This window comes from Triticum urartu, chromosome 5A (assembly GCF_056163025.1).
Source record: "Triticum urartu cultivar PI428250 chromosome 5A, HENAU_Tu73, whole genome shotgun sequence".
In the NCBI taxonomy this organism is placed as follows: Eukaryota; Viridiplantae; Streptophyta; class Magnoliopsida; order Poales; family Poaceae; genus Triticum; species Triticum urartu.
This window is the reverse complement of record NC_141877.1, coordinates 20,359,705-20,431,793: the sequence shown is the minus strand read 5'-3', so window position 1 is coordinate 20,431,793 and position 72,089 is coordinate 20,359,705. Positions and strand designations below refer to the sequence as shown.

General features: G+C 42.3%; 15 pseudogenes; all 15 read right to left on the bottom strand.

Annotated features, from left to right (window-relative positions):
- Nucleotides 1–25,951: 25,951 nt before the first annotated feature.
- On the bottom strand, nt 25,952–28,518 carry LOC125506642 (SNF2 domain-containing protein CLASSY 4-like; annotated as a pseudogene).
- A 358-nt stretch (nt 28,519–28,876) lies between these two features.
- LOC147967602 (SNF2 domain-containing protein CLASSY 3-like) lies at nt 28,877–29,368 on the bottom strand (annotated as a pseudogene).
- A 2,434-nt stretch (nt 29,369–31,802) lies between these two features.
- LOC147967601 (SNF2 domain-containing protein CLASSY 3-like) lies at nt 31,803–32,294 on the bottom strand (annotated as a pseudogene).
- Nucleotides 32,295–34,727: 2,433 nt separating this feature from the next.
- LOC147967600 (SNF2 domain-containing protein CLASSY 3-like) lies at nt 34,728–35,219 on the bottom strand (annotated as a pseudogene).
- Nucleotides 35,220–37,653: 2,434 nt separating this feature from the next.
- On the bottom strand, nt 37,654–38,145 carry LOC147967599 (SNF2 domain-containing protein CLASSY 3-like; annotated as a pseudogene).
- A 2,434-nt stretch (nt 38,146–40,579) lies between these two features.
- On the bottom strand, nt 40,580–41,071 carry LOC147967598 (SNF2 domain-containing protein CLASSY 3-like; annotated as a pseudogene).
- A 2,433-nt stretch (nt 41,072–43,504) lies between these two features.
- On the bottom strand, nt 43,505–43,996 carry LOC147967597 (SNF2 domain-containing protein CLASSY 3-like; annotated as a pseudogene).
- Nucleotides 43,997–46,429: 2,433 nt separating this feature from the next.
- LOC147967596 (SNF2 domain-containing protein CLASSY 3-like) lies at nt 46,430–46,921 on the bottom strand (annotated as a pseudogene).
- A 2,433-nt stretch (nt 46,922–49,354) lies between these two features.
- LOC147967595 (SNF2 domain-containing protein CLASSY 3-like) lies at nt 49,355–49,846 on the bottom strand (annotated as a pseudogene).
- Nucleotides 49,847–52,279: 2,433 nt separating this feature from the next.
- Nucleotides 52,280–52,771, bottom strand: LOC147967594 (SNF2 domain-containing protein CLASSY 3-like; annotated as a pseudogene).
- A 2,433-nt stretch (nt 52,772–55,204) lies between these two features.
- Nucleotides 55,205–55,696, bottom strand: LOC147967593 (SNF2 domain-containing protein CLASSY 3-like; annotated as a pseudogene).
- Nucleotides 55,697–58,129: 2,433 nt separating this feature from the next.
- On the bottom strand, nt 58,130–58,621 carry LOC147967592 (SNF2 domain-containing protein CLASSY 3-like; annotated as a pseudogene).
- A 2,434-nt stretch (nt 58,622–61,055) lies between these two features.
- LOC125506643 (SNF2 domain-containing protein CLASSY 3-like) lies at nt 61,056–61,547 on the bottom strand (annotated as a pseudogene).
- Nucleotides 61,548–64,806: 3,259 nt separating this feature from the next.
- LOC125506648 (SNF2 domain-containing protein CLASSY 3-like) lies at nt 64,807–65,298 on the bottom strand (annotated as a pseudogene).
- A 2,503-nt stretch (nt 65,299–67,801) lies between these two features.
- Nucleotides 67,802–68,293, bottom strand: LOC125506640 (SNF2 domain-containing protein CLASSY 3-like; annotated as a pseudogene).
- Between the last annotated feature and the right edge of the window lie 3,796 nt (nt 68,294–72,089).

The window sequence follows — 72,089 nt, the reverse complement described above, 5'->3', positions numbered from 1 at the left end:
CTTTGACGAGAGGCTTCTCGTACTCGTATCTTTGTATCTACACCTCCATGAAATCATAATGTACATCGTCGGGCAGGTAATCTCCAAGATTGCTATAACCGGGCACCATCCTCGGATCATTAGCGACGATGTCGCTAGGCAGCTTGAGCGGGGGGCACGATTGCTTCGCTTGTTCGCCGAGCTGTGCAATTTGTTTCCCAGCTCGTCGTTCTTTCAGCCTTTGATCACTAACAGTACTTTCCGACCGCTCCGCTTCGGCAAATTCTTTTCCAATAATGTGCTCATTGTTTCCTTTCGGCGGAGACTTGGGTGGTTTTGTCAGGGCAGCCAAAGTGCGCTTCGCTTTCACTGGATCTACCTTCTCCTCCGGAGGTGGATGTTTCTTTGCTTTCACCCCTTCAAAGTAGTTCCTCACTTCTTCTCGCGCGATCTCGGCGTTCTCCTCCGGGGTCCTCTCGTATGGTAACTTCTCTGGAGTCTTCAGAGAAAGACTGAATCTGTATGTCCTCCCGCCTCTGGCTGTACTGCTAGACGCCGGCAGAGCAGACGGAGCGGTTGTCTTCTTTACTTGCTTACGAGGCGGAGGAGAAGGACTACGACGCATTGGAGCAGCCGGAGCGGCGGCAGGTCTCTTCCGCCCTTGCTGACGAGGCAGAGAAGGAGGAGGCTGGCTGCTTGGAAGCTCCGGCGCAGGCGGAGAAGGAGGCGGAGTGCCGCCACGCGCCGGAGAAGGAGCCGGCCGAGTGCCCTGATCGTCACTCGCGGGAGGAGGAGGCGGTGGAGGAGGCGAAGTGCCCTGACTCGCCGGAGGAGGAGGAGGAGGTGGAGGCGTCCAGTTCAGAAGGTTGATGAACTCCTTCCGCCATAGGCATGGAGTCTTCAGAGCAGAACCCAGCCGAGTCTCCCCTTCACCGGTAGGGTGGTCAAGCTGGAGGTCCTCAAATCCCTCCGTTATTTCATCCACCATCACCCTAGCATATCCTTCTGCAATCGGCCGACAGTGAAAAGTTGCGCTGGGTTCAGTAGGAAAAACAGAGCCAACAGCCTCCTTGACCTTCATATTAATACATTGCGTCATAAGGTGGCAATTTTGAGATTCCGTGATAGCATCCACGGGATAGCTGGCAGGAGCCGTCAAGACATGCTCCGGCTGAAGCAGCTCGGTGGAAGCCACGCTACTTCTCCGCTGAGATGGCAGGGTAGCTTCGGGGGATGCTTCGGCAGTTCGTTTGCTGCGATTTGCTTCTCGTTCCTCTATTGCTTGTACCCTTGCTTGCAGCGCCTGCATTTGGGTCTGCTGCACTTTTTTCCTCCTCTCCTGGCATTTGTAACCGCCTGCGTCCGGAAACCCAACCTTCCACGGAACGGAGCCTGGCGTGCCTCGTGTCCGTCCAGGGTGCTCAGGATTCCCGAGGGCCATTGTGAACTCGTCATTCTCTCTGTCTGGGACAACGTCCCTTGTTGCGCTGCTTCGATATACTGTTGAAGCTTCTTGACTGGTATGTCCATTTGATCGTTCGGCCAAATGCACTTCAGTGATACAGGGTCCAAGGTTCCGCCAGCCCCGAAGAACCAAGTCCGGCAACGGTCTGGCCAGTTAATTGTCTCTGGCTCGATCCCTTTATCAGCCAGATCATTCTCAGTCTTGGCCCACTTAGGCCGGGCTACGAGGTAGCCACCTGACCCTGTGCGATGGTGATGCTTCTTCTTCGCAGCATTTTGCTTGTTTGTCGCCGACATCTTCTTACTCTTTTCCGATGTCTTGTGGGCCACAAATGCGGGCCAGTGATCTCTGATCTTCTCATATCTGCCATTGAACTCTGGTGTCTCTTTATTTTCGACAAACTTATTCAGCTCTTTCTTCCACCTCCTGAATAGTTCTGCCATCCTCTTAAGAGCAAAAGACTTGATTAATTGCTCTTTAACTGGCTTCTCCGGATCATCCTCTTGCGGTAGGGTGAAATTTGACATCAGCTCAGTCCAAAGATCATTTTTCTGCATATCATTGACATAAGACACCTCAGGGTCTTCTGTAGCCGGCTTTAACCATTGCTAGATGCAGATCGGGATCTTGTCGCTAACCAAAACCCCGCACTGAGCAACAAATGCGCTCTTTGTCCGGAGGGGTTCAATCGGTTGGCCGTCGGGCGCGATTGCTATGATCTCAAACTTTTCATCCGAGCTCAACTTTTTCTTCGGGCCTCATCTCTTTACCGAAGTTGTGCTCGATCCGGAGGGCTAGAAAAAAGAACAAAGACTTAATTAATATGTGTACATACCAAAACAACGAATGCATCAATTAGCTAGTCATCAGAAGCTTAACTAATATATATACCTGGCCGGACTCGGTTCGGTCACCGGAGACGTCATCACGGTCTCCTTCTTGCACCGACATTGGGTCACCGGAGCCGTCCTCACGGTCTCCTTGCACCGGCATTAGGTCACCAGAGCCATCATAATCATAGCCAGCTGCTTCCAGACCATCGGTGTTGTTGAGAAACAACGAGCAGACGACATCACTTCCTCGTGCGATTATGTCCCCCAACAACTCTTCTTGCACTTCGTCTCGGGCGGTGTCCATAGTTTCTACAAATATTTACAACATGGCAATTATTATTCAAACATGACAGATGGATATATTAGTGGCAAACGTAGAACTAATATTAATTTGTGGCCTCGATGCTGCTTCTCTAGGGTTTGGGGTGGCCTCGACAACGCTTCAAGGATAAAAAAAGAAGAGGAAGAAGGAAAAAAAGAACTCCTCTATTCTTTCTTCTCCTCTTTTTTTTTCTTCTTCCTCTTTTTTTATCGGGAACGAGGGTCGTCGAGGGTCACCGAGCGGTAGAGGAAACCCTAGATAGCAAGTATCGTGGGTGTGAGATACATGTGGCCGTCGGTGTCGGATACTACATCCACGTCCCACAAGTGACGTGGGCGTCGAAGCCCGCGTCACTTGTGGGACGTGGATGTAATGTCCGACACCGACGGCCACATGTATCTCACATCGATGATACTTGCTATTTAGGGTTTCCTCTACCGCTCGGCCACCCTGACCCTCGACGACCCTTGTTCCCGATAAAATAAAGAGGAAGAAGAAAAAAAAGAGAAGAAGAAATCTTTCTTCTCCTCTTTTATTTCTTCTTCTTCCCCCTCTCGACCCCCTCTCGACCGTCGACCCCCTTTGGACCCTCGTATATAAAACATTTTCTTCCTTCTTCTTCCTTCTATTCCTTCTTCCTAAATATATAAAACTTTTTTTTTAAATGAAACTAACCTAAAATGTACTAAATCAGAGAACATATATAGATGAAACTTTTCTAATAAAAAAAATCTAACTTTTGCATATATGTATTTTTAAAACATCATTACAATTTAAAAAATACATACATATATACCTATATGAACATACGTACAAAAACATATATCTAAAAGATACATATATACATATATATATATATGAAAATCTAAAAACATGTAAAAAAACATGTATAATTAAAAAAATGCACGGTGGCGAAGGGGGCGGCAGAAGTGCGGTGCTCACAGAGGCGGCGACGCGTCGGGGCAGGGGACGGTCGGCGAGGGCGCAGGCGACGGCGACGACGGGCGCGGGCGACGGCCGGCGAGGGCGCGGGCGACGGCGACGACGGGCGCGGGCGACGGCCGGCGAGCGTGCGGGCGACGGCGACGACGAGCGCGGGCGACGGAGATGGCGGGGGCGGCGTGCGGCGTCGGGGCAGCCTGGCGGCGTCGAGGAGGTCGGCGTCGTCGGGCGCAACTGGCGAGGGAAATCTGAAAATTTCACAAGTCCTGGTTATATACCAATGGCATTGGTCACGGTTCGTGGCACAAACCGTGACCAATGTCCCCCTTTAGTCCCGGTTGGTGCCACCAACCGGGACCAAAGGCCTCTTTTCAGCAGCCCAAAGGGCGGGAAACGGCAGCCTTTGGTCCCGGTTGGTTGCACCAACCGGGACTAAAGGGGGGCATTGGTCACGGTTTGTGCCACGAACCGTGACCAATGCACCCTTTAGTCCCGGTTGTTGCCACCAACCGGGACCAAAGGCCTTGTGCTGCCCCGCGCCAAAACTTTACTTCCACCTCGCTAGCTGAGAGAGCTCGAGAGTGGTTTATTAGCGCTACTGCACCTTCCCTCTCGAGCTCCTCTCAAATGCAGGCTTTCGGGCCTAACCCTGCGCTGTGTGCCTGTGGGCCTACTTGGCCTCCTGCGGGCCTGAATCCTGGCCCATGGTAGGGTTTCTAGTCGTATTCAGGCCGTGGGGGCCCAGTAGGTGGCACTTTTTTTCTTTGTTGCTTTATTTATTTTATTTTGTTTCTACTTACAACAAAATACTTATTGTTGCTATTTTTTCCAGTTTTTTTGTTTTGTTTTCTGCATTATTTATTTTCTTTTGTTTTTTGCTTTATTCTTTTATTCTTTTTGACTTTAGTTTTAGAAAAATTATAAACTTTGTGTTAGTGCCATTAGTTTTCAAATTTGAAAACACTTTTTTAGTTTTTTTTGTTTTCTTTGTTGCTTTATTTATTTTATTTTGTTTCTATTTACAAAAAAAATACTTATTGTTGCTATTCTTTTTGTTTTCCAGATTTTTTGTTTTGTTTTCTACATTATTTATTTTCTTTTGTTTTTTGCTTTATTTTTTATTTCTTTTTGCTTTTAGGTCACCAAAATTATATACTTTCTGTTAGTGCCATTAGTTTTCTAATTTGAATAGTTAAAATTTTAATTCTTTCAAATTTGTGTGAATCACAAGTTTGTGATTAACTTTACTAGAAAAATGAACATAGATGCACCTATAGAGAAAATTCGACCTAAATTCATAGTTTTCAAATGAACTCTGAAAAAGTTGGCATAGCATACTCGTGTGTTACAAAGTTGGCATGGTATCATCATAATAGTTGCGGGAGAAAGTCTTCACTTTTTCTTCGCTTGTGTCATTTGTTTATTACGCCGTAACCATGGATAATCTTCATCGTTTATCAGGATGCTTGGGTCAGCCTTGACATTGAAGGGAGGAATTTCATGAAACTTTTCATAATCTTCAGACATGTCTGTCTTTCCGTCCACTCCTAGGATGTCCCTTTTTCCTGAAAGAACTATGTGGCGCTTTGGCTCATCGTATGATGTATTCGCTTCCTTATCTTTTCTTTTTCTCGGTTTGGTACACATGTCCTTCACATAGATAACCTGTGCCACATCATTGTCTAGGATGAACGGTTCGTCAGTGTACCCAAGATTTTTCAGATCCACTGTTGTCATTCCATACTGTGGGTCTACCTGTACCCCGCCGCCTGACAGATTGACCCATTTGCACTTAAACAAAGGGACCTTAAAATCATGTCCGTAGTCAAGTTCCCATATGTCCACTATGTAACCATAATATGTGTCCTTTCCACTCAGGTGTATCTTTTGTCTTCCCATACACGCCCAAGAAGCCTAGCAGGTTCACGCAAAGGTTCTTCGTCACGTGCATCACGTCGGTTGAAGAGCGGACCTCTAGGTCTTTCCAGTAGGGTAGGTCCCAAAATATAGATTTCTTCTTCCACATGGGTGCGTGTCCCTCAGCGTCATTCGGAACAGCTAGTCCGCCGGGACCCTTTCCAAAGATTACGTGTAAATCGTTGACCATAGCAAGTACGTGATCACCGGTACGCATGGCGGCCTTCTTCCGGTGATCTGCCTCGCCTTTGAAATGCTTGCCTTTCTTTCGACATTGATGGTTGGTCGGAAGAAATCGACGATGGCCCAGGTACACATTCTTCCTGCATTTGTCCAGGTATATACTTTCAGTGTCATGTAAACAGTGCGTGCATGCGTGGTATCCTTTGTTTGTCTATCCTGAAAGGTTACTGAGAGTGGGCCAATCGTTGATGGTCACGAACAACAACGCCTTTAGGTTAAATTCCTCCTGTCTGTGCTCATCCCACGTACGTATACCGTTTCCATTCCACCGCTGTAAAAGTTCTTCAACTAATGGCCTTAGGTACACATCAATGTCGTTGCCGGGTCGCTTAGGGCCTTGGATGAGAACTGGCATCATAATGAACCTCCGCTTCGTGCACATCCAAGGAGGAAGGTTATACATACATAGAGTCACGGGCCAGGTGCTGTGATTGCTGCTCTGCTCCCCAAAAGGATTAATGCCATCCGCGCTTAAAGCAAACCATACATTCCTTGGGTCCTTTGCAAACTTATCCCAGTACTTTCTCTCGATTTTTCTCCACTGCGACCCGTCAGCGGGTGCTCTCAACTTCCCGTATTTCTTCCGGTCCTCACTGTGCCATCGCATAAACTTGGCATGCTCTTTGTTTCTGAACAGACGTTTCAACCATGGTATTATACGAGCATACCACATCACCTTCGCAAGAATCCTCTTCCTGGGGGGCTCGCCGTCAACATCAACATGGTCATCTCGTCTGATCTTATACCGCAATGGACCGCATACCGGGCATGCGTTCAGATCCTTGTATGCACCGCGGTAGAGGATGCAGTCATTAGGGCATGCATGTATCTTCTCCACCTCCAATCCTAGAGGGCATACGACCTTCTTTGCTGCGCATGTACTGTCGGGCAATTCGTTATCCTTTGTAAGCTTCTTCTTCAATATTTTCTGTAGCTTCTCAAATCCTTTGTTAGCCACAGCATTCTCTGCCTTCCACTGCAGCAATTCCAGTACGGTACTGAGCTTTGTGTTGCCATATTCGCAATTGGGGTACAACCCTTTTTTGTGATCCTCTAACATGCGATCGAACTTCAGATTCGCCTTTTGACTTTCGCATTGCGTCCTTGCATCGATAATCACCCGGCGGAGATCATCATCATCGGGCACATCGTCTGGTTCCTCTTGATCTTCAGCAGCTTCACCCGTTGCAGCATCCTTGGGCACAACGTCTGGTTCCTCTTGATCTTCACCAGCTCCCCCCGTTGCAGCATCACCGTATTCAGGGGGCACATAGTTGTCATCGTACTCTTCTTCTCCGCCCTCTTCCAACATAACCCCTATTTCTCCGTGCCTCGTCCAAACATTATAGTGTGGCATGAAACCCTTTTAAAGCAGGTGGGAGTGAAGGATTTTCCGGTTAGAGTAAGACCTCGTATTCCCACATTCAGTGCATGGACAACACATAAAACCATTCTGCTTGTTTGCCTCAGCCGCATCGAGAAACTCATGCACGCCCTTAATGTACTCGGAGGTGTGTCTGTCACCGTACATCCATTGCCGGTTCATCTGCATGCATTATATATAATTAAGTGTCCAAATTAATAGAAGTTCATCATCACATTAAAACCAAAGTACATACATAGTTCTCATCTAACAACATATAGCTCTCCAGAGCATCTAATTAATTAAACCATACATTGAAACTATGTAAAACATTTCAATGCGAAAACAAATGCGATCATAATCGCAACCAAGGTAACAATTGATCCAACGGCATAATGATACCAAGCCTCGGTATGAATGGCATATTTTCTAATTTTTCTAATCTTCAAGCACATTGCATCCATCTTGATCTTGTGATCATCGATGACATCCGCAACATGCAACTCCAATATCATCTTCTCCGCCTCAATTTTTTTTATTTTTTCCTTCACAAAATTGTTTTCTTCTTCAACTAAATTTAACCTCTCGAGAATAGGATCGGTTGGAATTTCCGATTCACATACATCCTACATAAATAAAATCTATGTCACGTTGGTCGGCATAATTTTCATAAACAATAAATTTACCAATAGTTATAAAGATAATATATATATACCACGTCCGAATCATAGACAGGACGAGGGCCGACGGGGGCGGATACCAAAACCATCGCACTATATAAGATGCAATAATAAAAGTAAGAAAATCATATAAGTATCTATGTAAACATACAAGTAAGAATATTTTTCCTTTCAGAAAGAAGATAAGAACAAGAGGCTCACCACGGTGGTGCCGGTGATGAGCTCGGCGCGGGTGATCGACGGCGGTGAAGACGGGGACAGGGCGTGATGGACCGCTAAACCTAGACAAATATTGAGGAAAATGGAGCTTGGAGAGGAGAAAGCTTAAGTAGTGTGGCTCGGGCATTCCATCGAACACCTTGTGTGCATAGGAGGTGAGCTAGAGCACCACCAAGCTCTCTCCCCATCGGCCAGAAAAAACAGAGCAGTGTGCTCTGCTCTTACGCGAGGGGGTATATATGGGCACCTCATTGGTCCTGGTTGGTGGCATGAACCGGGACTAAAGGGGAGCCTTTGGTCCCGGTTCAAGACACCAACCGGGATCAATGGTGGTGGGCCAGGCGCGAGGCCCATTGGTCCCGGTTCGTCCCACGAACCGGGACCAAAAGGTCCAGACGAACCGGGACCAATGGCCAACGTGGCCCGGCCGGCCCCCTAGGCTCACGAACCGGGTCCAATGCCCCCGTTGGTCCCGGTTCTGGACTGAACCGGGACTAATGGGCTGACCCGGCCTGGACCAAAGCCCTGTTTTCTACTAGTGTCTCCAATTCTTGCGCTTCGCTTCCTTTTGCTTCCAAGAACCTCCTTACAGCTGTCCATACATTTTTTCCATCCTTTGATTTGCATGTCTCCACTTCTTTTATAAATCTGGTATGGACAATTGAGATTCGTAGGATGACCTGGTTGTATGTTCAAGACATTAAGGCTACCTTTCTGATACATCAAATGAGGCACACAATTCTTTGGGATTCTCTGTTGAAAAACATAGTAATAACTTCATAGTTAGCAATGATGTACTAGTTTTAGAAGTATGCAAAAGATGCACGGATGTTGTAATAGTAAAAAATCTTACCAGGGTATCTCCATGGTAGTTACCGTTGTTCAACACATGCACTAGTGGCACGTATTGACCATAATGTAAAGGAGTTTGATTGTAGATATTGAAATTCTCAATGTCAGTAAAAAATCCGACTAGATGATTTTTCTCCTTATAAGTTAATTCGGAGCCATCAGTGTAGTGGGTTTTGTCTACCATCTGCCGCACATTCTTTGAAGAATGAAAAAAAGTTGTCAATGGAAATAAGCTGTCAACTATTTTGAAATGAACAATATAAATTAGTTAATAATTAACTATGTTTGAGAAACTCATATAGCGGTAGAACTGGAGGCGTATCAACAAGGACCCAAATATCCATATTGTCTTGGTCGATGTCAGGATCACCAAGATCCATGGTGACAAGCATACCCTCATCAAAACCATACATCTTGCAAAATGCTTCCCAATTTTTGCAACCAAAATGTGTTACACTCCCAGAATTATACAGATTTACTTCAAAATCCACATCATGATGAGGCCTTAGGTGAATTTTCTTTGTTTCATAATAACTTTCATGGTCTTCAAAATCCATCCTCTCCAAGACATAGCGTCTTGCATGGCATGGGATAAGCTATACTCGAATTGTAAAAGATGAAAATTACACGTTGAAATAGTTGAAGTCATGCTTAATTATGAAAAAAAACACTTGTCGTTGTTGTGTACCGTTTCAACTTTGAAGGTCTCCTCGAGCTTAATGCTGAAGCGCCGATCATCGTCCAGGTGAGGCCTGTCGCACAGACCTCGATCGTCGTGGCACCAGCCGCACTCCCCCGAGAGACTTTCGTCGTCCGATGATGACATTTCCTACGTTCATTATTCAAAACTACATCATCTCTAGCATCCGATGACTTGTGCATTTTCAGCCAGGCCAGTGGAGTTGGCCTAAAAACATTTCTTTCTTTAAGCCTGCTACATCCATCTCAAGTATTTATGGTCAAGGGTTAGCAGGGCCATCCAAATAGAAGTTTGTGATATTGCCAAGGTGTTTTGGGATGGAACCTGTTAGTGTGTTGTTGCTTGGTGTTTTGAGATGGAACCAGTAGCTTCCTTGCAACCCACAAAAGACAATGGAAAAGGAGTGAAAAGGGGGAGATGGGTAGCTTTGATGAGCAGTCAGCATCTTCCTAACCCCCTTCTTCTTGTCTCCTCTCACTATCTCTCTCACACACATGGAAAGCAAGGGTGTCTGAGTGTGTGAAAAAATACTAAACTAATCCAACCACTAAAGCACTAGATCACTACTATTGGTTGATGTCAAGATACATGCTGATTAATTTTTGTTTCGGTTGATAATCAGGCACCTTCTAAGTCAAGAAAATCGGGCATGACCTTTGCTAATTTTCTTGACGTAGGAGTGTCCCAATCTCAACCGAAACGGAAATTAATCAACATTTTAGGAGAAAGGGGTAACAAAGTGATGGGGCAAATGTGCCATGCACCACAATGTGATCACAGAAACAAAGCAGCACCCCTGGTGTTGGATTCACAGTGTAAATGATGGATGAAAAGTCCCCAGACCATATGGTCCTTTGCTTGAATATGGACAAAATAAAAGTTCACATGAATGGCTACTTGACTTAATGGTGCTAGGTAAACAAACTCCCAAGGTCCATATTCATAACAAAATATAGCAAAATATTGAAACCTTCGGTAAGCATTATATTACAAAAAAAGATATGCAGTACTATACAATATCCATAACTAGAAAACAAGACATGCATATTCTTAGGCAGAGTAAAATAGTCCTGCATTCTTGGCAGTTGTCTCATCATCATATCATAAGAAAAATTCTTATTCTTATTCTTATTTACTCCTTGCATTTTCATTCTTCTTCTTACTGTCACACGAGACAAATTCGTTTTCATGCTCCTTGTCCAAAACTCAGAACAGCGCAACTACAACCACCATCGCCAGCTCTAACCCACTACATTTTTCATTTCTGCCAAATGCCTAACAGAAACATAGGATCATCAGCTCACTTCTGGAAAGAACTGCTGCATTTTTCTTTTATACGAAGTGCATCCATCATCCAAAATAAATGCAAGATCAACTCGTCGCAAGCACCAACCACATCATACAGATGAATGAATTGCAGAAGAGCAACACCCTGACGACTACTATAACTAGTTCACTGAAGAAACAAAAATGGTCCATGGAAGAAATCACCTCAATGGATGCGGTCGCAGACGAGGTCGTAGATAGCGGCGGAGCAGAGACAAGGTCGCAGACGCAGTCGTGGTGCTCCGGTGGACGCGGCTGCATCAATCGTTTGAATTGACATTTAATCAAACACCTCACAGGCAAGAACAGAAGGTGGAGACAGAGAAGAGAGGGGATCGAGCAGTGAGGGAGAGGGCAAGGAGGGAGGAGCTGAGAGGGAGACGGCAGGGCGCGGTGGCTCACCGGTGATGTCGGAGGAGAGGCCCTAACGAGCACGTCTACAGCGGCGAGCACGTCTACTAGGGCCGGCGGGCAAGCACGTCTACATCGGCGAGTTTGGCTCTGCTTCCGCTTCGGCTCTGCTTCCCCGAGGAAGAAGAGGTGGAGGGGGGGTGGAGGGGTCGAGCGCCGTCGCGCCTTGCTTCCGCGGCTCGCCACCTTGCCTCTTGCTTGTCGCCTCGCACGGTGGAGCTCGAGCAGAGAGGCGCCGTGGGTTTCTAGGGTTTCGGTAGCTGGGAAGGCGAGGGAGGGGGTGGGTGGGTGCGACAATGGCGAGGGAGGTGGTGGGTGGAGGCGGCGGAGCCCAGGAGCGAGGTCGCCGGTGGGTGGGGGCGGCGGTGCGGTGTTGGAAGGGGATCGGCGGCGGTGGCGAGAGGCGAGGGGATGGGAGAAGGACGTTAGTTTGAACTAGTAATTGTTAGTAGTGGCGCACCTCGGTTGTGGTGCGCCATTACTAGTTTGAACTAGTAATGGCTCACTGTACCCTGGTGCGCCATTACTAGTTTTGGAAAAAATTGTTAGTAACGGCGCACCGTGTGTTTGGTGCGCCATTACTAGTTAAAACTATTAATGGCGCACCGTGCGCTGGTGCGCCATTAATAGTTTTGGAAAAATAAATAAATAAATAAAATTTGCTAGTAATGGCGCACCGTGTATGTGGTGTGCCATTAGTAATGAGGACACTAATGGCGCACTTGTATCTGGTGCGCCACTGCTATGTAGCAGTGGCGCACCACATACATGGTGCGCCATTAATGTCCGTATTGGCTATAACCCTTTTCCTAGTAGTGACCCTATCACCTAATTTTTTTTTCTTGTTCTATTTAGCACATCCATAATTAAAGGATTGGGAGGAGGTGGCCTAAATACTAAGAGAAAGGAATTCGGCAAGTGATGTTAGGAGAATAACGTATACTTGAGGGATTTGATGAGCGTAATATATTGGAGCTTAATCTATATACTTCAGTAATAACCTCCCATGACTTGTTCTCCCAAATTTATAAACGATTACAGGGGAGTATAGGATTCCTAGAAATAGATAGAGGAGACATACGTATACTAAGTCATTGACTGACGACCAAGGATGAGCCCTACCACCTTCTCCATCCTTGTTGCCAACGACACAGATGAGCCCCAGAACCTCATCACCACGTCAACCTTATCTCCTCCCACTCCGAATCTTTCGTGGAATCTCACTGCCGCAAGGATGCCATCTCCGCCACCGTCTTTCTAGGCCTGATAGAGAGTCAGCAGCAAGCCAAAGGGGATACGAACGGGTAGTCATGGTGTGGTGGCACGTTCAGGAAGCCGGAATCAGATGGCACGGCCAGATCATGCCGCCGGCTCCAGCGAGGAGGCGTACCACATATACGATCTCAATTTAGAATTTCTATTTTCAGTACCTTGCAAATAATTTACTTCTTTTCACTAGTAGAAAACAGGGCTTTGGTCCAGGCCGGGTTAGCCCATTAGTCCCGGTTCAGCCCAGAACCGGGACCAATGTGGGCATTGGTCCCGGTTCGTGAGCCCAGGGGGCCGGCCGGGCCACGTGGGCCATTGGTCCCGGTTCATCTGGACCTTTTGGTCCCGGTTGGTGGGATGTACCGGGACCAATGGGCCTCGCTCCTGGCCCACCACCATTGGTCCCGCTTCATGGCTTGAACCGGGACCAAAGGCTCCCCTTTAGTCCCGGCTCATGTCACCAACCGGGACCAATGAGGTGCCTATATATACCCCTCGCTCGCGAGCAGAGCACCCCAGTGCTTTGTTTTTCTCTGGCCGAGGGGGAGAGGGCTTTGTGGTGCTCTAGCTCACCTCCTATGCACATGAGGTGTTCGATTGAATGCCTGAGCCACACTACTTAAGCTTTCTTCTCTCGAAGCTCGACCTCCAAGCTCCATTTTCCTCGAGATTTGTCTAGATTTAGCGGTCCGTCACGCCCCGTCCCCGTCTTCACCGCCGTCGATCACCCGCGCCGATCTCATCACCGACACCACCGTGGTGAGCCTCTTGTTCTTATCTTTTTTCTGAAAGGAAAAATATTCTTACTTGTATGATTAGATAGATAATTGTATCATTTTCTTACATTTATTATTGCATCTTATATAGTGCGATGGTTATGGTATCCGCCCCCGTCGTCCCTCGTCCTGTCTATGATTCGGATGTGGTATGTATATTATCTTTATAACTATTGGTTCATTTATTGTTTATCAAAATTATGCCGACCAACGTGACATAGATTTTATTTATCTAGGATGTATGTGAATCAGAAATGCCAACCGACCCTATTGTCGAGAGGTTAAATTTAGTTGAAGAAGAAAACAATTTGTTGAAGGAAAAAATAAAAAAAATTGAGGAGGAGAAGATGATATTGGAGTTGCATGTTGCGGATGTGGTCGATGATCACAAGATCAAGATGGATGCAATGCGTTTGAAGATTAGAAAGATTAGAAAATATGCCATTCATACCGAGGCTTGGTATCATTATGCTGTTGGATCAATTGTTACCTTGGTTGCGATTATGATCGCATTTGTTTTCGCATTGAAATGTTTTACATAGTGTCAATGTATGGTTTAATTAATTAGATGCTCTGGAGAGCTATATGTTGTTAGATGAGAACTATGTATGCACTTTGGTTTTAATGTGATGATGAACTTCTATTAATTTGGACACTTAATTATATATAATGCACGCAGATGAACCGGCAATGGATGTACGGTGACAGACACACCCGCGAGTACATTAAGGGCGTGCATGAGTTTCTCGATGCGGCTGAGGCAAACAAGCAGAATGGTTTTATGTGTTGTCCATGCACTGAATGTGGGAATACGAGGTCTTACTCTAACCGGAAAATCCTTCACTCCCACCTGCTTTACAAGTGTTTCATGCCACACTATAATGTTTCGACGAGGCACGGAGAAATAGGGGTTATGATGGAAGACGACGAAGAAGAAGACTACAATGACAACTATGTGCCCCCTGAATACGGTGATGCTGCAACGGGGGGAGCTGGTGAAGATCAAGAGGAACCAGACGATGTGCCCAATGATGCTGCAACGGGTGAAGCTGCTGAAGATCAAGAGGAACCAGACAATGTGCCCGATGATGATGATCTCCGCCGGGTCATTGTCGATGCAAGGACGCAATGCGAAAGTCAAAAGGAGAAGCTGAAGTTCGATCACATGTTAGAGGATCACAAAAAAGGGTTATACCCCAATTGCGAAGATGGCAACACAAAGCTCGGTACCGTACTGCAATTGCTGCAGTGGAAGGCAGAGAATGCTGTGGCTGTCAAAGGATTTGAGAAGCTACTGAAAATATTGAAGAAGAAGCTTCCAAAGGATAACGAATTGCCCGACAGTACATACGCAGCAAAGAAGGTCATATGCCCTCTAGGATTGGAGGTGGAGAAGATACATGCATGCCCTAATGACTGCATCCTCTACCGTGGTGCATACAAGGATCTGAACGCATGCCCGGTATGCGGTGCATTGCGGTAGAAGATCAGACGAGATGACCCTGGTGATGTTGACGGCGAGCCCCCCAGGAAGAGGGTTCCTGCGAAGGTGATGTGGTATGCTCCTATAATACCACGGTTGAAACGTCTGTTCAAAAACGAAGAGCATGCCAAGTTGATGCGATGGCACAGTGAGAACCGAAAGAATGATGGGAAGTTGAGAGCACCCGCTGACGGGTCGCAGTGGAGAAAAATCGAGAGAAAGTACTGAGATGAGTTTGCAAAGGAACCAAGGAATGTATGGTTTGCTTTAAGTGCGGATGGCATTAATCCTTTCGGGGAGCAGAGCAGCAATCACAGCACCTGGCCCGCGACTCCATGTATGTATAATCTTCCTCCTTGGATGTGCATGAAGCGGAAGTTCATTATGATGCCAGTTCTCATCCAAGGCCCTAAGCAACCCGGCAACGAAATTGATGTGTACCTAATGCCATTAGTTGAAGAACTTTTACAGTTGTGGAATGAAAACGGTGTACGTACGTGGGATGAGCACAGACAGGAGGAATTTAACCTTAAGGCGTTGCTGTTCGTGACCATCAACGATTGGCCCGCTCTCAGTAACTTTTCAGGACAGACAAACAAAGGATACCACGCATGCACGCACTGTTTAGATGACACTGAAAGTATATACCTGGACAAATGCAGGAAGAATGTGTACCTGGGCCATCGTCGATTTCTTCCGACCAACCAACAATGTCGAAAGAAAGGCAAGGCAGATCACCGGAAGAAGCCCTCCATGCGCACCGATGATCACGTGCTTGCTATGGTCAATGATTTACACTACGTAATCTTTGGAAAGGGTCCCGGTGGACTAGCTGTTCCGAATGACGCTGAGGGACACGCACCCATGTGGAAGAAGAAATCTATATTTGGGACCTACCCTGCTGGAAAGACCTAGAGGTCCGCTCCTCAATCGACGTGATGCACGTGACGAAGAACCTTTGCGTGAACCTGCTGGGCTTCTTGGGCGTGTATGGGAAGACAAAAGATACACCTGAGGCACGGGAGGACTTGCAACGTGTGCATGAAAAAGACGGCATGCCTCCGAAGCAGTATAAAGGTCCTGCCAGCTACGCTCTTACAAAAGAAGAGAAAGAAATCTTCTTTGAATGCCTGCTCAGTATGAAGGTCACGACTGGCTTCTCGTCGAATATAAAGGGAATACTAAATATGCCAGAGAAAAAGTTTCAGAACCTAAAGTCTCATCACTGCCATGTGATTATGACGCAACTGCTTCCGGTTGCATTGAGGGGGCTTCTACCGAAAAACGTCCGATTAGCCATTGTGAAGCTATGTGCATTCCTCAATGCAATCTCCTAGAAGGTGATCGATCCAGAAATCGTACCAAGGCTAAGGAGTGATGTGGCGCAATGTCTTGTCAGTTTCGAGCTGGTGTTCCCACCATCCTTTTTTAATATCATGACGCACGTCCTAGTTCATCTAGTCGACGAGATTGTCATCCTGGGGCCCGTATTTCTACACAATATGTTCCCCTTTGAGAAGTTCATGGGAGTCCTAAAGAAATATGTCCGTAATCGCGCTAGGCCAGAAGGAAGCATCTCCATGGGCCATCAAACAATGGATGTTATCGGGTTTTGTGTTGACTTCTTTCCTGGTCTTAACAAGATAGGTCTCCCTAAATCGCGGTATGAGGGGAGACTGACTGGAAAATGCACTCTTGGAAGAGACTCAATAATATGCTGGGACGGATATTCTTGGTCTCAAGCACACTACACAGTTCTACAGAACTCTACCTTGGTGACCCCGTATGTCGATGAACACAAGAACAGTCTGCCCTCCAAACACCCGGAGCAGTGCGACGACTGGATTACATGTGAACACATCAGGACTTTCAGCAGTTGGTTGGAAACACGTCTCAGAGGTGACAACACTGTTTGTGATGAGTTGTACTTGTTGTCCAGGGACCATCTTTGACTATATTGACTTACAAAGGATACGAGATAAATGGGAATACATTTTACACGATCGCCCAAGATCAAAAGAGCACCAACCAAAACAGCGGTGTCCGCTTTGATGCAGCAACCGAGAGAGGAAAGGATACATATTATGGTTACATAGTGGACATATGGGAACTTGACTACGGACCTGATTTTAAGGTCCCTTTGTTTAAGTGCAAATGGGTCAATCTGTTAGGCGGCGGGGTACAGGTAGACCCACAGTACGGAATGACAACAGTGGATCTGAAAAATCTTGGGTACACTGAGGAACCGTTCGTCCTAGCCAATGATGTGGCACAGGTTATCTATGGGAAGGACATGTCTACCAAACCGAGAAAAAGAAAACATAAGGAAGCGAATACATCATACGATGAGCCAAAGCGCCACATAGTTCTTTCAGGAAAAAGGGACATCCTGGGAGTGGACGGCAAGACAGACATGTCTGAAGATTATGAAAAGTTTCATGAAATTCCGCCCTTCAATGTCAAGGCTGACCCAAGCATCCTGATAAACAATGAAGATTATCCATGGTTACGGCGCAATAAGCAAATGACACAAGCGAAGAAAAAGTGAAGACTTTCTCCCACAACTTTGTAACACATGAACATGCTACCATTGTCTGTTTTGTACATGCACATGCTATGTGGGTGAAATTATGATACCATCCCAACTTTCAACTTTTTCAGAGTTCATTTGAAATGCTTTCATGTCTTATGGTTCGGCCCTCGTAATACCATGACCATTAGTCCCTGGCCCATGCCAACTTTCAACTTTCAACTTTCTAAAACTAATGACACTAACAGAAAGTTTATAATTTTGCTCCTCGCCCCTGGCCCATGACCATTAGTCCCGGTTTGTGCCACAAACCGGGACTAAAGGGTTGGTCCTCGTTGCGGGCCGAGTTTAGTCCCACCTCGCCAACCGAAGGGGGCTCACACCGGTTTATAAGCCCTTCCCTCTCTGCCTTGTTGAGCTCCTCACAAAGTGAAAATAGATGCCCTAATAGATAAAAGTTTAACCTAAATTCATAGTGAATTTCTCTGAAATTCATAGAAATTTACTAGGAATTTAGGTTGAATTTTCTATATAAGCACATCTATTCTCATTTTTTTAGTAAGTTAATCACAAACTTGTGATTCAAACAATTTACAAAGAATTCAAATTTTAACTATTCAAATTTGAAAACTAATGGCACTAACAGAAAGTTTATAATTTTTCTAAAACTAATGGCACTAATAGAAAGTTTATAATTTTGCTAACCTAAAAGCAAACAGAATTAAAAATTAAATCAAAAAACAAAAGAAAATAAATAATGCAAAAAACAAATCAAAAAACAGGAAAAAACTATTTTGATAATAAAGTTAATCACAAAATAAAATAAATAAAGCAACAAAGAAAACAAAAAAACTAAAAAAGTGTTTTCAAATTTGAAAACTAATGGCACTAACAGAAAGTTTATAATTTTTCTAAAACTAACGGCACTAACAGAAAGTTTATAATTTTGCTAACCTAAAAGCAAACCGAATTAAAAAAAAGCAAAAAACAAAAGAAAATAAATAATGCAAAAAACAAATCAAAAAAACAGGAAAAAACTATTTTTATAGTAAAGTTAATCACAAAATAAAATAAATAAAGCAACAAAGAAAACAAAAAAAACTAAAAAATTATTTTCAAATTTGAAAACTAATGGCATTAAAAAAAAGTTTATAATAAAGAAAATAAATAAAGCAAGAAAAAAACAAAAAAAATGCCACCTACTGGGCCACCACGGCCCGAATACGACTAGAAACCCTACCATGGGCCAGGATTCAGGCCCGCAGCAGGCCCAGTAGGCCCACAGGCATTGCAGTGACATATTAGGCCCGAAAGCCTGCAGTTGAGAGGAGCTCGGGAGGGTGGGCGCAGCAGCGCTTATAAACCACTCCCGAGCTCTCTCAACTAGCGAGGTGGGACTAAACTTTTGGGCGCGGGGCAGCACAAGGCCATTGGTCCCGGTTGGTGGCACCAACCGGGACTAAAGGGGGCATTGGTCACGGTTGGTGCCACGAACCGTGACCAATGCCCCCCTTTAGTCCCGGTTGGTGCCACCAACCTGGAGCAAAGGCCGCTGCTTCCCGCCCTTTGGGCTGCTGAAAATTGGCATTTGGTCCCGGTTGGTGGCACCAACCGGGACTAAAGGGGGGCATTGGTCACGGTTGGTGCCACGAACCGTGCCCAATGCGCCGTCTATATAAGAAAGACTTGTGAAAATTTTGTTCAGTTCTTCCATCGCGCCCTGACGACGCCGTCCCGTGCCACCCCGTGCCGTCGCGGTCTCTCCGCGCCGCCCCGATGCTGTCGCCGCCCCATCTCTGCCTCGCCGTCGCCTCTGCCTCGCCGCGCCCCAGCTGCCCCGCGCCGCCGTCGCCTCTGCCTCACAGTGGTCTAGGCCGGCACCGCCCCCCTCTTCCACCTTTTTTTTCAAACACATATATGTTTTTTTCCTGTAGATTATATGTATATGTATGAGTATATGTATGTGCTGAAAAGATAGATTTTTAGAAAAAAATACTATTTTTTCTGTTGATGATATGATGATGTTTTTTTTCATATATGCATTTTTTCATATATGTATTAATTTTTTTAAGTTGTTAGTAGATATTGATTTTAGGTTAGTGCATTTTATCATTGATTTTAGGTTAGTTGATCGATTTAGTGCAATTTATGTTTGTTGCATTTTATGTTTGTTGCATTTTAGGTTTGTGCATTTGCTAAGTGATATTAAGAAAGGAAGGAAAAGAAGGATAGGAAAGAAGAAAATAAGAAGAGGAAAGAAAGAACAAGAGGAGAGGAAGAAAAGGAGAAATAAATAAGAAGAAGAAAAAAGAAGAAAAAGAAGAGGAGAAGAAGAAAGGAATAGTGGAGAAGAAGAGAAAATAAAATACTATTTTCTCTTCTTCTCCACTATTCCTTTATTTTTCTCCTCTCTTTTTTCTTCTTTTTTTTTCTTTGATCTTCTCCTCTAGCTATTCCTTTCTTCGAGGGTTCTATAGGGTCGAGGGATCGAGGGTCGAGGGTTCCAGGGTCGTCTAGGGGTCGAGGGTTCTAGGGTCGTCGAGGGTTCGAGGGGTCGAGGATCGCCGAGGGGTCGAGAGAGGTTTCCAAGTGTCAAAGTATTGAAGAAATCCATGGCTTCATCATTAGCCGGAAGTAACCAGGGCATGACGAAGTCCTCCAAAATTATTTTGGAATGGTGTCCCAGATAGGATAATTTGACTTTTTGTATGAATTTCAGCAAAGGCCTTCCAAATAATGATATTTGGAAGGTTCTTGCTGAAGTTTGTACCAAAAAGCGAATTATCCTATCTAGAACTCCGTTCCAAAATAACTTTGGAGAGCTTCGTACCATCATGCACCTGTTAATTCGCCTAATGATGAAGACAAGGTTTTGTTGAATCCTTTGACACTAGGCAACCTCCCAACCCCTCGGCCATCCTCTCGAACATGAGAGGAAGAAGAGGATCGCCGAGGGGTCGAGGGTTCCAGGGTCGTCGAGGGTTCGAGGGGTCGAGGATCGCCGAGGGGTCGAGAGAGAGATTTCCTAGTGTCAAAGTATTGAAGAAATCCATGGCTTCATCATTAGCCGGAAGTAACCAGGGCATGACGAAGTCCTCCAAAGTTATTTTGGAATGGTTTCCCGGATAGGATAATTTGCCTTTTTGTATGAATTTCAGCAAAGGCCTTCCAAATAACGATATTTGGAAGGTTCTTGCTGAACTTTGTACCAAAAAGCGAATTATCCTATCTAGGACTCCGTTCCAAAATAACTTTGGAGAGCTTCGTACCATCATGCACCTGTTACTTTCGCCTAATGATGAAGACATGGTTTTGTTGAATCCTTTGACACTAGGCAACCTCCCGACCCCTCGGCGATCCTCTCGAACATGAGAGGAAGAAGAGGATCGCCGAGGGGTCGAGGGTTCCAGGGTCGTCGAGGGTTCGAGGGGTCGAGGATCGCCGAGGGGTCGAGAGAGAGATTTCCTAGTGTCAAAGTATTGAAGAAATCCATGGCTTCATCATTAGCCGGAAGTAACCAGGGCATGACGAAGTCCTCCAAAGTTATTTTGGAATGGTGTCCCGGATAGGATAATTTGTCTTTTTGTATGAATTTCAGCAAAGGCCTTCCAAATAACAATATTTGGAAGGTTCTTGCTGAACTTTGTACCAAAAAGCGAATTATCCTATCTAGGACTCCGTTCCAAAATAACTTTGGAGAGCTTCGTACCATCATGCACCTGTTACTTTCGCCTAATGATGAAGACATGGTTTTGTTGAATCCTTTGACACTAGGCAACCTCCCGACCCCTCGGCGATCCTCTCCAACATGAGAGGAAGAAGAGGATAAAATAAGAAGAGGAAGAAGAAAAAAAAGAGGAGAAGAAAGAATAGAGGAGTTCTTCTCCTCTATTCTTTCTTCTCCTCTTTTTTTTCTTCTTCTTCCTCTTTTTTTATCGGGAACGAGGGTCATCGAGGGACATATAGATGTAGTGTCGTCGTTGCCGATATATACCCCCTCCCGATAGCTTCAACACGTGGGCGGGGGGGTCGAGGCCACTAATTAATATATATGATTCCTTACTATGATTACGTAGCTAGTTCTATGTTTGGCACTAATATATCCATCTGTCATGTTTGAATAATAATTGCCATGTTGTAAATATTTGTAGAAACTATGGACACCGCACGAGACGAAGCAAAAGAAGCGTTGTTGAGGGACATAATCGCAGAAGGAAGTGATGCCGTCTCGTTGTTTCTCAACAACACCGATGGTCTGGAAGGAGAGGGTGAAGAAGCTGGCTACGGTGACCTAATGCCGGTGCAAGAAGAAGAACATGAGGCCGGCTCCGGTGACCCAATGCCGGTGCAAGAAGGAGACCGTGATGACGACTCCGGTGACCGAACCGAGTCCGGCTAGGTATATATATTAGTTAAGCCTGTGCTGACTAGCTGATTGATGCATTCATTGTTTTGGTATGTGCACATATTAATTAAGTCTTTGTTCTTTTTTCTAGCCCTCCGGATCAAGCACAACTTCGGTAAAGAGATGAGGCCCGAAGAAAAAGTTGAGCTTGGATGAAAAGTTTGATATCATAGAAATCGCGCCCGACGGCCAACCAATTGAACCCATCCGAACAAAGAACGCATTTGTTGCTCAGTGCGGGGTTCTGGTTAGGGACAACATCCCCATAAGCATCCAGCAATGGTTTAAGCCGGCTACAGAAGACCCTGAGGTTTCTTATGTCAATGATATGCAGAAAAATGATCTTTGGACTGAGCTGAAGTCAAATTTCACCCTACCACCAGAGGATAATCCAGAGAACCCAGTTAAAGAGCAATTAATCAAGTCTTTTTCTCTTAAGAGGATGGCAGAACTATTCAGGAGGTGGAAGAAAGAGCTGAATAAGTTTGTCGAAAATAATGAGACACCAGAATTCAAGGGCAGATATGAGAAGATCAGAGATCGCTGGCCCGCATTTGTGGCCCATAAGACATCGGAAAAGAGTAAGAAGATGTCGGCGACAAACAAGCAAAATGCTGCGAAGAAGAAGCATCACCATCGCACGGGGTCAGGTGGCTACCTCGTAGCCCGGCCTAAGTGGGCCAAGACTGAGAATGATCTGGTTGATAAAGGGATCGAACCAGAGACAATTAGCTGGCCAGACCGTTGCCGGACTTGGTTCTTCGGGGCTGGCGGAACCTTGGACCCTGTAACAGGGAAGTGCATTTGGACGAATGATCAAATGGACATACCAGTCGGGAATCCTGAGCACCCTGGACGGACACGAGGCACGCCAGGCTCCATTCCGTGGAAGGTTGGGTTTCCGGACGCAGGCAGTTACAAATCCCATGAGAGGAGGAAAAAAGTGCAGCAGACCAAAATGTAGGCGCTGCAAGCAAGGGTAGACGCGATAGAGGAACGAGAAGCAAATCGCAGCAAACGTACTGCCGAAGCTTCCCCCGAAGCTACCCCGCCATCTCAGCGCAGAAGCAGCATGGCTTCCACTGAGCTGCTTCAGCCGGAGCATGCCTTGACGGCTCCTGCCAGCTGTCCCGTGGATGCTATCATGGAGTCTCAAAATTGCCACCTTATGACGCAATGGATGAATTTGAAGGTCAAGGCGGCTGTTGGCTCTGTTTATCCTACTGAACCCGGCGCAACTTTTCACTGTCGGCCGATTCCAGAAGGATTTGCTAGGGTGATGGTGGATGAAATAACGGAGGGATTTGAGACCTCCAGCTTGACCACCCTACCGGTGAAGGGGAGACTCGGCTGGGGTCTGCTCTGAAGACTCCATGCCTATGGCAGAAGGAGCTCATCAACCTTCCGAACTGGACGCCTCCGCCTCCTCCTCCTCCTCCTCCGGAGAGTCAGGGCACTCCGCCTCCTTCATCGCCTCCTCCTCCGGCGAGTGACGATCAGGGCCCACGGCCGGCTCCTTCTCCGGCGCGTGGTGGCACTCCGCCTGCGCCGGTGCGCCCGAGCAGGCAGCCTCCTCCTTCTCCGCCTCGTCAGCAAGGGCGGAAGAGACCCGCCGCCGCACCAGCAGCTGCTCCGGCGTGTCATAGTCCTTATCCTCTGCCTCGTAAGAAAGTAAAGAAGACAACCGCTTCATCTGCTCGGCCGGCGTCTAGCAGTACAACCAGAGGCGAGAGGACATACAGATTCGGTCCTTCTCTGAAGAGTCCACAGAAGTTACCATACGAGAGGACCCCAGAGGAGAACGCGAAGATCACGCGAACCGAAGTGGATGACTGGTTTCAAGGGTTGAAAGCAAAGAGACATCCATCTCCGGAGGAGAAGGTAGATCCGGTGAAAGTGAAGCGCACTCTGGCTGCCCTGGCAAAACCACCCAAGTCTCCGCCGAAAGGCAACTATGAGCGCATTATTGCAAAGACATGGGCCGAAGCAGAGCGGTCGGGAAGTACAGTCAGTGATCAAAGGCCGAAAGAACGACGAGCAGCTGGGAAATAATTTGCCCAGCTCGGCGAACAAGCGAAGCAATCGTGCCCCCCGGTCAAGGTGCCTAGCGACATCGTCGATCCGAGGATGGTGCCCGGTTATGGCAATGTTGACGATTACCTGCCCGGCGATGTACATTATGATCCCGTGGAGGTGTAGATACATAGATACGACTACGGGAAGCCTCTCGTCAAAGATGAAAAATCTTTAACAACGATGATGCGAAGATTACATGATTGGTACTTGAAAATATGCAGAGAGTCTGGGGGGAGGAGTACTTTGTATGCGAGAGTTAAACCGGAGCATGACCTCGTTGGAATTGAACTGTTGCCTATTCCATTTGAGGAGTTCTATCATTTTTTTAATCAATTGGCCCTCAATAAAACAACGATCACCTGCTACTGTCTGTAAGTACTACTACTTCTGTCATTATGTCTCTATACAGCTCATCTCTTTCATTGCATGTATTTATAATTATCCTCACTATATTATGCAGATTGAAGATCGCCGAATTGAAGAAAAGACAAATCGGTGATATTGGGTTCGTTAACACATATCTCATAGATGCAACTGAGGTTGAACATCGTCTCGGAGATACCGAGGCCAACTTGCTAAGATCATTCAAAAAAAATGAAAACAAAGATATAATACTCTTTCCTTACAACTTCAAATGAGTGTTACTTTCTTGTGCATATTCGGTTTCCCTTATATATTAGTCCAGGATATAGTAATGTAATTGATGTGTTATGCATGCATGTGCAGTTTCCACTATATTCTCCTAGAGATTAGGCTTGAGCAGGGAGTAGTAACCGTCTTGGACTCTAAACGAAAAGATCCTCAGGAGTATGCGGACATGACTGAAATCCTCAAGAAGTAAGTTAAATCGATCATTATCCACCATATCAGCAACTTTGTTCATTTCCTGATATCAAGTAATTGTTTTCTTTGTCCGGCAGGGTTTGGAGAAAATTCACCAGAAAAGTTCCGGGACTGCCGAAGGAGCTGGAATTTAGACACCCGAAAGTAAGTACTATAGTAGCATGTTCCGCGCATCTCCTAGTGATTCAAGCGCTAGTTTCATCAATACCATTTAGCATTCTTGCTTATCAGTTTGATTGACCTCTATTTCTTGTAAAGTGGTTGTGGTAGGAACAAGGGAATGATTTCTGTGGATACTACGTCTGCGAGTACATCCGCCACACGACCTGTGAGCGGGGCGGGTACTCTGACGAACAATATGAAGTACGTAAATAACAACATTCACAATTTTATTTTATTACCATCATTTGTTTTGAGTTTCATTCATTCATATATATATATGTATTGACCCCCTTCTTCAAGTTAGATGTTTCGGAAGCGGGATGAACTCCTAGCACCAGCTCGCATGCGAGCAATTCAAGAGGAATTGGCAGCATTCTTTCTTGACCACGTGATCGCTGAAGACGGAGAATACTATGTGGACCATGAGTCCGTATGATTATATTTGTAAGAGATAATTATTGTATATATGTAGCCGGTAGTGTTGGATAGATATATGAGAACTTGTAGTTCGACCAATCTCTCGGAGAAGGAGAGGTTGTCGATATCACTTCTCTCTGTATGCATATATGTTCATGACGATCTTCTGTTTCCTTCGTTTTCTTCCTAGCTAGCTAGCGTGTCTAGTCCTCTCTATACGTATGTATAGTACGTAGCGTCGACCAAGCACGGACATAAGAGAGGACACTTCTCTCTATTAATTATAGCTAGCTAACACAATATATGAAACACCTAAATTAATCCCCCAAAACCCCCAAACCCCCCCCCCCCTTTAAAAATACAAAAATCCCAGCCACAGAAATGCTGACGCGTGGATGCCTATTGGTCCCGGTTGGTGCCACCAACCGGGACCAAAGGGTCTCCTGCCTAGGCTCCGCGCACAGGCCACGTGGAGGACCATCAGTCCCGGTTCTGGATTGAACCGGGACTAAAGGGACATGGCATTAGTACCGACACTTTAGTCCCGGTTCAGGAACCGGGACAACAGGCCATTTTTCTACCAGTGTTTCTTGAAGAATCCATAAATTCAGAATCTGATGGAACATCTACTTGTCCACTAATGATATAATATGATAAGTACCACTAACAAATATGGAAATTGCAACATTCTAATCTTAGAGACTTCCATTTACCAGAGATCTATAAGTTCTATTGTCACTACAATGGGAGAATATTCACAAAAATCTATTTCAGATTTTCGTCTTCCATCATTTGTTCCAAAATCCTGTCATTGGAAATAGATTCTGATGACGGGTTGCACTCCGCAGGTTGTGCCTCACTTGAAAAGAACAATTTCGACATTTGGTATTTCTTAGCTTATATATCATATTTTCCCTTCTCTTGTGTTCCTTCTACGATTAGATTGTATGTATGGACAATCTTCTGCTGACCAATTCGATACGCACATCAAATCGCCCGCCTTTGGGCAGAAGGGTTCCACACATCATCGAGGAGCACCACACGCGACGCTCCAAAGAGGGTGATACCTTCTCCACACACCTTGGTAGTGCAAGCATCACCTTGGCCTCGCTCTCGATATCATTGAAGTCCACCATCAAGGCCTTGCGTGTTTTAACAGAGACGTTTCCACTCATATACAGGAGCTCGTTGTCATTAGTCCAGTTGAACTCTTTCCTCAGTTGTTCCACGATCAAGCCCAATGGTTCAAGAAACTGGCTAAACACAAGCACTCGCTACTTCAAAGCTTCACTACTGGAATTTTCGTCTTAGCCAAGTGCAATTAGGTAGTCGGCAATAGTATCTTTGCCGGGTTCCTACCAAAGAAGTACTCGGCAAAAATTAAAACTCGGCAAACAGGTACTTTTCCGAGTATTGTCAACGAAACACTCGGTAAAACAACAAAACTCAGCAATCAGGGCGTTGCCGAGTGCTAAACTCGGAAAACGAGGTCTTTACTGAGTGTCCCACTCGGCAAAAGGGTGTCTTAGCTACAATGCATTGTTTTGGCTGTAGCGGTTGCACACGAACTCAGATGAAGATGCCTCAAAAATCAAAGTTGTTCATTTTGACGAGATGGATAATTTTATGCTGACAACTTTTACATTTGATGCCATACTATTTACACTTTTTCCACGAAAAAATTAGTCTCAAATGACCAATGCGATGACCATATTCATTCCATAGTTTATGATAATGTGGTGAACTTGGGCATATAGGTGAATATTTCCATTACAAACAATGTAGCCAAATAGAGTTTTGAACTTTTTGTACAAAAATATAATTTTCTATTTTCTAAGTATCAACCAGGACTAAAGGCCCTCTGTCCAATTTTAATTTGTTTTTAGGCTTTGCAAAAAGGAAAAAACTGATGTTGTTCATTCTCCGGTCAAATGAAAAATCCAATAGAAAAGATAAAAACTGCATATATTATTTTCTGCTGTGCCAAGGGAAAAAATGTCTTCCAACTTCCACTTGACGATAAACTTACAATAAACAGACGTTAGTGTCATATGAGTACCTGGTGAACATATTCAGTAGCATGTTAGGGAGTCAAAAAAATTGAGTGACACATGGGTTGGCCAAAGTGTCTATGATGTATAAGGAATCTACTCATTTTGAATAGCACGAGTTCATTTTAGCGAATAATGCGACTTGCACATTTTCACCGAGTTGCACTTGGCGAAAAGTGGAAATTACATTTTCATTGAAATGATGCTCGACATTTTCCTCAGATTGTGCGCATGAGTGTGGTCTCTTGTTTGGGTAATCGTCTTCCATCTTGTCGCAGATGATCACACACATCTCATAGCCAGGCTCTGGTCACCTCCTATGGATCTTCGTAGATTGAAGTGTCGCAATTTTTTTATGGAAATAAATGCAAAAAGTGTTCTGCACACATGATGTACGTTAAAGAGTGGACTGATGGCTTCTCAAAAATAAAAAAAAATATTGGATTGAAGGAATCATTTTTCAGAATACATGATATACATGTATCAAGACTTTCTACTAGACCCTCTCATACCTATGCTAACCGGCATGTTAATCCTTAGGTTGGGCAATGGTACGTATGTGAATTTGCAAATAATTGTAGATCGATTATAACAAAGATAAGCTAGAACATTGGACTTCTCATGATATTCGATTAGATCAAAGAACATGTACATCTATAAATCATGCATACATAATCAAAATAAGTTTTATACAATGTTAATAGAAAGTCAAAATTATCACACAATAAAACATACCTAAGATTACATCAAATTGATCACAACCAAGTGATAAAATTGAGAAATTAGAGAGAGAAGGTGCCACAGAGCTAGTGTTATGGACCATAATCCATACTACTGGTTGGGGCGCACCCCTGGGTTAGCCTCCTGAGAGGAAGGTCAGGCGCTGCTATGTAGGAGGCAACCCTTTCACCTAATTTTTTTTCTCGTTCTATTTAGCACATGCATAATTAAAGGATTGGGACGAGGTGGCATAAAAACAAATAGAAAGGAATTCGGCAAGTGATGTTAGGAGAATAACGTATACTTGAAGTATTTGATGAGCGTAATATATTGGAGCTTAATCTATATACTTCAGTATTAACCTCCCATGACTTGTTCTCACAAATTTGTAAACGATTATAGGGGAGTATAGTATTCCTAGAAATAGATAGAGGAGACATACGTATACTGAGTCATTGCCTGACGACCAAGGATGAGCCCTACCACCTCCTCCATCCTTGTTGCCAACGACACAAATGAGCCCCCGAACCTCATCACCACGTCAAGCTTATCTCCTCCCACTCAGAATCGTTCGTGGAATCTCACTGCCGCAAGGATGCCATCTCCCCCACCCTCTTTCTTGGCCTGATAGAGAGTCAGCGACAAGCCAAAGGGGATACAAACGGGTAGTCATGGTGTGGTAGCACGGTCAGGAAGCCAGAATCGGATGGCACGGCCGGCTCATGCCGCCGGCTCCAGCGGGGAGGCGTACCACATATACGATCTCAATTTAGAATTTCTATTTTCCGTACCTTGAAAATAATTTACTTCTTTTGTTGAAGAATCCATAAATTCAGAATCTGATGGAACTTAGAAGCTTCCATTTACCAGGGATCTATAAGTTCTATTGTCACTACAATGGGAGAATGTTCACAAAAATCTCTTTCAGATTTTCATCTTCCGTCATTTGTTCCAAAATCCTATCATTGGAAATAGATTCTGGTGACGGGTTGCACTCCGAAGGCTGTGCCTCACTTGAAAAGAACAATTTGGACATTTGGTCTTTCTTAGCTTATATATCATATTTGCCCTTCTCTTGCGTTCCTTCTACGATTAGATTGTATGTATGGACAATCTTCTGCTGGCCAATTCGATATGCACATCAAATCGCCTGCCTTTGGGCAAAAGGGTTCCACACAACATCGAGGAGCACCACACACGACGCACCAAAGAGGGTGACACCTTCTCCACACACCTTGGTACATGCAAGCATCACCTTGGACTCGCTCTCGATATCATTGAAGTCCACCATCAAGGCCTTGCAGGTTTTAACAGAGACGTTTCCACTCATATACAGGAGCTCGATGTCTTTAGTCCAGTTGAACTCTTTCCTCGGCTGTTCCATGATCAAGTCCAATGGTTCAAGAAACTGGCTAAACACAAGCACTCGCTCCTTCAACGCTTCACTACTGGAATTTTTGTCTTAGCCAAGTGCAATTAGGTAGTCGGCAATAGTATCTTTGCCGAGTTCCTACCAAAGAAGTACTCGGCAAAAATTAAAACTCGGCAAACAGGTACTTCTCCGAGTATTGTCAACGAAACACTAGGTAAAACAACAAAACTCAGCAATCAGGGTGTTGTCGAGTGCTAAACTCGGAAAACGGGGTCTTCACTGAGTGTCCCACTCGGCAAAAGGGTGTCTTAGCTACAATGCATTGTTTTGGCTGTAGCGGTTGCACACCACCTCAGATAAAGATGCCTCAAAAATCAATGTTGTTCATTTTGACGAGATGGATAATTTTATGATGACAACTTTTACATTTGATGCCATACTATTTACACTTTTTTCCATGAAAAAATTAGTCTCAAATGACCAATGCGATGACCATATTCATTCCATAGTTTATGATAATGTGGTGAACTTGGGCATATAGCTGAATATTTCCATTACAAACAATGTAGCCAAATTGAGTTTTGAACTTTTTGTATAAAAATATAATTTTCTATTTTCTAAGTATCAACCAGGACTAAAGGCCCTCTGTCCAATTTTAATTTGTTTTTAAGCTTTGCAAAAAGGGAAAAACTGATGTTGTTCATTCTCCGGTCAAATGAAAAAATCCAATAGAAACGATAAAAACTGCATATATTATTTTCTGCTGTGCCAAGGGAAAAATGTCTTCCAACTTCCACTTGACGATAAACTTACGATAAACAGACGTTAGTGGCATATGAGTACCCGGTGAACATATTCAGTAGTATGTTAGGGAGTCAAAAAATTTGAGTGACACATGGGTTGGCCAAAGTGTCTATGATGTATAAGGAATCTACTCATTTTGAATAGCGCGAGTTCATTTTAGCGAATAATGCGACTTGCACATTTTCACCGAGTTGCACTTGGCGAAAAGTGGAAATTACATTTTCATTGAAATGATGCTCGACATTTTCCTCAGATTGTGTGCATGAGTGTGGTCTGTTGTTTGGGTAATCGTCTTCCATCTTGTCGCAGATGATCACACACATCTCATAGCCAGGCTCTGGTCACCTCCTATGGATCTTCGTAGATTGAAGTGTCGCAATTTTTTTATGGAAATAAATGCAAAAAGTGTGCTGCACACATGATGTACGTTAAAGAGTGGACTGATGGCTTCTCAAAAATAAAAAAAATATTGGATTGAAGGAATCATTTTTCAGAATACATGATATACATGTATCAAGACTTTCTACTAGACCCTCTCATACCTATGCTAACCGGCATGTTAATCCTTAGGTTGGGCAATGGTACGTATGTGAATTTGCAAATAATTGTAGATCGATTATAACAAAGATAAGCTAGAACATTGGACTTCTCATGATATTCGATTAGATCAAAGAACATGTACATCTATAAATCATGCATACATAATCAAAATAAGTTTTATACAATGTTAATAGAAAGTCAAAATTATCACACAATAAAACATACCTAAGATTACATCAAATTGATCACAACCAAGTGATAAAATTGAGAAATTAGAGAGAGAAGGTGCCACAGAGCTAGTGTTATGGACCATAATCCATACTACTGGTTGGGGCGCACCCCTGGGTTAGCCTCCTGAGAGGAAGGTCAGGCGCTGCTATGTAGGAGGCAACCCTTTCACCTAATTTTTTTTCTCGTTCTATTTAGCACATGCATAATTAAAGGATTGGGACGAGGTGGCATAAAAACAAATAGAAAGGAATTCGGCAAGTGATGTTAGGAGAATAACGTATACTTGAAGTATTTGATGAGCGTAATATATTGGAGCTTAATCTATATACTTCAGTATTAACCTCCCATGACTTGTTCTCACAAATTTGTAAACGATTATAGGGGAGTATAGGATTCCTAGAAATAGATAGAGGAGACATACGTATACTGAGTCATTGCCTGACGACCAAGGATGAGCCCTACCACCTCCTCCATCCTTGTTGCCAACGACACAAATGAGCCCCTGAACCTCATCACCACGTCAAGCTTATCTCCTCCCACTCAGAATCGTTCGTGGAATCTCACTGCCGCAAGGATGCCATCTCCCCCACCCTCTGTCTTGGCCTGATAGAGAGTCAGCGACAAGCCAAAGGGGATACAAACGGGTAGTCATGGTGTGGTAGCACGGTCAGGAAGCCAGAATCGGATGGCACGGCCGGCTCATGCCGCCGGCTCCAGCGGGGAGGCGTACCACATATACGATCTCAATTTAGAATTTCTATTTTCCGTACCTTGAAAATAATTTACTTCTTTTGTTGAAGAATCCATAAATTCAGAATCTGATGGAACTTAGAAGCTTCCATTTACCAGGGATCTATAAGTTCTATTGTCACTACAATGGGAGAATGTTCACAAAAATCTCTTTCAGATTTTCATCTTCCGTCATTTGTTCCAAAATCCTATCATTGGAAATAGATTCTGGTGACGGGTTGCACTCCGAAGGCTGTGCCTCACTTGAAAAGAACAATTTGGACATTTGGTCTTTCTTAGCTTATATATCATATTTGCCCTTCTCTTGCGTTCCTTGTACGATTAGATTGTATGTATGGACAATCTTCTGCTGGCCAATTCGATATGCACATCAAATCGCCTGCCTTTGGGCAAAAGGGTTCCACACAACATCGAGGAGCACCACACACGACGCACCAAAGAGGGTGACACCTTCTCCACACACCTTGGTACATGCAAGCATCACCTTGGACTCGCTCTCGATATCATTGAAGTCCACCATCAAGGCCTTGCAGGTTTTAACAGAGACGTTTCCACTCATATACAGGAGCTCGATGTCTTTAGTCCAGTTGAACTCTTTCCTCGGCTGTTCCATGATCAAGTCCAATGGTTCAAGAAACTGGCTAAACACAAGCACTCGCTCGTTCAATGCTTCACTACTGGAATTTTTGTCTTAGCCAAGTGCAATTAGGTAGTCGGCAATAGTATCTTTGCCGAGTTCCTACCAAAGAAGTACTCGGCAAAAATTAAAACTCGGCAAACAGGTACTTCTCCGAGTATTGTCAACGAAACACTAGGTAAAACAACAAAACTCAGCAATCAGGGTGTTGTCGAGTGCTAAACTCGGAAAACGGGGTCTTTACTGAGTGTCCCACTCGGCAAAAGGGTGTCTTAGCTACAATGCATTGTTTTGGCTGTAGCGGTTGCACACGACCTCAGATAAAGATGCCTCAAAAATCAATGTTGTTCATTTTGACGAGATGGATAATTTTATGCTGACAACTTTTACATTTGATGCCATACTATTTACACTTTTTTCCATGAAAAAATTAGTCTCAAATGACCAATGCGATGACCATATTCATTCCATAGTTTATGATAATGTGGTGAACTTGGGCATATAGCTGAATATTTCCATTACAAACAATGTAGCCAAATTGAGTTTTGAACTTTTTGTATAAAAATATAATTTTCTATTTTCTAAGTATCAACCAGGACTAAAGGCCCTCTGTCCAATTTTAATTTGTTTTTAAGCTTTGCAAAAAGGGAAAAACTGATGTTGTTCATTCTCCGGTCAAATGAAAAAATCCAATAGAAACGATAAAAACTGCATATATTATTTTCTGCTGTGCCAAGGGAAAAATGTCTTCCAACTTCCACTTGACGATAAACTTACGATAAACAGACGTTAGTGGCATATGAGTACCCGGTGAACATATTCAGTAGTATGTTAGGGAGTCAAAAAATTTGAGTGACACATGGGTTGGCCAAAGTGTCTATGATGTATAAGGAATCTACTCATTTTGAATAGCGCGAGTTCATTTTAGCGAATAATGCGACTTGCACATTTTCACCGAGTTGCACTTGGCGAAAAGTGGAAATTACATTTTCATTGAAATGATGCTCGACATTTTCCTCAGATTGTGTGCATGAGTGTGGTCTGTTGTTTGGGTAATCGTCTTCCATCTTGTCGCAGATGATCACACACATCTCATAGCCAGGCTCTGGTCACCTCCTATGGATCTTCGTAGATTGAAGTGTCGCAATTTTTTTATGGAAATAAATGCAAAAAGTGTGCTGCACACATGATGTACGTTAAAGAGTGGACTGATGGCTTCTCAAAAATAAAAAAAATATTGGATTGAAGGAATCATTTTTCAGAATACATGATATACATGTATCAAGACTTTCTACTAGACCCTCTCATACCTATGCTAACCGGCATGTTAATCCTTAGGTTGGGCAATGGTACGTATGTGAATTTGCAAATAATTGTAGATCGATTATAACAAAGATAAGCTAGAACATTGGACTTCTCATGATATTCGATTAGATCAAAGAACATGTACATCTATAAATCATGCATACATAATCAAAATAAGTTTTATACAATGTTAATAGAAAGTCAAAATTATCACACAATAAAACATACCTAAGATTACATCAAATTGATCACAACCAAGTGATAAAATTGAGAAATTAGAGAGAGAAGGTGCCACAGAGCTAGTGTTATGGACCATAATCCATACTACTGGTTGGGGCGCACCCCTGGGTTAGCCTCCTGAGAGGAAGGTCAGGCGCTGCTAGGTAGGAGGCAACCCTTTCATCTAATTTTTTTCTCGTTCTATTTAGCACATGCATAATTAAAGGATTGGGACGAGGTGGCATAAAAACAAATAGAAAGGAATTCGGCAAGTGATGTTAGGAGAATAACGTATACTTGAAGTATTTGATGAGCGTAATATATTGGAGCTTAATCTATATACTTCAGTATTAACCTCCCATGACTTGTTCTCACAAATTTGTAAACGATTATAGGGGAGTATAGTATTCCTAGAAATAGATAGAGGAGACATACGTATACTGAGTCATTGCCTGACGACCAAGGATGAGCCCTACCACCTCCTCCATCCTTATTGCCAACGACACAAATGAGCCCCCGAACCTCATCACCACGTCAAGCTTATCTCCTCCCACTCAGAATCGTTCGTGGAATCTCACTGCCGCAAGGATGCCATCTCCCCCACCCTCTTTCTTGGCCTGATAGAGAGTCAGCGACAAGCCAAAGGGGATACAAACGGGTAGTCATGGTGTGGTAGCACGGTCAGGAAGCCAGAATCGGATGGCACGGCCGGCTCATGCCGCCGGCTCCAGCGGGGAGGCGTACCACATATACGATCTCAATTTAGAATTTCTATTTTCCGTACCTTGAAAATAATTTACTTCTTTTGTTGAAGAATCCATAAATTCAGAATCTGATGGAACTTAGAAGCTTCCATTTACCAGGGATCTATAAGTTCTATTGTCACTACAATGGGAGAATGTTCACAAAAATCTCTTTCAGATTTTCATCTTCCGTCATTTGTTCCAAAATCCTATCATTGGAAATAGATTCTGGTGACGGGTTGCACTCCGAAGGCTGTGCCTCACTTGAAAAGAACAATTTGGACATTTGGTCTTTCTTAGCTTATATATCATATTTGCCCTTCTCTTGCGTTCCTTGTACGATTAGATTGTATGTATGGACAATCTTCTGCTGGCCAATTCGATATGCACATCAAATCGCCTGCCTTTGGGCAAAAGGGTTCCACACAACATCGAGGAGCACCACACACGACGCACCAAAGAGGGTGACACCTTCTCCACACACCTTGGTACATGCAAGCATCACCTTGGACTCGCTCTCGATATCATTGAAGTCCACCATCAAGGCCTTGCAGGTTTTAACAGAGACGTTTCCACTCATATACAGGAGCTCGATGTCTTTAGTCCAGTTGAACTCTTTCCTCGGCTGTTCCATGATCAAGTCCAATGGTTCAAGAAACTGGCTAAACACAAGCACTCGCTCCTTCAACGCTTCACTACTGGAATTTTTGTCTTAGCCAAGTGCAATTAGGTAGTCGGCAATAGTATCTTTGCCGAGTTCCTACCAAAGAAGTACTCGGCAAAAATTAAAACTCGGCAAACAGGTACTTCTCCGAGTATTGTCAACGAAACACTCGGTAAAACAACAAAACTCAGCAATCAGGGTGTTGTCGAGTGCTAAACTCGGAAAACGGGGTCTTCACTGAGTGTCCCACTCGGCAAAAGGGTGTCTTAGCTACAATGCATTGTTTTGGCTGTAGCGGTTGCACACGACCTCAGATAAAGATGCCTCAAAAATCAATGTTGTTCATTTTGACGAGATGGATAATTTTATGCTGACAACTTTTACATTTGATGCCATACTATTTACACTTTTTTCCATGAAAAAATTAGTCTCAAATGACCAATGCGATGACCATATTCATTCCATAGTTTATGATAATGTGGTGAACTTGGGCATATAGCTGAATATTTCCATTACAAACAATGTAGCCAAATTGAGTTTTGAACTTTTTGTATAAAAATATAATTTTCTATTTTCTAAGTATCAACCAGGACTAAAGGCCCTCTGTCCAATTTTAATTTGTTTTTAAGCTTTGCAAAAAGGGAAAAACTGATGTTGTTCATTCTCCGGTCAAATGAAAAAATCCAATAGAAACGATAAAAACTGCATATATTATTTTCTGCTGTGCCAAGGGAAAAATGTCTTCCAACTTCCACTTGACGATAAACTTACGATAAACAGACGTTAGTGGCATATGAGTACCCGGTGAACATATTCAGTAGTATGTTAGGGAGTCAAAAAATTTGAGTGACACATGGGTTGGCCAAAGTGTCTATGATGTATAAGGAATCTACTCATTTTGAATAGCGCGAGTTCATTTTAGCGAATAATGCGACTTGCACATTTTCACCGAGTTGCACTTGGCGAAAAGTGGAAATTACATTTTCATTGAAATGATGCTCGACATTTTCCTCAGATTGTGTGCATGAGTGTGGTCTGTTGTTTGGGTAATCGTCTTCCATCTTGTCGCAGATGATCACACACATCTCATAGCCAGGCTCTGGTCACCTCCTATGGATCTTCGTAGATTGAAGTGTCGCAATTTTTTTATGGAAATAAATGCAAAAAGTGTGCTGCACACATGATGTACGTTAAAGAGTGGACTGATGGCTTCTCAAAAATAAAAAAAATATTGGATTGAAGGAATCATTTTTCAGAATACATGATATACATGTATCAAGACTTTCTACTAGACCCTCTCATACCTATGCTAACCGGCATGTTAATCCTTAGGTTGGGCAATGGTACGTATGTGAATTTGCAAATAATTGTAGATCGATTATAACAAAGATAAGCTAGAACATTGGACTTCTCATGATATTCGATTAGATCAAAGAACATGTACATCTATAAATCATGCATACATAATCAAAATAAGTTTTATACAATGTTAATAGAAAGTCAAAATTATCACACAATAAAACATACCTAAGATTACATCAAATTGATCACAACCAAGTGATAAAATTGAGAAATTAGAGAGAGAAGGTGCCACAGAGCTAGTGTTATGGACCATAATCCATACTACTGGTTGGGGCGCACCCCTGGGTTAGCCTCCTGAGAGGAAGGTCAGGCGCTGCTATGTAGGAGGCAACCCTTTCACCTAATTTTTTTTCTCGTTCTATTTAGCACATGCATAATTAAAGGATTGGGACGAGGTGGCATAAAAACAAATAGAAAGGAATTCGGCAAGTGATGTTAGGAGAATAACGTATACTTGAAGTATTTGATGAGCGTAATATATTGGAGCTTAATCTATATACTTCAGTATTAACCTCCCATGACTTGTTCTCACAAATTTGTAAACGATTATAGGGGAGTATAGTATTCCTAGAAATAGATAGAGGAGACATACGTATACTGAGTCATTGCCTGACGACCAAGGATGAGCCCTACCACCTCCTCCATCCTTATTGCCAACGACACAAATGAGCCCCCGAACCTCATCACCACGTCAAGCTTATCTCCTCCCACTCAGAATCGTTCGTGGAATCTCACTGCCGCAAGGATGCCATCTCCCCCACCCTCTTTCTTGGCCTGATAGAGAGTCAGCGACAAGCCAAAGGGGATACAAACGGGTAGTCATGGTGTGGTAGCACGGTCAGGAAGCCAGAATCGGATGGCACGGCCGGCTCATGCCGCCGGCTCCAGCGGGGAGGCGTACCACATATACGATCTCAATTTAGAATTTCTATTTTCCGTACCTTGAAAATAATTTACTTCTTTTGTTGAAGAATCCATAAATTCAGAATCTGATGGAACTTAGAAGCTTCCATTTACCAGGGATCTATAAGTTCTATTGTCACTACAATGGGAGAATGTTCACAAAAATCTCTTTCAGATTTTCATCTTCCGTCATTTGTTCCAAAATCCTATCATTGGAAATAGATTCTGGTGACGGGTTGCACTCCGAAGGCTGTGCCTCACTTGAAAAGAACAATTTGGACATTTGGTCTTTCTTAGCTTATATATCATATTTGCCCTTCTCTTGCGTTCCTTGTACGATTAGATTGTATGTATGGACAATCTTCTGCTGGCCAATTCGATATGCACATCAAATCGCCTGCCTTTGGGCAAAAGGGTTCCACACAACATCGAGGAGCACCACACACGACGCACCAAAGAGGGTGACACCTTCTCCACACACCTTGGTACATGCAAGCATCACCTTGGACTCGCTCTCGATATCATTGAAGTCCACCATCAAGGCCTTGCAGGTTTTAACAGAGACGTTTCCACTCATATACAGGAGCTCGATGTCTTTAGTCCAGTTGAACTCTTTCCTCGGCTGTTCCATGATCAAGTCCAATGGTTCAAGAAACTGGCTAAACACAAGCACTCGCTCCTTCAACGCTTCACTACTGGAATTTTTGTCTTAGCCAAGTGCAATTAGGTAGTCGGCAATAGTATCTTTGCCGAGTTCCTACCAAAGAAGTACTCGGCAAAAATTAAAACTCGGCAAACAGGTACTTCTCCGAGTATTGTCAACGAAACACTCGGTAAAACAACAAAACTCAGCAATCAGGGTGTTGTCGAGTGCTAAACTCGGAAAACGGGGTCTTCACTGAGTGTCCCACTCGGCAAAAGGGTGTCTTAGCTACAATGCATTGTTTTGGCTGTAGCGGTTGCACACGACCTCAGATAAAGATGCCTCAAAAATCAATGTTGTTCATTTTGACGAGATGGATAATTTTATGCTGACAACTTTTACATTTGATGCCATACTATTTACACTTTTTTCCATGAAAAAATTAGTCTCAAATGACCAATGCGATGACCATATTCATTCCATAGTTTATGATAATGTGGTGAACTTGGGCATATAGCTGAATATTTCCATTACAAACAATGTAGCCAAATTGAGTTTTGAACTTTTTGTATAAAAATATAATTTTCTATTTTCTAAGTATCAACCAGGACTAAAGGCCCTCTGTCCAATTTTAATTTGTTTTTAAGCTTTGCAAAAAGGGAAAAACTGATGTTGTTCATTCTCCGGTCAAATGAAAAAATCCAATAGAAACGATAAAAACTGCATATATTATTTTCTGCTGTGCCAAGGGAAAAATGTCTTCCAACTTCCACTTGACGATAAACTTACGATAAACAGACGTTAGTGGCATATGAGTACCCGGTGAACATATTCAGTAGTATGTTAGGGAGTCAAAAAATTTGAGTGACACATGGGTTGGCCAAAGTGTCTATGATGTATAAGGAATCTACTCATTTTGAATAGCGCGAGTTCATTTTAGCGAATAATGCGACTTGCACATTTTCACCGAGTTGCACTTGGCGAAAAGTGGAAATTACATTTTCATTGAAATGATGCTCGACATTTTCCTCAGATTGTGTGCATGAGTGTGGTCTGTTGTTTGGGTAATCGTCTTCCATCTTGTCGCAGATGATCACACACATCTCATAGCCAGGCTCTGGTCACCTCCTATGGATCTTCGTAGATTGAAGTGTCGCAATTTTTTTATGGAAATAAATGCAAAAAGTGTGCTGCACACATGATGTACGTTAAAGAGTGGACTGATGGCTTCTCAAAAATAAAAAAAATATTGGATTGAAGGAATCATTTTTCAGAATACATGATATACATGTATCAAGACTTTCTACTAGACCCTCTCATACCTATGCTAACCGGCATGTTAATCCTTAGGTTGGGCAATGGTACGTATGTGAATTTGCAAATAATTGTAGATCGATTATAACAAAGATAAGCTAGAACATTGGACTTCTCATGATATTCGATTAGATCAAAGAACATGTACATCTATAAATCATGCATACATAATCAAAATAAGTTTTATACAATGTTAATAGAAAGTCAAAATTATCACACAATAAAACATACCTAAGATTACATCAAATTGATCACAACCAAGTGATAAAATTGAGAAATTAGAGAGAGAAGGTGCCACAGAGCTAGTGTTATGGACCATAATCCATACTACTGGTTGGGGCGCACCCCTGGGTTAGCCTCCTGAGAGGAAGGTCAGGCGCTGCTATGTAGGAGGCAACCCTTTCACCTAATTTTTTTTCTCGTTCTATTTAGCACATGCATAATTAAAGGATTGGGACGAGGTGGCATAAAAACAAATAGAAAGGAATTCGGCAAGTGATGTTAGGAGAATAACGTATACTTGAAGTATTTGATGAGCGTAATATATTGGAGCTTAATCTATATACTTCAGTATTAACCTCCCATGACTTGTTCTCACAAATTTGTAAACGATTATAGGGGAGTATAGGATTCCTAGAAATAGATAGAGGAGACATACGTATACTGAGTCATTGCCTGACGACCAAGGATGAGCCCTACCACCTCCTCCATCCTTGTTGCCAACGACACAAATGAGCCCCTGAACCTCATCACCACGTCAAGCTTATCTCCTCCCACTCAGAATCGTTCGTGGAATCTCACTGCCGCAAGGATGCCATCTCCCCCACCCTCTGTCTTGGCCTGATAGAGAGTCAGCGACAAGCCAAAGGGGATACAAACGGGTAGTCATGGTGTGGTAGCACGGTCAGGAAGCCAGAATCGGATGGCACGGCCGGCTCATGCCGCCGGCTCCAGCGGGGAGGCGTACCACATATACGATCTCAATTTAGAATTTCTATTTTCCGTACCTTGAAAATAATTTACTTCTTTTGTTGAAGAATCCATAAATTCAGAATCTGATGGAACTTAGAAGCTTCCATTTACCAGGGATCTATAAGTTCTATTGTCACTACAATGGGAGAATGTTCACAAAAATCTCTTTCAGATTTTCATCTTCCGTCATTTGTTCCAAAATCCTATCATTGGAAATAGATTCTGGTGACGGGTTGCACTCCGAAGGCTGTGCCTCACTTGAAAAGAACAATTTGGACATTTGGTCTTTCTTAGCTTATATATCATATTTGCCCTTCTCTTGCGTTCCTTGTACGATTAGATTGTATGTATGGACAATCTTCTGCTGGCCAATTCGATATGCACATCAAATCGCCTGCCTTTGGGCAAAAGGGTTCCACACAACATCGAGGAGCACCACACACGACGCACCAAAGAGGGTGACACCTTCTCCACACACCTTGGTACATGCAAGCATCACCTTGGACTCGCTCTCGATATCATTGAAGTCCACCATCAAGGCCTTGCAGGTTTTAACAGAGACGTTTCCACTCATATACAGGAGCTCGATGTCTTTAGTCCAGTTGAACTCTTTCCTCGGCTGTTCCATGATCAAGTCCAATGGTTCAAGAAACTGGCTAAACACAAGCACTCGCTCCTTCAATGCTTCACTACTGGAATTTTTGTCTTAGCCAAGTGCAATTAGGTAGTCGGCAATAGTATCTTTGCCGAGTTCCTACCAAAGAAGTACTCGGCAAAAATTAAAACTCGGCAAACAGGTACTTCTCCGAGTATTGTCAACGAAACACTAGGTAAAACAACAAAACTCAGCAATCAGGGTGTTGTCGAGTGCTAAACTCGGAAAACGGGGTCTTTACTGAGTGTCCCACTCGGCAAAAGGGTGTCTTAGCTACAATGCATTGTTTTGGCTGTAGCGGTTGCACACGACCTCAGATAAAGATGCCTCAAAAATCAATGTTGTTCATTTTGACGAGATGGATAATTTTATGCTGACAACTTTTACATTTGATGCCATACTATTTACACTTTTTTCCATGAAAAAATTAGTCTCAAATGACCAATGCGATGACCATATTCATTCCATAGTTTATGATAATGTGGTGAACTTGGGCATATAGCTGAATATTTCCATTACAAACAATGTAGCCAAATTGAGTTTTGAACTTTTTGTATAAAAATATAATTTTCTATTTTCTAAGTATCAACCAGGACTAAAGGCCCTCTGTCCAATTTTAATTTGTTTTTAAGCTTTGCAAAAAGGGAAAAACTGATGTTGTTCATTCTCCGGTCAAATGAAAAAATCCAATAGAAACGATAAAAACTGCATATATTATTTTCTGCTGTGCCAAGGGAAAAATGTCTTCCAACTTCCACTTGACGATAAACTTACGATAAACAGACGTTAGTGGCATATGAGTACCCGGTGAACATATTCAGTAGTATGTTAGGGAGTCAAAAAATTTGAGTGACACATGGGTTGGCCAAAGTGTCTATGATGTATAAGGAATCTACTCATTTTGAATAGCGCGAGTTCATTTTAGCGAATAATGCGACTTGCACATTTTCACCGAGTTGCACTTGGCGAAAAGTGGAAATTACATTTTCATTGAAATGATGCTCGACATTTTCCTCAGATTGTGTGCATGAGTGTGGTCTGTTGTTTGGGTAATCGTCTTCCATCTTGTCGCAGATGATCACACACATCTCATAGCCAGGCTCTGGTCACCTCCTATGGATCTTCGTAGATTGAAGTGTCGCAATTTTTTTATGGAAATAAATGCAAAAAGTGTGCTGCACACATGATGTACGTTAAAGAGTGGACTGATGGCTTCTCAAAAATAAAAAAAATATTGGATTGAAGGAATCATTTTTCAGAATACATGATATACATGTATCAAGACTTTCTACTAGACCCTCTCATACCTATGCTAACCGGCATGTTAATCCTTAGGTTGGGCAATGGTACGTATGTGAATTTGCAAATAATTGTAGATCGATTATAACAAAGATAAGCTAGAACATTGGACTTCTCATGATATTCGATTAGATCAAAGAACATGTACATCTATAAATCATGCATACATAATCAAAATAAGTTTTATACAATGTTAATAGAAAGTCAAAATTATCACACAATAAAACATACCTAAGATTACATCAAATTGATCACAACCAAGTGATAAAATTGAGAAATTAGAGAGAGAAGGTGCCACAGAGCTAGTGTTATGGACCATAATCCATACTACTGGTTGGGGCGCACCCCTGGGTTAGCCTCCTGAGAGGAAGGTCAGGCGCTGCTAGGTAGGAGGCAACCCTTTCATCTAATTTTTTTCTCGTTCTATTTAGCACATGCATAATTAAAGGATTGGGACGAGGTGGCATAAAAACAAATAGAAAGGAATTCGGCAAGTGATGTTAGGAGAATAACGTATACTTGAAGTATTTGATGAGCGTAATATATTGGAGCTTAATCTATATACTTCAGTATTAACCTCCCATGACTTGTTCTCACAAATTTGTAAACGATTATAGGGGAGTATAGTATTCCTAGAAATAGATAGAGGAGACATACGTATACTGAGTCATTGCCTGACGACCAAGGATGAGCCCTACCACCTCCTCCATCCTTATTGCCAACGACACAAATGAGCCCCCGAACCTCATCACCACGTCAAGCTTATCTCCTCCCACTCAGAATCGTTCGTGGAATCTCACTGCCGCAAGGATGCCATCTCCCCCACCCTCTTTCTTGGCCTGATAGAGAGTCAGCGACAAGCCAAAGGGGATACAAACGGGTAGTCATGGTGTGGTAGCACGGTCAGGAAGCCAGAATCGGATGGCACGGCCGGCTCATGCCGCCGGCTCCAGCGGGGAGGCGTACCACATATACGATCTCAATTTAGAATTTCTATTTTCCGTACCTTGAAAATAATTTACTTCTTTTGTTGAAGAATCCATAAATTCAGAATCTGATGGAACTTAGAAGCTTCCATTTACCAGGGATCTATAAGTTCTATTGTCACTACAATGGGAGAATGTTCACAAAAATCTCTTTCAGATTTTCATCTTCCGTCATTTGTTCCAAAATCCTATCATTGGAAATAGATTCTGGTGACGGGTTGCACTCCGAAGGCTGTGCCTCACTTGAAAAGAACAATTTGGACATTTGGTCTTTCTTAGCTTATATATCATATTTGCCCTTCTCTTGCGTTCCTTGTACGATTAGATTGTATGTATGGACAATCTTCTGCTGGCCAATTCGATATGCACATCAAATCGCCTGCCTTTGGGCAAAAGGGTTCCACACAACATCGAGGAGCACCACACACGACGCACCAAAGAGGGTGACACCTTCTCCACACACCTTGGTACATGCAAGCATCACCTTGGACTCGCTCTCGATATCATTGAAGTCCACCATCAAGGCCTTGCAGGTTTTAACAGAGACGTTTCCACTCATATACAGGAGCTCGATGTCTTTAGTCCAGTTGAACTCTTTCCTCGGCTGTTCCATGATCAAGTCCAATGGTTCAAGAAACTGGCTAAACACAAGCACTCGCTCCTTCAACGCTTCACTACTGGAATTTTTGTCTTAGCCAAGTGCAATTAGGTAGTCGGCAATAGTATCTTTGCCGAGTTCCTACCAAAGAAGTACTCGGCAAAAATTAAAACTCGGCAAACAGGTACTTCTCCGAGTATTGTCAACGAAACACTAGGTAAAACAACAAAACTCAGCAATCAGGGTGTTGTCGAGTGCTAAACTCGGAAAACGGGGTCTTCACTGAGTGTCCCACTCGGCAAAAGGGTGTCTTAGCTACAATGCATTGTTTTGGCTGTAGCGGTTGCACACGACCTCAGATAAAGATGCCTCAAAAATCAATGTTGTTCATTTTGACGAGATGGATAATTTTATGATGACAACTTTTACATTTGATGCCATACTATTTACACTTTTTTCCATGAAAAAATTAGTCTCAAATGACCAATGCGATGACCATATTCATTCCATAGTTTATGATAATGTGGTGAACTTGGGCATATAGCTGAATATTTCCATTACAAACAATGTAGCCAAATTGAGTTTTGAACTTTTTGTATAAAAATATAATTTTCTATTTTCTAAGTATCAACCAGGACTAAAGGCCCTCTGTCCAATTTTAATTTGTTTTTAAGCTTTGCAAAAAGGGAAAAACTGATGTTGTTCATTCTCCGGTCAAATGAAAAAATCCAATAGAAACGATAAAAACTGCATATATTATTTTCTGCTGTGCCAAGGGAAAAATGTCTTCCAACTTCCACTTGACGATAAACTTACGATAAACAGACGTTAGTGGCATATGAGTACCCGGTGAACATATTCAGTAGTATGTTAGGGAGTCAAAAAATTTGAGTGACACATGGGTTGGCCAAAGTGTCTATGATGTATAAGGAATCTACTCATTTTGAATAGCGCGAGTTCATTTTAGCGAATAATGCGACTTGCACATTTTCACCGAGTTGCACTTGGCGAAAAGTGGAAATTACATTTTCATTGAAATGATGCTCGACATTTTCCTCAGATTGTGTGCATGAGTGTGGTCTGTTGTTTGGGTAATCGTCTTCCATCTTGTCGCAGATGATCACACACATCTCATAGCCAGGCTCTGGTCACCGCCTATGGATCTTCGTAGATTGAAGTGTCGCAATTTTTTTATGGAAATAAATGCAAAAAGTGTGCTGCACACATGATGTACGTTAAAGAGTGGACTGATGGCTTCTCAAAAATAAAAAAAAATATTGGATTGAAGGAATCATTTTTCAGAATACATGATATACATGTATCAAGACTTTGTACTAGACCCTCTCATACCTATGCTAACCGGCATGTTAGTCCTTAGGTTGGGCAATGGTACGTATGTGAATTTGCAAATAATTGTAGATCGATTATAACAAAGATAAGCTAGAACATTGGACTTCTCATGATATTCGATTAGATCAAAGAACATGTACATCTATAAATCATGCATACATAATCAAAATAAGTTTTATACAATGTTAATAGAAAGTCAAAATTATCACACAATAAAACATACCTAAGATTACATCAAATTGATCACAACCAAGTGATAAAATTGAGAAATTAGAGAGAGAAGGTGCCACAGAGCTAGTGTTATGGACCATAATCCATACTACTGGTTGGGGCGCACCCCTGGGTTAGCCTCCTGAGAGGAAGGTCAGGCGCTGCTAGGTAGGAGGCAAACCTTTCACCTAATTTTTTTCTCGTTCTATTTAGCACATGCATAATTAAAGGATTGGGACGAGGTGGCATAAAAACAAATAGAAAGGAATTCGGCAAGTGATGTTAGGAGAATAACGTATACTTGAAGTATTTGATGAGCGTAATATATTGGAGCTTAATCTATATACTTCAGTATTAACCTCCCATGACTTGTTCTCACAAATTTGTAAACGATTATAGGGGAGTATTGGATTCCTAGAAATAGATAGAGGAGACATACGTATACTGAGTCATTGCCTGATGACCAAGGATGAGCCCTACCACCTCCTCCATCCTTGTTGCCAACGACACAAATGAGCCCCTGAACCTCATCACCACGTCAAGCTTATCTCCTCCCACTCAGAATCGTTCGTGGAATCTCACTGCCGCAAGGATGCCATCTCCCCACCCTCTTTCTTGGCCTGATAGAGGGTCAGCGACAAGCCAAAGGGGATACAAACGGGTAGTCATGGTGTGGTAGCACGGTCAGGAAGCCAGAATCGGATGGCACGGCCGGCTCATGCCGCCGGCTCCAGCGGGGAGGCATACCACATATACGATCTCAATTTAGAATTTCTATTTTCCGTACCTTGAAAATAATTTACTTCTTTTGTTGAAGAATCCATAAATTCAGAATCTGATGGAACTTAGAAGCTTCCATTTACCAGGGATCTATAAGTTCTATTGTCACTACAATGGGAGAATGTTCACAAAAATCTCTTTCAGATTTTCATCTTCCGTCATTTGTTCCAAAATCCTATCATTGGAAATAGATTCTGGTGACGGGTTGCACTCCGAAGGCTGTGCCTCACTTGAAAAGAACAATTTGGACATTTGGTCTTTCTTAGCTTATATATCATATTTGCCCTTCTCTTGCGTTCCTTGTACGATTAGATTGTATGTATGGACAATCTTCTGCTGGCCAATTCGATATGCACATCAAATCGCCTGCCTTTGGGCAAAAGGGTTCCACACAACATCGAGGAGCACCACACACGACGCACCAAAGAGGGTGACACCTTCTCCACACACCTTGGTACATGCAAGCATCACCTTGGACTCGCTCTCGATATCATTGAAGTCCACCATCAAGGCCTTGCAGGTTTTAACAGAGACGTTTCCACTCATATACAGGAGCTCGATGTCTTTAGTCCAGTTGAACTCTTTCCTCGGCTGTTCCATGATCAAGTCCAATGGTTCAAGAAACTGGCTAAACACAAGCACTCGCTCCTTCAACGCTTCACTACTGGAATTTTTGTCTTAGCCAAGTGCAATTAGGTAGTCGGCAATAGTATCTTTGCCGAGTTCCTACCAAAGAAGTACTCGGCAAAAATTAAAACTCGGCAAACAGGTACTTCTCCGAGTATTGTCAACGAAACACTAGGTAAAACAACAAAACTCAGCAATCAGGGTGTTGTCGAGTGCTAAACTCGGAAAACGGGGTCTTCACTGAGTGTCCCACTCGGCAAAAGGGTGTCTTAGCTACAATGCATTGTTTTGGCTGTAGCGGTTGCACACGACCTCAGATAAAGATGCCTCAAAAATCAATGTTGTTCATTTTGACGAGATGGATAATTTTATGATGACAACTTTTACATTTGATGCCATACTATTTACACTTTTTTCCATGAAAAAATTAGTCTCAAATGACCAATGCGATGACCATATTCATTCCATAGTTTATGATAATGTGGTGAACTTGGGCATATAGCTGAATATTTCCATTACAAACAATGTAGCCAAATTGAGTTTTGAACTTTTTGTATAAAAATATAATTTTCTATTTTCTAAGTATCAACCAGGACTAAAGGCCCTCTGTCCAATTTTAATTTGTTTTTAAGCTTTGCAAAAAGGGAAAAACTGATGTTGTTCATTCTCCGGTCAAATGAAAAAATCCAATAGAAACGATAAAAACTGCATATATTATTTTCTGCTGTGCCAAGGGAAAAATGTCTTCCAACTTCCACTTGACGATAAACTTACGATAAACAGACGTTAGTGGCATATGAGTACCCGGTGAACATATTCAGTAGTATGTTAGGGAGTCAAAAAATTTGAGTGACACATGGGTTGGCCAAAGTGTCTATGATGTATAAGGAATCTACTCATTTTGAATAGCGCGAGTTCATTTTAGCGAATAATGCGACTTGCACATTTTCACCGAGTTGCACTTGGCGAAAAGTGGAAATTACATTTTCATTGAAATGATGCTCGACATTTTCCTCAGATTGTGTGCATGAGTGTGGTCTGTTGTTTGGGTAATCGTCTTCCATCTTGTCGCAGATGATCACACACATCTCATAGCCAGGCTCTGGTCACCGCCTATGGATCTTCGTAGATTGAAGTGTCGCAATTTTTTTATGGAAATAAATGCAAAAAGTGTGCTGCACACATGATGTACGTTAAAGAGTGGACTGATGGCTTCTCAAAAATAAAAAAAAATATTGGATTGAAGGAATCATTTTTCAGAATACATGATATACATGTATCAAGACTTTCTACTAGACCCTCTCATACCTATGCTAACCGGCATGTTAGTCCTTAGGTTGGGCAATGGTACGTATGTGAATTTGCAAATAATTGTAGATCGATTATAACAAAGATAAGCTAGAACATTGGACTTCTCATGATATTCGATTAGATCAAAGAACATGTACATCTATAAATCATGCATACATAATCAAAATAAGTTTTATACAATGTTAATAGAAAGTCAAAATTATCACACAATAAAACATACCTAAGATTACATCAAATTGATCACAACCAAGTGATAAAATTGAGAAATTAGAGAGAGAAGGTGCCACAGAGCTAGTGTTATGGACCATAATCCATACTACTGGTTGGGGCGCACCCCTGGGTTAGCCTCCTGAGAGGAAGGTCAGGCGCTGCTAGGTAGGAGGCAAACCTTTCACCTAATTTTTTTCTCGTTCTATTTAGCACATGCATAATTAAAGGATTGGGACGAGGTGGCATAAAAACAAATAGAAAGGAATTCGACAAGTGATGTTAGGAGAATAACGTATACTTGAAGTATTTGATGAGCGTAATATATTGGAGCTTAATCTATATACTTCAGTATTAACCTCCCATGACTTGTTCTCACAAATTTGTAAACGATTATAGGGGAGTATTGGATTCCTAGAAATAGATAGAGGAGACATACGTATACTGAGTCATTGCCTGATGACCAAGGATGAGCCCTACCACCTCCTCCATCCTTGTTGCCAACGACACAAATGAGCCCCTGAACCTCATCACCACGTCAAGCTTATCTCCTCCCACTCAGAATCGTTCGTGGAATCTCACTGCCGCAAGGATGCCATCTCCCCACCCTCTTTCTTGGCCTGATAGAGGGTCAGCGACAAGCCAAAGGGGATACAAACGGGTAGTCATGGTGTGGTAGCACGGTCAGGAAGCCAGAATCGGATGGCACGGCCGGCTCATGCCGCCGGCTCCAGCGGGGAGGCGTACCACATATACGATCTCAATTTAGAATTTCTATTTTCCGTACCTTGAAAATAATTTACTTCTTTTGTTGAAGAATCCATAAATTCAGAATCTGATGGAACTTAGAAGCTTCCATTTACCAGGGATCTATAAGTTCTATTGTCACTACAATGGGAGAATGTTCACAAAAATCTCTTTCAGATTTTCATCTTCCGTCATTTGTTCCAAAATCCTATCATTGGAAATAGATTCTGGTGACGGGTTGCACTCCGAAGGCTGTGCCTCACTTGAAAAGAACAATTTGGACATTTGGTCTTTCTTAGCTTATATATCATATTTGCCCTTCTCTTGCGTTCCTTGTACGATTAGATTGTATGTATGGACAATCTTCTGCTGGCCAATTCGATATGCACATCAAATCGCCTGCCTTTGGGCAAAAGGGTTCCACACAACATCGAGGAGCACCACACACGACGCACCAAAGAGGGTGACACCTTCTCCACACACCTTGGTACATGCAAGCATCACCTTGGACTCGCTCTCGATATCATTGAAGTCCACCATCAAGGCCTTGCAGGTTTTAACAGAGACGTTTCCACTCATATACAGGAGCTCGATGTCTTTAGTCCAGTTGAACTCTTTCCTCGGCTGTTCCATGATCAAGTCCAATGGTTCAAGAAACTGGCTAAACACAAGCACTCGCTCCTTCAACGCTTCACTACTGGAATTTTTGTCTTAGCCAAGTGCAATTAGGTAGTCGGCAATAGTATCTTTGCCGAGTTCCTACCAAAGAAGTACTCGGCAAAAATTAAAACTCGGCAAACAGGTACTTCTCCGAGTATTGTCAACGAAACACTAGGTAAAACAACAAAACTCAGCAATCAGGGTGTTGTCGAGTGCTAAACTCGGAAAACGGGGTCTTCACTGAGTGTCCCACTCGGCAAAAGGGTGTCTTAGCTACAATGCATTGTTTTGGCTGTAGCGGTTGCACACGACCTCAGATAAAGATGCCTCAAAAATCAATGTTGTTCATTTTGACGAGATGGATAATTTTATGCTGACAACTTTTACATTTGATGCCATACTATTTACACTTTTTTCCATGAAAAAATTAGTCTCAAATGACCAATGCGATGACCATATTCATTCCATAGTTTATGATAATGTGGTGAACTTGGGCATATAGCTGAATATTTCCATTACAAACAATGTAGCCAAATTGAGTTTTGAACTTTTTGTATAAAAATATAATTTTCTATTTTCTAAGTATCAACCAGGACTAAAGGCCCTCTGTCCAATTTTAATTTGTTTTTAAGCTTTGCAAAAAGGGAAAAACTGATGTTGTTCATTCTCCGGTCAAATGAAAAAATCCAATAGAAACGATAAAAACTGCATATATTATTTTCTGCTGTGCCAAGGGAAAAATGTCTTCCAACTTCCACTTGACGATAAACTTACGATAAACAGACCTTAGTGGCATATGAGTACCCGGTGAACATATTCAGTAGTATGTTAGGGAGTCAAAAAATTTGAGTGACACATGGGTTGGCCAAAGTGTCTATGATGTATAAGGAATCTACTCATTTTGAATAGCGCGAGTTCATTTTAGCGAATAATGCGACTTGCACATTTTCACCGAGTTGCACTTGGCGAAAAGTGGAAAATACATTTTCATTGAAATGATGCTCGACATTTTCCTCAGATTGTGTGCATGAGTGTGGTCTGTTGTTTGGGTAATCGTCTTCCATCTTGTCGCAGATGATCACACACATCTCATAGCCAGGCTCTGGTCACCGCCTATGGATCTTCGTAGATTGAAGTGTCGCAATTTTTTTATGGAAATAAATGCAAAAAGTGTGCTGCACACATGATGTACGTTAAAGAGTGGACTGATGGCTTCTCAAAAATAAAAAAAAATATTGGATTGAAGGAATCATTTTTCAGAATACATGATATACATGTGTCAAGACTTTCTACTAGACCCTCTCATACCTATGCTAACCGGCATGTTAGTCCTTAGGTTGGGCAATGGTACGTATGTGAATTTGCAAATAATTGTAGATCGATTATAACAAAGATAAGCTAGAACATTTGACTTCTCATGATATTCGATTAGATCAAAGAACATGTACATCTATAAATCATGCATACATAATCAAAATAAGTTTTATACAATGTTAATAGAAAGTCAAAATTATCACACAATAAAACATACCTAAGATTACATCAAATTGATCACAACCAAGTGATAAAATTGAGAAATTAGAGAGAGAAGGTGCCACAGAGCTAGTGTTATGGACCATAATCCATACTACTGGTTGGGGCGCACCCCTGGGTTAGCCTCCTGAGAGGAAGGTCAGGCGCTGCTAGGTAGGAGGCAAACCTTTCACCTAATTTTTTTCTCGTTCTATTTAGCACATGCATAATTAAAGGATTGGGACGAGGTGGCATAAAAACAAATAGAAAGGAATTCGACAAGTGATGTTAGGAGAATAACGTATACTTGAAGTATTTGATGAGCGTAATATATTGGAGCTTAATCTATATACTTCAGTATTAACCTCCCATGACTTGTTCTCACAAATTTGTAAACGATTATAGGGGAGTATTGGATTCCTAGAAATAGATAGAGGAGACATACGTATACTGAGTCATTGCCTGATGACCAAGGATGAGCCCTACCACCTCCTCCATCCTTGTTGCCAACGACACAAATGAGCCCCTGAACCTCATCACCACGTCAAGCTTATCTCCTCCCACTCAGAATCGTTCGTGGAATCTCACTGCCGCAAGGATGCCATCTCCCCACCCTCTTTCTTGGCCTGATAGAGGGTCAGCGACAAGCCAAAGGGGATACAAACGGGTAGTCATGGTGTGGTAGCACGGTCAGGAAGCCAGAATCGGATGGCACGGCCGGCTCATGCCGCCGGCTCCAGCGGGGAGGCGTACCACATATACGATCTCAATTTAGAATTTCTATTTTCCGTACCTTGAAAATAATTTACTTCTTTTGTTGAAGAATCCATAAATTCAGAATCTGATGGAACTTAGAAGCTTCCATTTACCAGGGATCTATAAGTTCTATTGTCACTACAATGGGAGAATGTTCACAAAAATCCATTTCAGATTTTCATCTTCCGTCATTTGTTCCAAAATCCTATCATTGGAAATAGATTCTGGTGACGGGTTGCACCCCGAAGGCTGTGCCTCACTTGAAAAGAACAATTTGGACATTTGGTCTTTCTTAGCTTATATATCATATTTGCCCTTCTCTTGCGTTCCTTGTACGATTAGATTGTATGTATGGACAATCTTCTGCTGGCCAATTCGATATGCACATCAAATCGCCTGCCTTTGGGCAAAAGGGTTCCACACAACATCGAGGAGCACCACACACGACGCACCAAAGAGGGTGACACCTTCTCCACACACCTTGGTACATGCAAGCATCACCTTGGACTCGCTCTCGATATCATTGAAGTCCACCATCAAGGCCTTGCAGGTTTTAACAGAGACGTTTCCACTCATATACAGGAGCTCGATGTCTTTAGTCCAGTTGAACTCTTTCCTCGGCTGTTCCATGATCAAGTCCAATGGTTCAAGAAACTGGCTAAACACAAGCACTCGCTCCTTCAACGCTTCACTACTGGAATTTTTGTCTTAGCCAAGTGCAATTAGGTAGTCGGCAATAGTATCTTTGCCGAGTTCCTACCAAAGAATACTCGGCAAAAATTAAAACTCGGCAAACAGGTACTTCTCCGAGTATTGTCAACGAAACACTCGGTAAAACAACAAAACTCAGCAATCAGGGTGTTGTCGAGTGCTAAACTCGGAAAACGGGGTCTTTACTGAGTGTCCCACTCGGCAAAAGGGTGTCTTAGCTACAATGCATTGTTTTGGCTGTAGCGGTTGCACACGACCTCAGATAAAGATGCCTCAAAAATCAATGTTGTTCATTTTGACGAGATGGATAATTTTATGCTGACAACTTTTACATTTGATGCCATACTATTTACACTTTTTTCCATGAAAAAATTAGTCTCAAATGACCAATGCGATGACCATATTCATTCCATAGTTTATGATAATGTGGTGAACTTGGGCATATAGCTGAATATTTCCATTACAAACAATGTAGCCAAATTGAGTTTTGAACTTTTTGTATAAAAATATAATTTTCTATTTTCTAAGTATCAACCAGGACTAAAGGCCCTCTGTCCAATTTTAATTTGTTTTTAAGCTTTGCAAAAAGGGAAAAACTGATGTTGTTCATTCTCCGGTCAAATGAAAAAATCCAATAGAAACGATAAAAACTGCATATATTATTTTCTGCTGTGCCAAGGGAAAAATGTCTTCCAACTTCCACTTGACGATAAACTTACGATAAACAGACCTTAGTGGCATATGAGTACCCGGTGAACATATTCAGTAGTATGTTAGGGAGTCAAAAAATTTGAGTGACACATGGGTTGGCCAAAGTGTCTATGATGTATAAGGAATCTACTCATTTTGAATAGCGCGAGTTCATTTTAGCGAATAATGCGACTTGCACATTTTCACCGAGTTGCACTTGGCGAAAAGTGGAAAATACATTTTCATTGAAATGATGCTCGACATTTTCCTCAGATTGTGTGCATGAGTGTGGTCTGTTGTTTGGGTAATCGTCTTCCATCTTGTCGCAGATGATCACACACATCTCATAGCCAGGCTCTGGTCACCGCCTATGGATCTTCGTAGATTGAAGTGTCGCAATTTTTTTATGGAAATAAATGCAAAAAGTGTGCTGCACACATGATGTACGTTAAAGAGTGGACTGATGGCTTCTCAAAAATAAAAAAAAATATTGGATTGAAGGAATCATTTTTCAGAATACATGATATACATGTGTCAAGACTTTCTACTAGACCCTCTCATACCTATGCTAACCGGCATGTTAGTCCTTAGGTTGGGCAATGGTACGTATGTGAATTTGCAAATAATTGTAGATCGATTATAACAAAGATAAGCTAGAACATTTGACTTCTCATGATATTCGATTAGATCAAAGAACATGTACATCTATAAATCATGCATACATAATCAAAATAAGTTTTATACAATGTTAATAGAAAGTCAAAATTATCACACAATAAAACATACCTAAGATTACATCAAATTGATCACAACCAAGTGATAAAATTGAGAAATTAGAGAGAGAAGGTGCCACAGAGCTAGTGTTATGGACCATAATCCATACTACTGGTTGGGGCGCACCCCTGGGTTAGCCTCCTGAGAGGAAGGTCAGGCGCTGCTAGGTAGGAGGCAAACCTTTCACCTAATTTTTTTCTCGTTCTATTTAGCACATGCATAATTAAAGGATTGGGACGAGGTGGCATAAAAACAAATAGAAAGGAATTCGACAAGTGATGTTAGGAGAATAACGTATACTTGAAGTATTTGATGAGCGTAATATATTGGAGCTTAATCTATATACTTCAGTATTAACCTCCCATGACTTGTGCTCACAAATTTGTAAACGATTATAGGGGAGTATAGGATTCCTAGAAATAGATAGAGGAGACATACGTATACTGAGTCATTGCCTGATGACCAAGGATGAGCCCTACCACCTCCTCCATCCTTGTTGCCAACGACACAAATGAGCCCCTGAACCTCATCACCACGTCAAGCTTATCTCCTCCCACTCAGAATCGTTCGTGGAATCTCACTGCCGCAAGGATGCCATCTCCCCCACCCTCTTTCTTGGCCTGATAGAGGGTCAGCGACAAGCCAAAGGGGATACAAACGGGTAGTCATGGTGTGGTAGCATGGTCAGGAAGCCAGAATCGGATGGCACGGCCGGCTCATGCCGCCGGCTCCAGCGGGGAGGCGTACCACATATACGATCTCAATTTAGAATTTCTATTTTCCGTACCTTGAAAATAATTTACTTCTTTTGTTGAAGAATCCATAAATTCAGAATCTGATGGAACTTAGAAGCTTCCATTTACCAGGGATCTATAAGTTCTATTGTCACTACAATGGGAGAATGTTCACAAAAATCCATTTCAGATTTTCATCTTCCGTCATTTGTTCCAAAATCCTATCATTGGAAATAGATTCTGGTGACGGGTTGCACCCCGAAGGCTGTGCCTCACTTGAAAAGAACAATTTGGACATTTGGTCTTTCTTAGCTTATATATCATATTTGCCCTTCTCTTGCGTTCCTTGTACGATTAGATTGTATGTATGGACAATCTTCTGCTGGCCAATTCGATATGCACATCAAATCGCCTGCCTTTGGGCAAAAGGGTTCCACACAACATCGAGGAGCACCACACACGACGCACCAAAGAGGGTGACACCTTCTCCACACACCTTGGTACATGCAAGCATCACCTTGGACTCGCTCTCGATATCATTGAAGTCCACCATCAAGGCCTTGCAGGTTTTAACAGAGACGTTTCCACTCATATACAGGAGCTCGATGTCTTTAGTCCAGTTGAACTCTTTCCTCGGCTGTTCCATGATCAAGTCCAATGGTTCAAGAAACTGGCTAAACACAAGCACTCGCTCCTTCAACGCTTCACTATTGGAATTTTTGTCTTAGCCAAGTGCAATTAGGTAGTCGGCAATAGTATCTTTGCCGAGTTCCTACCAAAGAAGTACTCGGCAAAAATTAAAACTCGGCAAACAGGTACTTCTCCGAGTATTGTCAACGAAACACTCGGTAAAACAACAAAACTCAGCAATCAGGGTGTTGTCGAGTGCTAAACTCGGAAAACGGGGTCTTCACTGAGTGTCCCACTCGGCAAAAGGGTGTCTTAGCTACAATGCATTGTTTTGGCTGTAGCGGTTGCACACGACCTCAGATAAAGATGCCTCAAAAATCAATGTTGTTCATTTTGACGAGATGGATAATTTTATGCTGACAACTTTTACATTTGATGCCATACTATTTACACTTTTTTCCATGAAAAAATTAGTCTCAAATGACCAATGCGATGACCATATTCATTCCATAGTTTATGATAATGTGGTGAACTTGGGCATATAGCTGAATATTTCCATTACAAACAATGTAGCCAAATTGAGTTTTGAACTTTTTGTATAAAAATATAATTTTCTATTTTCTAAGTATCAACCAGGACTAAAGGCCCTCTGTCCAATTTTAATTTGTTTTTAAGCTTTGCAAAAAGGGAAAAACTGATGTTGTTCATTCTCCGGTCAAATGAAAAAATCCAATAGAAACGATAAAAACTGCATATATTATTTTCTGCTGTGCCAAGGGAAAAATGTCTTCCAACTTCCACTTGACGATAAACTTACGATAAACAGACCTTAGTGGCATATGAGTACCCGGTGAACATATTCAGTAGTATGTTAGGGAGTCAAAAAATTTGAGTGACACATGGGTTGGCCAAAGTGTCTATGATGTATAAGGAATCTACTCATTTTGAATAGCGCGAGTTCATTTTAGCGAATAATGCGACTTGCACATTTTCACCGAGTTGCACTTGGCGAAAAGTGGAAAATACATTTTCATTGAAATGATGCTCGACATTTTCCTCAGATTGTGTGCATGAGTGTGGTCTGTTGTTTGGGTAATCGTCTTCCATCTTGTCGCAGATGATCACACACATCTCATAGCCAGGCTCTGGTCACCGCCTATGGATCTTCGTAGATTGAAGTGTCGCAATTTTTTTATGGAAATAAATGCAAAAAGTGTGCTGCACACATGATGTACGTTAAAGAGTGGACTGATGGCTTCTCAAAAATAAAAAAAAATATTGGATTGAAGGAATCATTTTTCAGAATACATGATATACATGTGTCAAGACTTTCTACTAGACCCTCTCATACCTATGCTAACCGGCATGTTAGTCCTTAGGTTGGGCAATGGTACGTATGTGAATTTGCAAATAATTGTAGATCGATTATAACAAAGATAAGCTAGAACATTGGACTTCTCATGATATTCGATTAGATCAAAGAACATGTACATCTATAAATCATGCATACATAATCAAAATAAGTTTTATACAATGTTAATAGAAAGTCAAAATTATCACACAATAAAACATACCTAAGATTACATCAAATTGATCACAACCAAGTGATAAAATTGAGAAATTAGAGAGAGAAGGTGCCACAGAGCTAGTGTTATGGACCATAATCCATACTACTGGTTGGGGCGCACCCCTGGGTTAGCCTCCTGAGAGGAAGGTCAGGCGCTGCTAGGTAGGAGGCAAACCTTTCACCTAATTTTTTTCTCGTTCTATTTAGCACATGCATAATTAAAGGATTGGGACGAGGTGGCATAAAAACAAATAGAAAGGAATTCGACAAGTGATGTTAGGAGAATAACGTATACTTGAAGTATTTGATGAGCGTAATATATTGGAGCTTAATCTATATACTTCAGTATTAACCTCCCATGACTTGTTCTCACAAATTTGTAAACGATTATAGGGGAGTATTGGATTCCTAGAAATAGATAGAGGAGACATACGTATACTGAGTTATTGCCTGATGACCAAGGATGAGCCCTACCACCTCCTCCATCCTTGTTGCCAACGACACAAATGAGCCCCTGAACCTCATCACCACGTCAAGCTTATCTCCTCCCACTCAGAATCGTTCGTGGAATCTCACTGCCGCAAGGATGCCATCTCCCCACCCTCTTTCTTGGCCTGATAGAGGGTCAGCGACAAGCCAAAGGGGATACAAACGGGTAGTCATGGTGTGGTAGCACGGTCAGGAAGCCAGAATCGGATGGCACGGCCGGCTCATGCCGCCGGCTCCAGCGGGGAGGCGTACCACATATACGATCTCAATTTAGAATTTCTATTTTCCGTACCTTGAAAATAATTTACTTCTTTTGTTGAAGAATCCATAAATTCAGAATCTGATGGAACTTAGAAGCTTCCATTTACCAGGGATCTATAAGTTCTATTGTCACTACAATGGGAGAATGTTCACAAAAATCTCTTTCAGATTTTCATCTTCCGTCATTTGTTCCAAAATCCTATCATTGGAAATAGATTCTGGTGACGGGTTGCACTCCGAAGGCTGTGCCTCACTTGAAAAGAACAATTTGGACATTTGGTCTTTCTTAGCTTATATATCATATTTGCCCTTCTCTTGCGTTCCTTCTACGATTAGATTGTATGTATGGACAATCTTCTGCTGGCCAATTCGATATGCACATCAAATCGCCTGCCTTTGGGCAAAAGGGTTCCACACAACATCGAGGAGCACCACACACGACGCACCAAAGAGGGTGACACCTTCTCCACACACCTTGGTACATGCAAGCATCACCTTGGACTCGCTCTCGATATCATTGAAGTCCACCATCAAGGCCTTGCAGGTTTTAACAGAGACGTTTCCACTCATATACAGGAGCTCGATGTCTTTAGTCCAGTTGAACTCTTTCCTCGGCTGTTCCATGATCAAGTCCAATGGTTCAAGAAACTGGCTAAACACAAGCACTCGCTCCTTCAACGCTTCACTACTGGAATTTTTGTCTTAGCCAAGTGCAATTAGGTAGTCGGCAATAGTATCTTTGCCGAGTTCCTACCAAAGAAGTACTCGGCAAAAATTAAAACTCGGCAAACAGGTACTTCTCCGAGTATTGTCAACGAAACACTCGGTAAAACAACAAAACTCAGCAATCAGGGTGTTGTCGAGTGCTAAACTCGGAAAACGGGGTCTTTACTGAGTGTCCCACTCGGCAAAAGGGTGTCTTAGCTACAATGCATTGTTTTGGCTGTAGCGGTTGCACACGACCTCAGATAAAGATGCCTCAAAAATCAATGTTGTTCATTTTGACGAGATGGATAATTTTATGCTGACAACTTTTACATTTGATGCCATACTATTTACACTTTTTTCCATGAAAAAATTAGTCTCAAATGACCAATGCGATGACCATATTCATTCCATAGTTTATGATAATGTGGTGAACTTGGGCATATAGCTGAATATTTCCATTACAAACAATGTAGCCAAATTGAGTTTTGAACTTTTTGTATAAAAATATAATTTTCTATTTTCTAAGTATCAACCAGGACTAAAGGCCCTCTGTCCAATTTTAATTTGTTTTTAAGCTTTGCAAAAAGGGAAAAACTGATGTTGTTCATTCTCCGGTCAAATGAAAAAATCCAATAGAAACGATAAAAACTGCATATATTATTTTCTGCTGTGCCAAGGGAAAAATGTCTTCCAACTTCCACTTGACGATAAACTTACGATAAACAGACCTTAGTGGCATATGAGTACCCGGTGAACATATTCAGTAGTATGTTAGGGAGTCAAAAAATTTGAGTGACACATGGGTTGGCCAAAGTGTCTATGATGTATAAGGAATCTACTCATTTTGAATAGCGCGAGTTCATTTTAGCGAATAATGCGACTTGCACATTTTCACCGAGTTGCACTTGGCGAAAAGTGGAAAATACATTTTCATTGAAATGATGCTCGACATTTTCCTCAGATTGTGTGCATGAGTGTGGTCTGTTGTTTGGGTAATCGTCTTCCATCTTGTCGCAGATGATCACACACATCTCATAGCCAGGCTCTGGTCACCGCCTATGGATCTTCGTAGATTGAAGTGTCGCAATTTTTTTATGGAAATAAATGCAAAAAGTGTGCTGCACACATGATGTACGTTAAAGAGTGGACTGATGGCTTCTCAAAAATAAAAAAAAATATTGGATTGAAGGAATCATTTTTCAGAATACATGATATACATGTGTCAAGACTTTCTACTAGACCCTCTCATACCTATGCTAACCGGCATGTTAGTCCTTAGGTTGGGCAATGGTACGTATGTGAATTTGCAAATAATTGTAGATCGATTATAACAAAGATAAGCTAGAACATTTGACTTCTCATGATATTCGATTAGATCAAAGAACATGTACATCTATAAATCATGCATACATAATCAAAATAAGTTTTATACAATGTTAATAGAAAGTCAAAATTATCACACAATAAAACATACCTAAGATTACATCAAATTGATCACAACCAAGTGATAAAATTGAGAAATTAGAGAGAGAAGGTGCCACAGAGCTAGTGTTATGGACCATAATCCATACTACTGGTTGGGGCGCACCCCTGGGTTAGCCTCCTGAGAGGAAGGTCAGGCGCTGCTAGGTAGGAGGCAAACCTTTCACCTAATTTTTTTCTCGTTCTATTTAGCACATGCATAATTAAAGGATTGGGACGAGGTGGCATAAAAACAAATAGAAAGGAATTCGACAAGTGATGTTAGGAGAATAACGTATACTTGAAGTATTTGATGAGCGTAATATATTGGAGCTTAATCTATATACTTCAGTATTAACCTCCCATGACTTGTGCTCACAAATTTGTAAACGATTATAGGGGAGTATAGGATTCCTAGAAATAGATAGAGGAGACATACGTATACTGAGTCATTGCCTGATGACCAAGGATGAGCCCTACCACCTCCTCCATCCTTGTTGCCAACGACACAAATGAGCCCCTGAACCTCATCACCACGTCAAGCTTATCTCCTCCCACTCAGAATCGTTCGTGGAATCTCACTGCCGCAAGGATGCCATCTCCCCCACCCTCTTTCTTGGCCTGATAGAGGGTCAGCGACAAGCCAAAGGGGATACAAACGGGTAGTCATGGTGTGGTAGCACGGTCAGGAAGCCAGAATCGGATGGCACGGCCGGCTCATGCCGCCGGCTCCAGCGGGGAGGCGTACCACATATACGATCTCAATTTAGAATTTCTATTTTCCGTACCTTGAAAATAATTTACTTCTTTTGTTGAAGAATCCATAAATTCAGAATCTGATGGAACTTAGAAGCTTCCATTTACCAGGGATCTATAAGTTCTATTGTCACTACAATGGGAGAATGTTCACAAAAATCTCTTTCAGATTTTCATCTTCCGTCATTTGTTCCAAAATCCTATCATTGGAAATAGATTCTGGTGACGGGTTGCACTCCGAAGGCTGTGCCTCACTTGAAAAGAACAATTTGGACATTTGGTCTTTCTTAGCTTATATATCATATTTGCCCTTCTCTTGCGTTCCTTCTACGATTAGATTGTATGTATGGACAATCTTCTGCTGGCCAATTCGATATGCACATCAAATCGCCTGCCTTTGGGCAAAAGGGTTCCACACAACATCGAGGAGCACCACACACGACGCACCAAAGAGGGTGACACCTTCTCCACACACCTTGGTACATGCAAGCATCACCTTGGACTCGCTCTCGATATCATTGAAGTCCACCATCAAGGCCTTGCAGGTTTTAACAGAGACGTTTCCACTCATATACAGGAGCTCGATGTCTTTAGTCCAGTTGAACTCTTTCCTCGGCTGTTCCATGATCAAGTCCAATGGTTCAAGAAACTGGCTAAACACAAGCACTCGCTCCTTCAACGCTTCACTACTGGAATTTTTGTCTTAGCCAAGTGCAATTAGGTAGTCGGCAATAGTATCTTTGCCGAGTTCCTACCAAAGAAGTACTCGGCAAAAATTAAAACTCGGCAAACAGGTACTTCTCCGAGTATTGTCAACGAAACACTCGGTAAAACAACAAAACTCAGCAATCAGGGTGTTGTCGAGTGCTAAACTCGGAAAACGGGGTCTTTACTGAGTGTCCCACTCGGCAAAAGGGTGTCTTAGCTACAATGCATTGTTTTGGCTGTAGCGGTTGCACACGACCTCAGATAAAGATGCCTCAAAAATCAATGTTGTTCATTTTGACGAGATGGATAATTTTATGCTGACAACTTTTACATTTGATGCCATACTATTTACACTTTTTTCCATGAAAAAATTAGTCTCAAATGACCAATGCGATGACCATATTCATTCCATAGTTTATGATAATGTGGTGAACTTGGGCATATAGCTGAATATTTCCATTACAAACAATGTAGCCAAATTGAGTTTTGAACTTTTTGTATAAAAATATAATTTTCTATTTTCTAAGTATCAACCAGGACTAAAGGCCCTCTGTCCAATTTTAATTTGTTTTTAAGCTTTGCAAAAAGGGAAAAACTGATGTTGTTCATTCTCCGGTCAAATGAAAAAATCCAATAGAAACGATAAAAACTGCATATATTATTTTCTGCTGTGCCAAGGGAAAAATGTCTTCCAACTTCCACTTGACGATAAACTTACGATAAACAGACCTTAGTGGCATATGAGTACCCGGTGAACATATTCAGTAGTATGTTAGGGAGTCAAAAAATTTGAGTGACACATGGGTTGGCCAAAGTGTCTATGATGTATAAGGAATCTACTCATTTTGAATAGCGCGAGTTCATTTTAGCGAATAATGCGACTTGCACATTTTCACCGAGTTGCACTTGGCGAAAAGTGGAAAATACATTTTCATTGAAATGATGCTCGACATTTTCCTCAGATTGTGTGCATGAGTGTGGTCTGTTGTTTGGGTAATCGTCTTCCATCTTGTCGCAGATGATCACACACATCTCATAGCCAGGCTCTGGTCACCGCCTATGGATCTTCGTAGATTGAAGTGTCGCAATTTTTTTATGGAAATAAATGCAAAAAGTGTGCAGCACACATGATGTACGTTAAAGACTGGACTGATGGCTTCTCAAAAATAAAATTAAATATTGGATGGAAGGAATCATTTTTCAGAATACATGATATACATGTATCAAGACTTTCTCCTAGACCCTCTCATACCTATGCTAACCAGCATGTTAGTCCTTAGGTTGGGCAATGGTACGTATGTGAATTTGCAAATAATTGTAGATCGATTATAACAAAGATAAGCTAGTACATTGGACTTCTCATGATATTCGATTAGATCAAAGAACATGTACATCTATAAATCATGCATACATAATCAAAATAATTTTTATACAATATTAATACAAAGTCAAAATTATCACTCAATAAAACATACCAAAGATTACATCAAATTGATCACAACCAAGTGATAAAATTGAGAAATTAGAGAGAGAAGGTGACACAGAGCTAGTGTTATGGACCATAATCCATACTAGTGGTTGGGGCGCACCCCTGGGTTAGCCTCCTGAGAGGAAGGTCAGGCGCTGCTAGGTAGGAGGCAACCCTTTCATCGAATTTTTTTCTCGTTCTATTTAGCACATGCATAATTAAAGGATTGGGACGAGGTGGCATAAAAACAAATAGAAAGGAATTCGGCAAGTGATGTTAGGAGAATAACGTATACTTGAAGTATTTGATGAGCGTAATATATTGGAGCTTAATCTATATACTTCAGTATTAACCTCCCATGACTTGTTCTCACAAATTTGTAAACGATTATAGGGGAGTATAGGATTCCTAGAAATAGATAGAGGAGACATACGTATACTGAGTCATTGCCTGACGACCAAGGATGAGCCCTACCACCTCCTCCATCCTTGTTGCCAACGACACAAATGAGCCCCCGAACCTCATCACCACGTTGTTAGGACTAATCTTGATATTATTGTATCAGCATTTTAGTTTGGTTTTTCATCATGCATGTAACTTAGGTGATCTAGGGAGTAGCTAGTCATCAAGACTTTAGTTGAGTGCACAGTGAAGGCGAGATGTCGGACTGCCATGCGATGCGGCAAGCAAGGTGGGATGCCGATGGCGGCGAGAGGCTGCCGTGCTGTGTGATACGGCATCGTCGTGTGATGCGGCAGTCGCACGAGGAGCTGGAGACCACTCTGGATGACCAAGAGAATTGGGTGAGTTAGTCGTTAGCTGCATGCATAGGTTAGTTGGTGAGCTAGCTAAAAGATAGGTTATTTGATCGGCATGGACTGAGTGATTCAGTCATCGGGTGCATGCTAGTTGCGTCTGTTTCTGTAGTGGACGGTTGGCCGGCCGAGTTATTGGCAGCAGCGAGTGAGTCCAGGAGGTGAAGGTGGACGTGCGTACGTGGGATTAGTTTCCCAGAGATGTGGCTGGCTAGTGCGTGGGTGGGTCGAGTCCCCTGTGTATATATGTTGCACTTTGAGTTAATGAAAGCCAAGGCCGGTGAGGGGCTGAGCACCAAAGATGTAGCCAATGTATTCACCATGGAGAGAGCCTGTAGGCAAAGCTAGCGGCTGTTCTCTCCTTTGCGTGTGGTGTGTGTGTTCTTGAGAGAAACCATAGAAGAGAATAAGAGAGAGAGTTGTGCGAAGCAGCACCAAGTGGAAGAAGGTCGGCGCAGCGAGAGGCGGCGCCCAAGCTTATCTCCTCCCACTCAGAATCGTTCGTGGAATCTCACTGCCGCAAGGATGCCATCTCCCCCACCCTCTTTCTTGGCCTGATAGAGATTCAGCGACAAGCCAAAGGGGATACAAACGGGTAGTCATGGTGTGGTAGCACGGTCAGGAAGCCAGAATCGGATGGCACGGCCGGCTCATGCCGCCGGCTCCAGCGGGGAGGCGTACCACATATACGATCTCAATTTAGAATTTCTATTTTCAGTACCTTGAAAATAATTTACTTCTTTTGTTGAAGAATCCATAAATTCAGAATCTGATGGAACGCCTGCTTGTCTACTAATGATATAATAGGGTAAGTACCACAAACAAATATGGAAATTGCAACATTCTCATCTTAGAAGCTTCCATTTACCAGAGATCTATAAGTTCTATTGTCACTACAATGGGAGAATATTCACAAAAATCTCTTTCAGATTTTCATCTTCAGTCATTTGTTCCAAAATCCTATCATTGGAAATAGATTCTGGTGACGGGTTGCACTCCGCAGGCTGTGCCTCACTTGAAAAGAACAATTTGGACATTTGGTCTTTCTTAGCTTATATATCACATTTGCCCTTCTCTTGCGTTCCTTCTACGATTAGATTGTATGTATGGACAATCTTCTGCTGACCAATTCGATATGCACATCAAATCGCCTGCCTTTGGGCAAAAGGGTTCCACACAACATCGAGGAGCACCACACACGATGCACCAAAGAGGGTGATACCTTCTCCACACACCTTGGTACATGCAAGCGTCACCTTGGACTCGCTCTCGATATCATTGAAGTCCACCATCAAGGCCTTGCAGGTTTTAACAGAGACGTTTCAACTCATATACAGGAGCTCGATGTCTTTAGTCCAGTTGAACTCTTTCCTCGGCTGTTCCATGATCAAGTCCAATGGTTCAAGAAACTGGCTAAACACAAGCACTCGCTCCTTCAAAGCTTCACTACTGGAATTTACGTCTTAGCCAAGTGCAATTAGGTAGTCGGCAATAGTATCTTTGCCGAGTTCCTACCAAAGAAGTACTCGGCAAAAATTAAAACTCGGCAAACAGGTACTTCTCCGAGTATTGTCAACGAAACACTCGGTAAAACAACAAAACTCAGCAATCAGGGCGTTGTCGAGTGCTAAACTCGGAAAACGGGGTCTTTACTGAGTGTCCCACTCGGCAAAACGGTGTCTTAGCTACAATGCATTGTTTTGGCTGTAGCGGTTGCACACGACCTCAGATAAAGATGCCTCAAAAATCAATGTTGTTCATTTTGACGAGATGGATAATTTTATGTTGACAACATTTAGATTTGATGCCATATTATTTACACTTTTTTCCATGAAAAATTTGGTCTCAAATGACCAATGCGATGACCATATTCATTCCATAATTTATGATAATGTGGTGAACTTGGGCATATAGGTGAATATTTCCATTACAAACAATGTAGCCAAATTGAGTTTTGAACTTTTTGTATAAAAATATAATTTTCTATTTTCTAAGTATCAACCAGGACTAAAGGCCCTCTGTCCAATTTTAATTTGTTTTTAGGCTTTGCAAAAAGGGAAAAACTGATGTTGTTCATTCTCCGGTCAAATGAAAAATCCAATAGAAACGATAAAAACTGCATATATTATTTTCTGCTGTGCCAAGGGAAAAATGTCTTCCAACTTCCACTTGACGATAAACTTACGATAAACAGACGTTAGTGGCATATGAGTACCCGGTGAACATATTCAGTAGTATGTTAGGGAGTCAAAAAATTTGAGTGACACATGGGTTGGCCAAAGTGTCTATGATGTATAAGCAATCTACTCATTTTGAATAGCGCGAGTTCATTTTAGCGAATAATGCGACTTGCACATTTTCACCGAGTTGCACTTGGCGAAAAGTGGAAATTACATTTTCATTGAAATGATGCTCGACATTTTCCTCAGATTGTGTGCATGAGTGTGGTCTGTTGTTTGGGTAATCGTCTTCCACCTTGTCGCAGATGATCACACACATCTCATAGCCAGGCTCTGGTCACCGCCTATGGATCTTCGTAGATTGAAGTGTCGCAAATTTTTTATGGAAATAAATGCAAAAAGTGCGCAGCACACATGATGTACGTTAAAGAGTGGACTGATGGCTTCTCAAAAATAAAAATAAATTTGGATGGAAGCAATCATTTTTCAGAATACATGATATACATGTATCAAGACTTTCTACTAGACCCTCTCATACCTATGCTAACCGGCATGTTAGTCCTTAGGTTGGGCAATGGTACGTATGTGAATTTGCAAATAATTGTAGATCGATTATAACAAAGATAAGCAAGAACATTGGACTTCTCATGATATTCGATTAGATCAAAGAACATGTACATCTATAAATCATGCATACATAATCAAAATAATTTTTATACAATATTAATAGAAAGTCAAAATTATCACACAATAAAACATACCAAAGATTACATCAAATTGATCACAACCAAGTGATAAAATTGAGAAATTAGAGAGAGAAGGTGACACAGAGCTAGTGTTATGGACCATAATCCATACTACTGGTTGGGGCGCACCCCTGGGTTAGCCTCCTGAGAGGAAGGTCAGGCGCTGCTAGGTAGGAGGCAACCCTTTCATCGAATTTTTTTCTCGTTCTATTTAGCACATGCATAATTAAAGGATTGGGACGAGGTGGCATAAAAACAAATAGAAAGGAATTCGGCAAGTGATGTTAGGAGAATAACGTATACTTGAAGTATTTGATGAGCGTAATATATTGGAGCTTAATCTATATACTTCAGTATTAACCTCCCATGACTTGTTCTCACAAATTTGTAAACGATTATAGGGGAGTATAGGATTCCTAGAAATAGATAGAGGAGACATACATATACTGAGTCATTGCCTGACGACCAAGGATGAGCCCTACCACCTCCTCCATCCTTGTTGCCAACGACATAGATGAGCCCCCGAACCTCATCACCACGTCAAGCTTATCTCCTCCCACTCAGAATCGTTCGTGGAATCTCACCGCCGCAAGGATGCCATCTCCCCCACCCTCTTTCTTGGCCTGATAGAGAGTCAGCGACAAGCCAAAGGGGATACAAACGGGTAGTCATGGTGTGGTAGCACGGTCAGGAAGCTGGAATCGGATGGCACGGCCGGATCATGCCGCCGGCTCCAGCGGGGAGGCGTACCACATATACGATCTCAATTTAGAATTTCTATTTTCAGTACCTTGAAAATAATTTACTTGTTTAGTTGAAGAATCCATAATTTCAGAATCTGATGGATCGCCTGCTTGTCCACTAATGATATAATAGGATAAGTACCACAAACAAATATGGAAATTGCAACATTCTGATCTTAGAAGCTTCCATTTACCAGAGATCTATAAGTTCTATTGTCACTACAATGGGAGAATATTCACAAAAATCTCTTTCAGATTTTCATCTTCCGTCATTTGTTCCAAAATCCTATCATTGGAAATAGATTCTGGTGACGGGTTGCACTCCGCAGGCTGTGCCTCACTTGAAAAGAACAATTTGGACATTTGGTCTTTCTTAGCTTATATATCACATTTGCCCTTCTCTTGCATTCCTTCTACGATTAGATTGTATGTATGGACAATTTTCTGCTGACCAATTCGATATGCACATCAAATCGCCTGCCTTTGGGCAAAAGGGTTCCACACAACATCGAGGAGCACCACACACGACGCACCAAAGAGGGTGATACCTTCTCCACACACCTTGGTACATGCAAGCATCACCTTGGACTCGCTCTCGATATCATTGAAGTCCACCATCAAGGCCTTGCAAGTTTTAACAGAGACGTTTCAACTCATATACAGGAGCTCGATGTCTTCAGTCCAGTTGAACTCTTTCCTCGGCTGTTCCATGATCAAGTCCAATGGTTCAAGAAACTGGCTAAACACAAGCACTCGCTCCTTAAAAGCTTCACTACTGGAATTTTCATCTTAGCCAAGTGCAATTAGGTAGTCGGCAATAGTATCTTTGCCGAGTTCCTACCAAAGAAGTACTCGGCAAAAATTAAAACTCGGCAAACAGGTACTTTGCCGAGTATTGTCAACGAAACACTCGGTAAAACAACAAAACTCAGCAATTTGGGCGTTGCGGAGTGCTAAACTCGGAAAACGGGGTCTTTACTGAGTGTCCCACTCGGCAAAACGGTGTCTTAGCTACAATGCATTGTTTTGGCTGTAGCGGTTGCACACGACCTCAGATAAAGATGCCTCAAAAATCAATGTTGTTCATTTTGACGAGATGGATAATTTTATGTTGACAACATTTACATTTGATGCCATATTATTTACACTTTTTTCCATGAAAAATTTGGTCTCAAATGACCAATGCGATGACCATATTCATTCCATAATTTATGATAATGTGGTGAGCTTGGGCATATAGGTGAATATTTCCATTACAAACAATGTAGCCAAATTGAGTTTTGAACCTTTTGTATAAAAATATAATTTTCTATTTTCTAAGTATCAACCAGGACTGAAGGCCCTCTGTCCAATTTTAATTTGTTTTTAGGCTTTGCAAAAAGGGAAAAACTGATGTTGTTCATTCTCCGGTCAAATGAAAAATCCAATAGAAATGATAAAAACTGCATATATTATTTTCTGCTGTGCCAAGGGAAAAATGTCTTCCAACTTCCACTTGACGATAAACTTACGATAAACAGACGTTAGTGGCATATGAGTACCCGGTGAACATATTCAGTAGTATGTTAGGGAGTCAAAAAATTTGAGTGACACATGGGTTGGCCAAAGTGTCTATGATGTATAAGGAATCTACTCATTTTGAATAGCGCGAGTTCATTTTAGCGAATAATGCGACTTGCACATTTTCACCGAGTTGCACTTGCCGAAAAGTGGAAATTACATTTTCATTGAAATGATGCTCGACATTTTCCTCAGATTGTGTGCATGAGTGTGGTCTGTTGTTTGGGTAATCGTCTTCCACCTTGTCGCAGATGATCACACACACCTCATAGCCAGGCTCTGGTCACCGCCTATGGATCTCCGTAGATTGAAGTGTCGCAAATTTTTTATGGAAATAAATGCAAAAAGTGCGCAGCACACATGATGTACGTTAAAGAGTGGACTCATGGCTTCTCAAAAATAAAAATAAACATTGGATTGAAGGACTCTTTTTTCAGAATACATGAATTTGCAAATAATTGTAGATCGATTATAACAAAGATAAGCTAGAACATTGGACTTCTTATGATATTCGATTAGATCAAAGAACATGTACATCTACAAATCATGCATACATAATCAAAATAATTTTTATACAGTGTTAATAGAAAGTCAAAATTATCACACAATAAAACATACCAAAGATTACATCAAACTGATCACAACCAAGTGATAAAATTGAGAAATTAGAGAGAGAAGGTGCCACAGAGCTAGTGTTATGGCCATAATCCATACAAGTGGTTGGGGCGCACCCCTGGGTTAGCCTCCTGAGAGGAAGGTCAGGCGCTGCTAGGTAGTAGGCTAACCTTTCACCTAAATTTTTCACGTTCTATTTAGCACATGCATAATTAAAGGATTGGGAGGAGGTGGCGTAAAAACTAAGAGAAAGGAATTCGGCAAGTGATGTTAGGAGAATAACGTATACTTGAAGGATTTGATGAGCATAATATATTGGAGCTTAATCTATATACTTCAGTATTAACCTCCCATGACTTGTTCTCACAAATTTGTAAACGATTACAAGGGAGTATATGATTCCTAGAAATAGATAGAGGAGACATACATATACTGAGTCATTGCCTGACGACCAAGGATGAGCCCTACCACCTCCTCCATCCTTGTTGCCAACGACACAGATGAGGCCCCGAACCTCATCACCACGTCAAGCTTATCTCCTCCCACTCTGAATCGTTCGTGGAATCTCACTTCCGCAAGGATGCCATCTCCACCACCCTCTTTCTTGGCCTGATAGAGAGTCAGCAGGAAGCTGGAATCGGACGGCACAGCCGGATCATGCCGCCGGCTCCAGCAGGGAGGCGTACCACATATATGATCTCAATTTAGAATTTCTATTTTCAGTACCTTGCAAATAATTTACTTCTTTTGTTGAAGAATCCATTAATTCAGAATCTGATGGAATGCTGATGACCCACAAGTATAGGGGATCTATCGTAGTCCTTTCGATAAGTATGAGTGTCGAACCCAACGAGGAGTAGAACGAAATGATAATCGGTTTTCAGCAGGGTATTCTCTACAAGCACTGAAATTATAGGTAACAGATAGTTTTATGATAAGATAATTTGTAACGAGCAACAAGTAACAAAAGTAAATAAATTGCAGCAAGGTGGCCCAAGCCTGGACAAACTCTTATATAGAGAAAAGCGCTCCCGAGGACAGATGGGAATATCGTCAAGCTAGGTTTCATCATTATCATATGATTCGCGTTCAGTACTTTGATAATTTGATATGTGGGTGGAGCGGTGCTTGGGTGTTGTCCTTACTTGGACAAGCATCCCACTTATGATTAACCTCTATTGCAAGCATCCGCAACTACAACAAAAGTATTAAGGTAAACATAACCGTAGCATGAAACATATGGATCCAAATCAGGCCCTTATAAAGCAACGCATAAACTAGGGTTTAAGCTTCTGTCACTCTAGCAACCCATCATCTAATTATTACTTCCCAATGCCTTCCTCTAGACCCAAATAATGATGAAGTGCCATGTAGTCGACGTTCACATAACACCACTAGAGGAGAGACAACATACATCTCATCAAAATATCGAACGAATACCAAATTCACATGACTACTAATAGTAAGACTTCTCCCATGTCCTTAGGAACAAACGTAACTACTCACAAAGCATATTCATGTTCATAATCAGGGGGGGGGTATTAATGTGCATATAGGATATGAACATATGATCTTCCACCAAATAAACCAACTAGCGTCAACTACAAGGAGTAATTAACACTACTAGCAACCCACAAGTACCAACCCAGACTTGGAGACAAGAATTGGATACAAGAGATGAACTAGGGTTTGAGAGGAGATGGTGCCGGTGAAGATGTTGATAGAGATTGCCCTCTCCTGATGAGAGGAGCATTGGTGATGACGATGGCGATGATTTCCCCCTCCCGGAGGGAAGTTTCCCCAGCAGAACAGCTCCGCCAGATCCCTAGATTGGTTCCGCCTCGTGGCGACGGAGTCTCGTCCCGAAAGCTGGCTTATGATTTTTTCCTCATCGAAAGACTACATATAGCAGAAGATGGGCATCGGAGGGCCACCAGGGGGCCCACGAGGTAGGGGGGCGCGCCCAGGGGGGTAGGGCGCGCCCCCACCCTCGTGGGCAGGGTGTGCTGCCCCTCTGGAACTTTTTACGCTCAGTATTTTTTATATATTCTGAAAATGACTTCCGTGAAGTTTCAGGACTTTTGGAGCTGTGCAGAATAGGTCTCTAATATTTGCCCCTTTTCCAGCCCAGAATCCCAGCTGCCGGCATTCTCCCTCTTTATGTAAAACTTGTAAATAAGAGAGAATAGGCATAAGTATTGTGACATAATGTGTAATAATAGCCCATAATGCAATAAATATCGATATAAAAGCATGATGCAAAATGGACGTATCAACTCCCCCAAGCTTAGACCTCGCTTGTCCTCGAGCGAAAGCCGAAATCGAAAAATAT